Below are 72,089 nucleotides of genomic sequence, written 5' to 3' on the forward strand. Positions count from 1 at the left end.
TCTCTCTTTCTCATTATAATAATAGGGATTTTGATGGGTCTGGCTTATCTTGATATCCCATAAAATGTCACACAGGATCAATATGTTTATGTCCTCATGCTGAATGGATGTTGTGAGTAGCACATATAAAGTATGTTTATTAAGATATATGTATGTCAAGATTGGGAAAAAACTCCATGATAATTCAGGTGTCCGCCATACTGTTTCTAGAGAACTGATGTTCTACATCATGCTATGTGATCTCATAGCAGTTAAAGTCAAACAGCTGCACCTCACACTGCCCATCATTAAAAACAGAGCCTTTTTGATAGGTTTTTGGGTGTGTACTGAGTTAACCCATCTGCTAGGTACTTGTATGGTTGGCAGTTCTGAGTAGCATTCAGGGTAAAGGAAGAGCTCTGTAACAATCTCAGGCTCTATCAGTTGGTTTTTGGACTCTGAAGATCCAAAGGTAAATGAGACAGTTATTTTTTCCTTTCTGTCTCACTGAACTGTTATGGTTCTGGCCACTGCTGTGCCCCTCCAAGACTAACTCTTGTAGCAAAGTCCCTATAAGTAATAGCTAATTTTATGTGTTAACTTGGCTGAGCCATGTCGCCCAGATTTTGGTTAAACATCATTCTGGGTATTTCTGTGAGATGTTTCTAGATGAGATTTACATTTAAATGGGTCGACTTTGAGTAAAGAGGATTACCCTTCATAATGTAGATGAACTTCATCAAATCAGTTCAAAGCCTGAATAGAACAGAAATCTGACTTACCCATGAGCAAGAAGTAATTCTGTCAGCAGACTGACTTCAGACTTGAACCATAACTCTCTTTCAAGTCTCAGGTCTGCTAAACTAACCTGTTAGATTTGGACTCACCAAGCCTCCACAATCATATGGACTAATGCATTAAAATAAATCTACTATGTAATTAATTAAAATGCATTGATTAATTTACTGTTTAATGAATAGTTAATTTGATTATCAATAGATGGCTTAATTGTTGATAAGTATTTAATTGTTACATGAATTATATATTAACTGATTATAAAATGGATATATACTATTGGTTGTTTCCTGGAGATCCCTAACTAATACACTTCTCTGTTAATTCAGTTATCGTAGAGGTTTAGTGACATAAGCTCATTATTCCTTATTCCTTAAACCCAAGGAGCCATAACAGCTTCCTGCTCTGCATAGTTTGGACCTCAGTATCCCTTGTTTGTTCCCTTAAACTTGCCTATAAATATGCAAATAATTCCTACATTAGCATCCTTTTTGAACTACCTAGGGTGAATTCACATACGTATGGAGACCCCGACTGACAAATGCCTTATTTTACTTTTTCTTTTTTTCTTTATTTTTATCCTTTCAAAGTGTTACGTATTGGGTTCCCAACACAATGATGCTTTGGATCTTTCATGAATTTTTGATAAAAGAAGCCATATCTTAAAACAAATCTCTCCATTTGCAGAGATGTGAAAATTCCTTCGTGAACTAATTTAAAATTCCTCTAGGTAACATGTGCCATCCATTATATTCACTATCATAAAACTTATGCATTAAGAACTGAATTAATTTGTTAATTTTCCATTTGCAAATTGGACAATTGATCTGGTAGTTTCAGGTAAATGAGTAATAAATTCAGAACTTAAAATTTATAATAAAATGTTAAAATACTTAAAATATTTAATAAACTAAACACGCTTATGAAATGGAATATATATACATATTTTTTATGGACTTTCTTCTCCTTATTGAATAATATTTTTATTTGGGAGAAAAGAAATAAATGATTTCAAAGAGTGAATGCTACTTGAACCTGTAAGATGACAAGATACATAAAAATACACTGAAGACACATAACTTTTTTATTGCCATATGTTTTAAAATAATTACAAGAACATAAAATACATCTGGGAACTTGCCTCAATTAGAAGTCTTGCTCCTCAGGGAAAAATGGCAATTTAGAAAGCAGGAGTTTCTTATAAACTGAAAAGATTCACATGATTTATTAATGTCCATTACTTCACGAGTAAAGAAAATAGATCTTTAGGATCTCTAATTGAATGAGGACATATAGATTTCCAGGACAAAAACAATAATGTTTTTAAAGAATTATGACTATGATCAGGTCTTAGTGATAAAGTTGGATGATTAACTCACAACCTATAACACCAGCAGGAGTATATTGAAGTCTGGAATGTCATTTCATCTCTGCTAAATTTGTGTGCCTTCCCAGGTCATTCTTCATTATCAAAAGGAAGTAGGTCATTTTTCCCATTTGCCTGCTTGCTTGCTTGCTTTTTATTTATTTAGTTAGTTAGTTAGTTAGGTAGTTAGTTAGTTAGTTGAATAGTTACAGACCTCCTACTGGAACTTGGCTTGGCTTTATAACATCAAATAAAGGTAGGCAATCTGGTGGTTCATCAGTTAGCATAAGACACTAATCCAAGGATGCAATATGTACCTATGACTTTTATTTTTATGTACCAACAATACCTTTCTCTGTAGAAATAAAATAGTCTTATATAAAAAGATTTCTAATGGCAGCACTGACTACTCTTGGCTCAAAAAGAAAAGGAAAGGAAAGGAAAGGGAAGGAAAGGAAAGGGAAGGAAAGGAAAGGAAAGGAAAGGAAAGGAAAGGAAAGGAAAGGAAAGGAAAGAAAAGAAAAGAAAAGAAAAGAAAAAAGAAAAGAAAAAAGAAAAGAAAAGAAAAAACTGTCTTACTGTGAGAACTCACGTGTCTGTCTAGTCCCCACATAGAGAATCACAGCTAAACTTTCAACGTGGAGGATCCCGAAACATGTTCCTGAAGTAAGGATTTTGGGGAGACCCCCCTGACTCATTTCTTCACAAACCCAGGTCTCATCCATTCCATCTCCAACTATCTGTCTTCTCATCTTAGCTCCACTATCTCGGTCTGAGCCCAAACACCGCAATTTATGAGTTGGACCATTTCAATAGTCTTAAAACTGGCATTTTCTGTGCAGTAAAACTTCATATAATCTTTATTTAATTTTTTTAATGTTTATTTATTTTTGAGAGAGACAGAGACAGAGACAGAGAGAGAGCATGAGTGGGGAAGGGGCAGAGAGAGAGGGAGGCACAGAATCTAAAGCAGGCTCCAGGCTCTGAGCTGTCAGCACAGAGCCCTATGTGGGGTTCAAACTTACAAACTGTGAGATCATGACCTGAGCTGAAGTTGGCCGCTTAACCAACTGAGCCACCCAGGCACCCCCTTCATATAATCTATATTCTAGCAGAATATTTTTTTAATGTGATAGCTCACACTTCAACAACTCTTTAATCCAGCCCCCCAACCCATCCCTATGAGTAAGAGCACAATCTTGGCAGGCCCACAGTGCCTTTTCCACTTTAACCTTTCTAGCACCCGTCAACTTCCCCGTGCACCCTCAAGCACGTTGCACTTGCTCCTCACTTCAGCGTCTTTACACAAATTGCTCCCTTAGTCTGGAGAATTCTAACTTATTTTTCAGTCATAGCTTAAATGTCATTTCCTCCAGCAAGTTTCCCTGACCTTCAGTCTAGGATAAAATATCTTGATATATGCTCTCATAGCATCCTGAAATTTCTAAACGTCACTTTATGGGTGCTTGTCTGAGGCGTGCCTTCTTTCCTGAACTTTCCATGAGTACCACAGCCCTGTGTTCTTTCTCTGTCACTGCAGCTTTGCTGTCAGCTCAATGTATGATATATAGTAGGTATTAAATTTCTTTTTTAATCAACAAAGGTTTCATCAGTTCCTCTTCGAGCTGCCTTACAGAACTATGGTACAGTCAGTGCTCAGCTTTCGATGAAAATTAATATAGGAAATAGCCTTTAGAAGAATATATTTTTGTAACTACCAGAGGTTTGTCTGCATAAAGTACCCAGGGAGGTTTTCCATGTCCTTTATTTATATAAGATCCTTCAAACATTGCGTTATTTATTGTATCATTTAGGATATTTTGCCCTCTTTGCAAGTAAGCTTGCATAGGCTTATTGTCCAGAAATAATAGCTTTTTAGTCAAGATTGCCTAGAACTATATTTCCTCCTTTTCCTTCCATCTACTCCTTTAATTATTACTCAATTGTTTAATGGGCCTTTTGAATCTGTGTCTTTTATTGTAGTCAGCCTCAGATCCTTTTTGGAATTAAGCACATTATAAATAATAAATTAAGAACAGTTGAAAATCTATTTCAGTATTAAACAATTTCCCCAGCAATCATCCCTCATATTTTACAATCTTCTTTGGAAGTGATCCCTTAACCAAACAGTTGAAACACAAAGCATGGGAGAATTTCTCAGGTTTTTCAGTGTTATCGCAATTTACAAAAGCATAGTGAATACAGGTATTTATGCTCAGGCAATGTAAGATTTCTGTAAAACAGTGCATACCACCAAATCACACATTAACAATTTCAAGGCTTAAAGAAATAAGGTGAGAGCCCGTGCAATCAGAGAACAAACAGAAATAATAATTCTAACAATATCAGTGATGTTCAAAAGATGTGGTAAAGTTCTGACAAATAAAAGCATGCAGTGATCAATATAAGATTTAACTTCAGGAATAACAGGAAAGTAAGTTGATGGAAGAGGGGATAAGGAAGGATTAAAGAAGCTCATTACGAAGAAAAAAGTGAAATGTACCCAGATCAGGGAGAACTTTCCAGAAAATGTTTCCAAGACAAATCACTGGGCTGCACTGAGACAAAGGGAAAAAAGTCAGAGTGAAATGGCCTCATGTAGCAGAGGTCCCCATGCAGCTTGCTGAGGGTGGCTCTCTTAGGACACGTGGTGCTAATCTGCTGTACATGTGACACAGTAACAGCCATGCGCCATAACTTGCTAAGTGTACAGGCTGTGAAAAGTCGAGCATTACATTCAGCGTGAGTTCCCTGTTAAACAGACATCATTTCCCTATTTACCAAACTCTTGTCTTCATGGGAGTTTTAAGCTCCAATTTTCATTACCAATCCATGTTTTAAAACAGGCAGGACAGACTATATTTGATCTTTGCTCTGGAGGAACTAATGAATAGGAAAGTAGCTTGAAGCAGTGCTTCTCAAACTATAATATTCACACAAATCGCCTGGAGATCTTGTTAAAAAGCAAATTCAGATTCAAATTCTGTTTGTCTGGGAAGGACCTCAGACTATGCATCTAGATGGTGCATATGTTATTAGTCCACGGAACATACTCTGAGTCTAGCAAGGGCCTAGAGCAGCACAGCACTGTCCGATAGAAATGTGAGCCACATGTGTAATTTTGTACTTTTTAGTAGCCACGTTAAAAATAAACCCAAGGGGGTGAAATTTAGTACTACACTTCAGTTCACCTAACATATCCAAAATAGTATTGTTTCAACACGGAATCAACATGAAAATTTTAAAGAGATATTTGGAATTCTTTTTTATACGTCCCTGTTTGAATGTTACCTTCTGATCAAAAACATCTGACACTTTTAGATTTCATAAAATTTACATTCAAAAAAATAGAGTCATGAATCCATTTGCTGCAAACATACTTAAAAGTTTCCCAACTGCCTCAAGTATCAGTTTTTAAGCTTAAGTAAAAATAAAATAATAAGATAAAATAAGATAATAAAACAAAATACAAGAATTGGGTACCTAAATTGCCACATTTCAAATGCTCGGCTGCCATATGTAGTGAGTGCCTACCATATGGGACGGCACAGGCACATGGACTATTGTAACAGCACGGTTTATGGCAGGTTTCAGAAAACAACATCCAATTTCGCTTTCAGTAAATATATTTTTTTGACTTTTAATATGCGCTAGATATTTTGCTAAGTGCTCTAGCTAGATAAATTGAAGAGGGAGGGACTTAAGTTTAAGGATATAAAAATGCCTTATAAAATCCAAGCATGGGAATTCAGCTGGGTCTTAGTGGCTGGAACTTGGACGTATAAAACCGATAGGAAATACATATTCATTTGCTCCATATCCACTTGGAAAAAAAAAATCTTCTCACTCCCTGTGAGACAGCATCTGTGTCCTGTCTTTATCCACATCTTGTGTGGAGGATGTTTATCCCCAAACCCCTCAGGGCACACGCTATACTGGGTATTTACCTGCTGTCCTTCAGTGCTAAGGCCACCTTTTCTCTTCTCTGTGATGCTGGACCTGGGGCTTGCAAATTACATTCACCAGGCTTAGATGGCACTAGGATTTGTCTAGAATCTGGAGTGAAAGTCAGGAAGATGGGATAAGGGAATTTTAAATTTCCATACCTTGTTACTGTCACTTTGGTAACTGAGGACGACTATAGTTTCTATCGCTAGAACACTTTAGCGCCCTTCTCGACAGGTATGCTATCACTAGATATTAGTATCAAGTCAATGACCCCGTACCCTTCTGAGAAGGCGGCCTGTGGCATGCTCCTTGGAGCCATGAGGTTCTTTGAGCTCCGAGATTCGGGATTACCGTCTCTTCACTCTTGCCTGTGGGTGGGTGCTAGCTTCCTGGCTAACTCAGCCTTGCTGATGGCAGCTCCTTCCTGGTGATTAATAGGGGAGCTAGGTCAGCTCTGTAGGCAGTTTCTGTCTGGTGCAGGTGATAACACCCACGTTACCTCAGGGATTGGTTGTTTGCTCTTTCAATCTTCTCATACCTGACTGGCCAATGTGTTCTATTAAAGCTCCTCTTTCAGAAAACATTGCATGGTTTCTGGCTTTCTGACTTACCCTGACAGGTACACCTCATATAGAGAAAAGCTCACTGAAATCCCTCAATTACAATTCCAAATGACAGGAGAGAACCCTACTAGTCTGTCTGACTCTGTGTGTGTGTGTATAATTTTATATATTATTTTATATTACATATTTTATATTATATATTATATAATATATAATATATATTATTTTATATTATAAATATACATATTTATTTTGAGAAACAGATAGAGAGTAAGCTGGGGAGGGGCAGAGAGAGAGAGAGAGAGAGAGAGAGAGAGAGAGAATTCCAAGCAGGCTCTGAGCTGTCAGCACAAAGCCTGATGCGGGGATTGAACTCACAAACCATGAGATCATGACCTGAGCTGATATCAAGAGTCAGATGCTTCACTGACTGAGCCACCCAGGCACCCTTCTGCTGGTCTATATTATGCCTGTTGTCCATTCTTGATCTATTCAACTACGGCAAAGGTAATAGTTTCATGTCTTCGCAAAGAGTGGCTGCTGGAATCCACCTGTGTGATGTTGTGGTTTGACAGAATTTGTTCCACAGAAGATACAGAATGGGATGTGCAGATATCTCACAATATTTCTGCCTAAAGGATAATTAAACATGAAAAGCTCCATATACATAGCTGCCTTGATTTGATAGCCTTGATTCACTTGGTCATTCTTTCAGTTAATTAAACAAACTTCATAACTCTTACCTCCTGAACGACTTTGCTCCAGAAATTATTCCATTTCCCCCTGCATCATCGTCAATTAGAAAATAATCTCCAAGGATGTTTGCTGAGAGCATGAAGTCATGATACTCTTTTTTGTGTGAATAAAATATTATTTAATCCCCTTCCTCCTTCAGCTAATATTCCTTTTCTTTTTGTCTTTCCATGAATATTATTCAGAAGAGTTCCGTGTATGAGTTATTTCTAACTCCTTTCTTGACACTTGCTATAGAACTCACTACTTTTAGGAATTCGCCCTGATATCTATACAGAAATGGCGCATGTCAAAGGTGACAGCCATTGTTGCCCCCTTTATGCATCCTCATTATCTCCCCGACATCTGGGTGCCATAAGTGCCCCAGAATTCAGTCCCTGGGCTGCTTCTCTCCCAGCACTTCCTCTGCCACCCCATCAGTTCTCTTAGCTTTAACAAACTAACAAGTCACAAATCTATACATCTTTGGCTCTAAAACTCTTCCCTGAATTCCAGACTTATATTTTCCCCCAATATTTGAAATCTCTACTTGAATATGTAACAGCAATCTTAAACTTAAGATGTTACCAAAACAAAACCAAAATCAAAAACAAAACAAAACTGGCAAATAAATTCAAATAGACTTATTGTCCAAAGTAAAAACACTGTCTGTCTTAGTACCAAACCCGCCCTGCCTTTCTTCCTCAGCGCCTTCTCTGTTTTAACACATGGCCTTTCTCCAATGACTTGGCCTAACACCTTCATCCAACTTGTGCTCTTTAACTTTCATACTTCAGTCTAAACAAACTATTGTTTTTAATGCTTATTTATTTTTGAGAGGGGGGAGGAGAGTGGGTGGGGCAGGACAGAGACAGACACACAGAATCTGAAGAAGGTTCCAGGCCCTGAGCTGCTAACACAGAGCCCGACATGGGGCTCAAACTCACGGACTGTGACACCATGACCTAAGCCGAAGTTGGACGCTTAACCGACTGAGCCACCCAGGTGACCCTAAACTAAACAAATGCTATGGGCTCTACCATCAAAATACCTGCAGAAACTAACCATTTCTTTTCACCACTTAATAGTTCTGCTGCCCTAAGTCAGGCCAACATGATTTTTTCTAAAATAGATTATTTTAATAGTTTCCTAAAAGGTGTCTTTGCTTTGTCGTTTTACCTACACAGCCCATGTTTTAAAACAGCAAACATAGAGTCTCTTTATCTTTTTAACCCGCCCTGAGTACTCCTTACTATGCAGTTTATAACCACTAAATAATTTAATGCTTATGATACTTTCGTGGAGCTGATACAACTACCACCCCTGGTTTACCCATGAGAAAGATGAGCCATAGTAAGGCAAGTACGAAGACCCCATAGCTGGTAAATACCAGTAGTAACTGGGGTCTCTGGTACCAGAATCCATTCTCTTAACTGCTATGCTCTCCTATAATTTTTATTCCAAAAAAAAATCACATCGTGTCACTCATCAGCTGAAAACATTCAAATGAATTCCCATTTTTGCTCAGATGGAAAGCCAAAGCTTTGAACACCGTTTAAAAGGCCGTGCATAGGCTGGCCTCTGGTCATGTGTGACCTTCCTTCCCATGTGCTTTTCCTTACTCTCAACTCTGGCTACACCACCCTCCTTAAGGACTTTGGAACACATAAAACACACTCATGTTTGGAGCCTTCAAACTTTCTATGCCCTCTGCCTGGAGTTCTCTTTCTCAAAGGTCCACACAGCCTGTTCACTCACTTCTTTTAGATCCGTATTTGAGTACCACCTTCACAGTGAGGCTTTACTTATCAATCTGTCTAAAACCCTCCATCCTCAACTCTGTCCTGCTTCACTTCATTATTTTCTTTTGGGTGCTTTTCCAATACATATATATTTTAGTTATTTGTCTTATAGTTTGTCTTCCTCTGCACCCTGTCGAAATACAAGTTTCATGAAAGAGGGGATTTTGCTTGGTTTTGTTAATTGCTCTATCACTAATGCCTGACAAATAATTGCCCAATGGGTTCAATAAATACATAAACTTTTTAAATTTTTTTTTTTTTTTTCAACGTTTATTTATTTTTTTTGGGACAGAGAGAGACAGAGCATGAACGGGGGAGGGGCAGAGAGAGAGGGAGACACAGAATCGGAAACAGGCTCCAGGCTCTGAGCCATCAGCCCAGAGCCTGACGCGGGGCTCGAACTCACGGACCGTGAGATCGTGACCTGGCCGAAGTCGGACGCTTAACCGACTGCGCCACCCAGGCGCCCCAGTAAATACATAAACTTTTAAAAAATAATTTGGGACTTATTTTATTGACAGCTGTCACTTGAAAATATCAAATCCAGTTTTGCACACAGGTATGATTTCTAGCATTATGTTTTATATGTTGATTTCCAATTAACTTACTGAAGAGAGGGATTGGTAAGCATAAAATACTTGCAACATTTGGGTACAAAATACCATTCAAAACAGTAGGAATACAGGGAGAAAATACGTGGATGGGGAAGGATTATAAAAGGCAGAGGCTCATAAGCACATGGGCTAATCTGGATCTCACACAAAATTGATACAAGTCGTGAAAGCAGTAGCTGGCACATAAATAAGGCAGCTATCATTGCTATTCTATTTTACTATTTTCCTTAAATAAAGAGATTCCTATAGGGATACTGAGAGCCCCCTGAAAATATATCAAAGCAAAAACATCAAACACAGATAATTCAAATCTGATCATGGCACCCTATCATGTACATAGTTTGTGATAAATCAATATAGATAGATAGAGAGATAGAGATAATGTTTATCTATTTTGAGAGGGAGAGAGAAAGGGAGCATGAGTAGGGGAAGGGTAGGGGTGTGGAAAAACAGAATCCCAAGCAGGATCCATGCTGTCAGCACAAGAGCCTGGGTCTTGATCTCACAAACTGTAAGATGATGACTGAGCCTAAGTCAGGAGTCAGACGCTTAACTGACTTAGTCACCCAGGCGCCCCTACGTATAAATTTTCTTTAATCTGAGAAGAAACAAAAAGAAAAGAAGAAAAGGAATAAGAAAATGTGTAGAGAGTGACAGGAAGAGAAGAAAAGAGGATCTTATTTCTATTAGAGTCATGGACTCTAGATAAGAGACATATTGGGGATTCAAGGGAGTTTATGGAGTAAACACAGTAACAAGTAACAAACAGGTAAACGTGAATATGTTTATTATAACGATTCACTCCGGGGTTTTAGGGGTGAAAAATTGCAGCAGAAATTGATAATGTTTACAACTCTCTTTTTTCTTTCTCCAATTCTAGAAAGCACTTATGAGTAATCATTTTACACAGGGAGCTAACTGGGACAAAGAATAACTTGAACCACTGGGCTAAGTTATTCTTGTCCTGGGTTCCCAGACTTGTCCTGGGGTCCCTGGAGCAAGCTCTTTCATGGTTCTGTGGATTCCCTCCCATGCAGGAAAAAAGAATTTTAACTCCTTAAGTGAGTACAACAATCCCGGAATATATATTTTTATTTTGTTTAGGCTAAAAAAATTAAAAATAAACACATTCAGAAAAACGAAATTAAAACCACAATACACAGGAGTAATTATGACAGGAGAACACCAATATATTCCATTAACATATGGTAGCAAGTAATTAGTTAATCAGTGCATTTTCTAAGTTTTGGCTAGTGTCCACATGTGGATGAAAATAAACCAGACATCATAGTTTTTAAAAAGTCACTTTGCTCCTCTGTCATTTCCTATTTAATAAGCCAATACAATTAAACTAGCTTGGATAAGTAAACTTGCTCGATATATTTAGAAGTTTATAGCAACAATTTAAAGGCCAGAATAACAGCACATTTATTGTTTCCCTTACAGCTAACAGATGTGCAATCACGCCAGAGTTGTATATTTTTACTTTAAATAGTAGTAAATTTAATTCTTTCTCTTCCTTAAAGTATAAAACAAAATAAAGTCCCTTACCAAATTTTCTTGCAGTTTCAAGAGTAATGTGCTAGGGCTCCCATCAGTGTGTGTTTGCTGTCACTGTTAAGGAACTCAGAATAAAACAAAGGTGTGTATATAGCCAGACAGATGTACATTTGACACTTCTGAAAGCAAACAGGATTTGTTTGGCACACAGTCTCCATTTTCCCCAGGGACTCGAGAACAGCACAGGAATTTAATTTTGTAGGTCAGTATAAAAGTTTCTAAAATATGTTTTATACAATATATATGAGACAGTCATTGATTCACTGAAATAAGAAAAAGGGATTCACAACCGAATTACCTACGATGCAGTTGTCCACTTCCAGGCAGACTCCTATGGCATCAAAGAATGTAAAAATACAGCAATCTTCTATAAACTAGCCAAGGACATTCTTCATTCTGTTGGATGACATGTTTGACAGTTGTTGGTGCTACAAGATCTATGAACGTATTGTCCATGAGTTCAAAAGCATAAAAAATTGTACAACAAAGAAGCTGTAAGAGCAAAATGCAATTCTTAACACTGTATAAAATTAAAAAAAAAAAACAAACTTTTTTTTCTTCTGAGGAGTGTTTTGTTAATTAACTTTTTAGTGAAAAATATATAGGTCCAAATGTAATACAAACTTAGAGCATATCAGAAGATTCATGATTTGAAAGTGACACGTGAATGTTCAGTTGTTAAAGAGAAGAAATAGTATTTTGGTGGAAATTCTTGGAATACTTCCTAATTACTTACCTACCATCATTATCTTATATTGGTAATAAATTCTATTTTCCCAGACACAGCTCTTTTTCTACAAACCTTAAGCAAAACACACCCCAAATTTTAAGAGTTGGCAGATAAAGATCAAGGATCAGAGAAGACCATCCTCCAACTTGACAACTCAGCTTTTTTTTTTTTTCAACGTTTATTTATTTTTGGGACAGAGAGAGACAGAGCATGAACGGGGGAGGGGCAGAGAGAGAGGGAGACACAGAATCGGAAACAGGCTCCAGGCTCTGAGCCATCAGCCCAGAGCCTGACGCGGGGCTCGAACTCACGGACCGCGAGATCGTGACCTGGCTGAAGTCGGACGCTTAACCAACTGCGCCACCCAGGCACCCCTGACAATTCAGCTTTTAAAACCATACAATAAATACACCTTAAAAGGAGAGTCTCATATCTCTCACAGAGTTGGAAGACACTTGATCTCAGGTTCAAGAATTCTGAAGTCACTTTATAATAATATAGGTTTTGCTTTAATCGTTGGTAGTGCTTGTGTGGCTAAACAGGAGTTTCGTCCAACTTCCCATCCCCATGATGAGAGAAAGGGTGGGAACAGGGAGAGGGAGGAAGAGAAAGATTTTTAGGATAAATAACACTTGGACTTGCTCTGAATGGTGGTCAAAACCGGAGACATGAATTTAGTTTTTTTAAATAGACGAAGAGATGCAAAACTTTAAATGTATTTCTATAGTGCAAAGGAAACACCTGGATCATCCTGCAGGATGGTTTTATTTTTGGTAGTTGATTGTAGGCATAATGAGGGTTTCATTATATTCCAACATAGTAATTACTTTTACATATGTAATGGCGGAGAGCAATACCACTCTGAAATTTTGCAATTGGCAATTAAACACCTTTTTTTTTTTTTTTTGGTATAGTTTGTGATAAGAGCTAAGTGTCTCAGTTACCAAACACCTAAGGATTTTAAGTAAGATATCATTGATGTATATTTCAGATAGGCATTTTGATTCATACATAAGAAAGTAAACTCAAAAAAGTAAAAACAAAATTAAGGAGGCAAACTTTAAAACTTTAGGAAAAGACAATATTGTCCTAATTTGATTTATCTACTGCAGTACATAAGTCATTTCTGTAGGCAAAAGAAAACCTTTTTAAGAATCAAATGCATAACAGAATAATACTTTACATCTTTAAATAGTGCATATTATACATATATATACATATATACATATATATGCATATACACACATATATACATACATATATATATATATATATATATAATTTAAAAACAATAAAACAAGGAAGCACACAAAACACAACACTTCTATTGTTCTGTATCTCTATCATACATGATTCCCAAACATGGATACCATTTGGTTAACAGAATTGTGTGTTATGTGTATGTATAATCTGCTCCACAGAGCAAATACATCTCTGATAATGACAAGAGGCCAAGAGAACTTTACCTCATTTTAAAAATGTAAAACCACTTACTTCACACACACACAAACACACATACACAGAAGTACACATATTCATCTATCTGACTGATTTGGTGTCTATCTCTTCTCAAGAAGGATAGAGAAAACCTATTTCGGTAAGCCAAAAGAGTAAAGCTTTGTAAACCTAAATGATTATACACCTGAAGTTGAGGATAATGTGGGTTCAGCAAGGAGAGTTACTCAATTTACCAAATTGTGAGAGTTGCCTCATTTAATACAAAAGATTTTACTGGTAATTTTGGTCATGGAGTGGAAACAAATTCCTCTAAATGTAAACAAATTTTAGTAAAAAGATTATATTCTTAAAATATGTAATTTTGAAAATGTGCCAGAATTAAAATATTATTTAGAAGACAAACATACTATGATAATGTTATTATATTTAGAAAGTAGTTACCTTTCATTTTTGCTTTGAATTTTAATTTTTTTTAGGGTTTATTTTTGAAAGAGAGAGAGATACAGAGAGAGAGATAGAGTGTGAGCGGGGTTGGGGCAGAGGGAAAGGGAGACACAGAATCTGAAACAGGCGCTGGGTTCTGAACTGTCAGCACAGAGCCCGACGTAGGACTCAAACTCATGAATCACGAGATCATGATCTGAGCCAAAGTCAGATGCTTAACCGACTGAGACACCCAGGTATCTCTCTCTCTCTCTTTTGAGAGAGAGAGAGAGAGAGAGTGCATGAGCAAGGGAGAGGGAGACGGAGAGAGAGAGAATCTTTGTTTTAAGTTTATTGATTTATTTTTGAGAGAGAGCACATATGTGCTTGTGAGAGTGAGGAAGGGACAGATAGGGAGGGAGAATGAGAATCCCAAGGAGGCTCTGCACTCAGCACAGAGACTGATGTAGGGCTTGAACTCACAAACCATGTTATGAGAGAGAGAATCTTAAACAAACTCCAAGCCCAGCACAGAGGCTGACTCAGGGCTTGATCTCATGACTAGAAGATCATGACAGAAGCCGAAATCAAGAATTGGAGACTCAAGCAGCCAAGCCACCCAGGTGCCCCTACCTTTCCTTTTTAATAGTTTAATCCAAACTCAGAGTGTTCACAGAGCTCTACATTATTAAAAGAAGATTTGGGGTATCTGGGTGGCTCAGTTGGTTAAGTATCAGACTCTTCAGCTCAGGTCATGATCTTAGGGTTCATGAGACCTAGCCCCGGGGGAGTGGGGGGGGGGGCTGCACTGACAGATGGGAGCCTGCTTGAGATTCTTTCTTTCCCTCTCTCTTTGCTCCTCCCAGGTTGGTGCACCCACACACATGCCCTCTTTCTCTCAAAATAAACATTAAGAAAAAAAGATTCACTGAACTATTATGGATTTCATTTCAAGGTTACTATTTTATAATTAAGAGTTCAACAAATTTGCTGACCTTTCATCAGATCATTTTATTTTGTCATCAAGTGAAATTATAAATTGTACAACTCGAGAAATTAATTCCAAGGAGAAATCAGGAAAATCCACAAATATGCAGAAATTAAAAAACATGCTCCTCTGCAAACAATGGGTCAAACAAGGCAAAAAAGAAATCACATATCTTGAGACAAATACAAATTTAAATTTAAATATAGTATACCAAAACTTATGGGACGCAGCAAAAGCTGTTCTAAGATGGAAGTTTACAATAATAAATGCCTACATTAAGAAAAAAATCATCTCAAAAAAATAAAGTTTGTACTTCAGGGTGCTAGAAAATAAAGAACAAACTAAGCCCAAAGTTAGTAGAAGAAAGGAGCTAAAAAAGATAAAGTAGATAAATGAAATGGAGACTAAGAAGACAATTGAAAAGATCAATGAACCGAAGAGTTGTCTTTTGAAAAGATAAACAAAATAGACAAATTTTAGCTACATTCAACAAGAAATATGAGAAGGCTCAAATAATAAAATTCCAAATGAAGAAGGAGTCATTACAATAGACATCACAGAAATACATAGAATCATGAGACCACTAAGAATAATTATATAGCAATAAATTGGAAAATCTACTAGAAAGGGATACATTCATGGAAGCATACAATATGCCAAGACTGCATCATGAAGAAATAGAAAATTTGAACAGATAAATCACTAGTAAAGAGATTAAATCAGTAATCAAAAATCTCTCAATCAACAAAAGTCAAGGACCAGATGGCTTTGCTGGTGAATTCTACCAAACATTTAAATAACAACTATACCAATCATTTTCAATTTTTTCTAAAAAATAAGAGGAGAAAATATGTTCCAATTAATTATATGAAGGCCAGTATTACCATGACAACAAACCCAGACAAAGATAATATAAGGAAAAAATTACAGACCAATACCCCTGATGAACATAAATGCAAATATCTTCAACAATATATTAGCAAACAACATTCAACAACACATTAAAAGGATCATACACAATGGTCAAGTAAGATTTATTCCAGGAATGCAAAGATGATTTAGTATGCACAGGTCAACCAATATGGTACACCACATTAATAAAGTGAAGGATAAAAATCATATGGTTATCTCAATTGTATGGAAAAAATAATTGACAAAATTCAACATCCTTTGATGATAAAATCTTTCAACAAGTGGTTATAGAGGAAATGTACCTCAATGTAATAAAGATCATATATGACAAGCCCATAGCTCACATTATACTCAATGGTGAAATGCTGACATCTTTTATTCTAAGATTAGAAACAAGACAGGGATTTCCACTCTCACCAATTTTATTCAACATAGTAGTGGAGGTTTTAGCCTGAGCAATTAGGCAAGAAAAAGAAATAAAAGCATCCAAATTAGAAGAGAAGAAATAAAATTATCTCCATTTGTAGATGACATAGCATTATATATAGGAAAGCCTAAATATTCCACCAAAAAACTCTCAGAATTAATAAACAATCTAGTAAAAATCCAGGATACAAAGTCAATATTCAAAAAATAAGTTATGTTTCTATACACCTATTAGCAATCATAAAGAGAAATTAAGAAAACAATTCCACTTACAATAACATCAAAAATAATAAAATACCTAGGAATAAATTTAACCAAAGAAATGAAAGATCTGTACACTGAAAATTATAAGACACTGATGAAAGAAATTGAAGATACAAAAAAATGAAAAGATATTCCATGTTCATGGAGGGAAATAATTAATGTTAAAATGTCTATTGTTAAAATACTATACAAAGATGTCTGCAGGTTCACTGCAATCCCTACCAAAATTCCAATAGTACTTTTCACAGAAGTAGAACGAACACTACTAAAATTTGTATGGAACCACAAAAAAAAAAACAAAAACAAAAACAAAAACAAAAACAAAAACAAAACCCAAATAGCTAAAGCAATCTTGAGAAGGAAGAACAAAGATGAAGGTATCACACTTCCTGATTTAAAACTATATTACAGGGTGTGTGGGTGGCTCAGTCGGTTATGCATCAGATTTCGGCTCAGGTCATGATCTTGCTGTTCGTGAGTTCGAGCCCCATGTCAGGCTCTGTGCTGAAAGCTCAGAGCCTGGAGCCTGCTTCACATTCTGGGTCTCCCTCTTTCTTTCTCTGGGCCCATCCCCTGTTCACGCTCTGTTTCTCTCTCTCAAAAATAAATACACATTAAAAAAAAAACTATATTACAAAACTATAGTAGAACAGAATATTGCCACAAAACCAGATATTTACTCAATGGAATAGAATTGAGAGCCCCAAAATAAACCCACTCATGTGCAGTCTTTTTATTTATGGCAAAGGAATCAAGAATATACAAAAGCAGGGGCACCTGGGTGGCTCAGTCGGTTAAGTGTCCAACTTTGTCTCAGGTCATGATCTCGCAGTCCGTGAGTTTGAGCCCTGCATAGGGCTCTGTGCTGACAGCTCAGAGCCTGGAGCCTGCTTCAGATTCTGTGTCTCTGTCTCTCTTTGCCCCTCCCCTGTTTGTGGTCTGTTTCTCTCTGTCTCAAAAATAAATAAACATTAAACAAAATTAAAAAAAAAAGAATACACAAGAGGAAAAAGACAATTTCTTCAATAAATGCTGTTGGGAAAACTGGACATCACCATGCAAAAAGAAACAAACAAAAAACAAAACAAAACAAAAACTGGGCTCCTATCCTCCACCACACATAAGAATCAACTCAAAATGGATTAAAGACTTGAATGTAAGACCTGAAATCATAAAACTCCTAAAAGAAAACATAGGTTAGTTCCTTGAAATCAGTCTTCTCAAAGATTTTTGATTTGAAACCAAAATAAAGGCAACAGAATCAAATTAAATAAATGGGGACCACATCAAACTATAATATTTCTACTAAGCAAAGGAGAGAATCAAAAAATGAACAAGCAACCTATAGAATGGGAAAATATTTGCAATCCACGTATCCAAGAAGAGGTTAATATCCAAATATACAAGAAACTCATACAACTTAATAGCTAAAAAAGAAAGAAAGAAAGAAAGAAAGAAAGAAAGAAAGAAAGAAAGAAAAAGGAAAATAAGAAAAGGAAGAAATAAGAAAAAGAAATAATAGGCAAACACCCAAGCAGACATTTTTTCCAAGGAAAATATAAGCTGGTACAGCCACTATGGAAAACTATATGTAGTTTCCCTAAAAAATGAAAAATATAACCACCATATGATCCAGAAATTTCACTTCTGCATGTATACCAAAAGGAAATAAAACCATTATTTTGAATACATATCTGTATTCTCATATTCATAGCAGCATTATTCACAAAAGCCAAGGTATTGAAACACCCAAGTGTCTGTCAATGGATATGTTATTAAAGAAAATATAAGATGATATATATATATAGATATAGATATATATCTTACATATAAATATAAACAAATAACATATAATTATATCTTATATATAAATAAATATATATTATACAATAAATACATAAATGTATGTATGAAATAAATGTATGTATGTATGTATCTATCCATCTATCTATATATGTGTATATATATATTTGGGACAACATGGATTAACCTGGAGGGCATTATGTTAAGTGAAATAAGCCAGACAGGAATAGATTTAAATATAGATAAATATTGTAAATATTGCATGGTATTACTTAGATGAGGAATATTAAAAAAAAAAGAGTTCTATGTTTTCTCATAGAAACCAAAAGTAGAAAAGGTGGGTGGGGAAAACAGGGAGCTATTAGTAAAAGGGTAAAAACTTTCAGTTATAAAATGAATCAGGTCTTAGGAGCTAATTTAAAACACTGTGACTACAGTTCATAACATTATATTGTATAATAAAATTGCTAAAAGAATGGAAGTTAAATGTTCTCACCAAAAAAAAAAAAAAAAGCAAAAAGCTAAATAGGTAAATATGTGAGGTTATGGATGTGTTAACTTGGTGGAGGAATCTTTTCATATACATATAAAATGTATATACATAGCAAATTATCATGTTGTGCACTTTAAATATCTTACACTTTTATGTCATTTATACCTCAAAATATGAACACCATTACTACTTAAGAGAAGTTCATTGGTCTATAATTGCTACTCATTGTTTCACCTGTTAAAAAAAGATCTGTATACCTTTGTCAGTGTCAGTGATTGTATTTGCTACTTATTTTCTACATTCTTTTGATAGAAGCGCAAGACTTTAGATTTTTGTCCAAAAATCATATTTACATGAGATGTCAAATTTCCCTTTGGTTGCAGATAAAATATTCTTGATTTTTTATTAGGACCTTACATATAGATGGACGAATGAAAAGAAACTTCTAGTTCTGCTTAAAAGGCTCTGTACCTATTTTCCTTTTCAGAGAAGGAGCTATAGTTCCTTTCTTGTTTAGAGCAGGTTTCAAATACAGTGCATTTCAAAATGGAAGAGCCCTTGGGGCACCTGGGTGGCTCAGTCAGTTAAAGCATCCAACTTCAGCTCAGGTCTGATCTCGCTGTTCTTAGGTTTGAGCCCCACATCGGGCTCTGTGCTGACAGTTCAGAGCCTGTAGCCTGCTTCAGATTCTGTATCTCCCTCTCTCTGCTCCTCCACTGCTCATATTCTCTCTCTCTCTCAAAAAATAAATAAACTTTAAAAAAACAAAAAAAATTGAAGAGCCCTAAAGAAGAAGTTGATGTCATGGTGAACACCTGAGTGTTTTATCATAGTAGCTGCATCTAACTGTTCTATAATCACTGTTAAAATAAATAAGAATATATTTTTCTATATTTCCTTCATTCTTTCCTTATTTCTTACTATCCCCTTTCTACTCTTCTTATTTTAATTCTTTTTTAGTTTTTTTTCTTCCTTTAATTCCTTCTTCTCTCCCCTGTTCCTTTCTTCAGATGATGCCTATTATTGTTCAAAGACTGCATGACCACTTAACTTCTCTTGCACTCACTGGACCTGGAATTTGGGAACACAACTTATTTTTTCATCCAGACATCTGAGGGAAAACTAAACATGCCCTTGTTTCTCTCAAAGAGGTGGTTTTTCAGAAGGAGGTTAATCAGTGACTGATTTGATTTCATACTTTCATTGTTTGTATTTTATTTGGGGCTGCTGTCCTTATCAGCACTGTTTGGATGTATACCACCAATGCACACTGAGTTTATTTTCTAGCTAATTCAAGATCTCTGGAATATACTCACAGAAGATTTTGAAAAAAAAAAAACAAAAAAAAACAACAACCTGGTTTTGCTTCATGGGATTGTGACTGCCATGTTGGATCCACCTCTCACAGTGGGGGAAATCGTGAACAATTCTAACATTGGGTTGAGATTTTATTATTCTCCTATGTACCAGTTATCTTAATTAATAAAATGAATGGTACAACCCAGAATGATCATGTGAAAGTTGGGTTAAAATTTATGTACCCATAACCATAATCCTTGGAACCAAAGGATGAGATGAACTGAGAACTAGCTTAGGTTGTATATCAGTTTTCCTGTCTATGGAACTGAATTATCTTTTCTGGTATGGAAATATAAGAAACTATTAATAGACTGTGAGTAAGTATATTTGGAAACTAAATGACCCTGATCAGAAGATAAATATAGACAGTGACCAAATTAGTAACTAACTGAATCAGTCAGTGTTTGGTTAGTAAAACAGCAGCCATTCAAGGACTTCAAACGGGAAGAAATTTAACATGAGGGCTTGGATACCTATAGAATCTTTGGAAGGAAAGGGAGAGTGGAGGTCAGAGAAAACTTCCACTGTTACTCAAGAGATCAAGAAACTGCATAATTCACTGGACCTACCGCCTATGATCTTAACTGCCTGAAGAACTGAAGTGTGTGGACACACACAAGCTGATGCAAGTTTATGCCTGCCATTTATCCATGTCATTGACTGCCATTGCTAAAAAAGAAAAAATGGTGTCATCTTCTCTTCTGTTCTCTAAATGTGAATACCTTACAATTTTTTTGGTCAATTATACCTCAATAAAGCTGAAAAAAGATGTTTTGAAGCCATCTTTGTGGTGATTAAAAAATATTTTTGGTACATGGATGATAGTAAAATTATTATCTAAGAAGAATCAGCAGAAATTGCTTCATTTAAAAACAGAATAGAGAAATCCACTCTTGCACCTTAGGGTTGCTGCATACAGGATTTTGGCTGCTAAGAAGTATCTTTGCTGTTTTTATTAAAATATGGTATAAAGAGCAGACAAGTGTATCTCATTCCCTCAAGCCATTATTTTATACAAAAATGTGCTGTCTACTTAGAGTTCACTCCTAAATCTGTGGGAGTTAACATGTAAATAATGCAAAATACGTAAATTGCCTTATTGAATATTTTTGCTCAAGAAAACTGTTGTCTACCTGAAATAGCTATTTTGTTTAAATCACAAGGTGAAATTGTGGCTTATCCACTCATGAGGTTTTGTCAATGAATTATGTTATCTTATAAAAATATATACTGATAAATTAAAATGAACTTTCAAATATTATAATAAATATAATCTCAGACTATACACCCCTCAAAAAATTAAATTATATAATGGTATATATGATTATATACTTGTATATCTTTATGATTTTTTTGCCTATATGACATATTATATATATATATATATATATTAAATATCAAGATGCAATTGAAAGTTTAATACATTGTCTATTTAATCCATGCATTCAGATTACTGTCAAATTGAATTTTATAGGAAGTTCTTCTGTTTTCCATAATGCCTAATCTCTTACAGACACAGGCTTACAGTTATTTGATTGTGTATAGAAATCACAGAATTCTCATTACATTGGCTCTTCAGCCAGGGGGAAATTGAAGAGTGATGTAGGGACTCTTGGAAGTTCTCTTATAATTCTCGCATATTTATTTTTTTAAGATTCCTTTCAGTTCCTGTGACAGGCATGTGAGCATGTGGTTAGAAAATGCATCCCTGTAACTGTGTCACCACCACACAGAAAGATGACTGACAATTTTTTGCCATGAAATCTTAGAAAATTGAGAGGTAATTTAAGATCAGATATACCTTAAAAAGTCGTAGTTTATAGTAATTAAGGAAGGAATGAAGGAAATTGTAGCTCACCACAGAGGGAATGGTTTAGGGATAAGCCTTATTTGGGAGTCAGACCATTTGAGTTGAAGTAGTAGCCATTAATATCATGAGTTTTCTAGGCTGCAAAAAATGTGTGTAAACCTTCTTAACCCATGTAGCTAAAGTGATGGTTTACTGAGTAAGAATTTTGGAAAACTTTTAGTATTATTCCATTCATATGCTTAGATTTAGATTTGTATTTCTTTATCTTACTCCTTCTTTTCTATCCATGTAAACTGAAAAGTAGAAGGACAACATACATGGATAAGTAAAGGAAAAATTTAAATATGACAGAAAGCCTTGATTCTGTCGTTGACGCTATCCTGACCTAAGAACATGAATTAATCCATCATCAAGAGAAAAGAGACTCTTAAAAAAAAAAGATATCAGATACTCAATGCATCAAAAAGAAATTAATGCCCAATCTCTTTTCCCCAAATTTCTTAAAGATAGGGATTCAATAAGGCTCTAGAAACCAGTTATTAAATGTCAATTTTATGTTGTCTTTAAAGATATCTCAAAAAACATGGGAAAATAGAAACCTTAGTGTTCACTTCTTCTACTCCACAGTTACCAAGAAGTATATGTAATCTAGCTTCAGCATGACTCACTCTCCCTGTAAGACAAAAAGACATATGTGCCATTACAAAGTTATAGACAATGAACTCTGACTTCTCAAAGAAATGCTACTTTATTCTTCTATGTTTATTTATTTATTTTGAGAGAGGGAGGGAGAGAGAGAAAGGGAGAGAGGGAGAGAGGGAGAGAGGGAGAGAGAGAGAGAGAGAGAGAGAGAGAGAGAGAGAGAATGAATGAATCCCAAGCAGGCTCTGCACTGTCAGTGCAGAGCCTGACGTGGGGCTCAAACTCAGGAGCCATGAGATCATAACCTGAACAGAAATCCAGAGTCAGGAGCTTAACCAACTGAGCCACCCAGGTGCCCCAAGAAAGTCTGCCTTTTAACTTGAGTAACCACAGACAGCTCTATTCCAGATACGGCATTTGGACAGAAGCTTAATTTAGGATGCACATCATATGCATGTGGAAATGGGTTTTGAAGCACAGAAATTTGGAAGCAAAAAACAAGAGCAGGTGAGGGTAGATGCTAAATCTGAAACAGTAAGTGGCACTAAATGACGGGGGTAAAATACATCGTGATCAGCACTGGGAAGTCATGGTGGAGGGAGTCGTTGGGTTAAAGTATATGACTTGTACTGCTAATGAAGACATTGTAGAAAGTACTGAAGATTTGAAATTTTGAACAAATGGTTAGTGTTCATGTTTAAAATATCAATATACCAGCATCGTGTGGGATAGTTTAAAGAAGAGAGAAGATTGGTCCCAGAAATCCAGTTACTTAGACTGTCAAAACTAGGAAAATGGCTACAGCAAGTCTCAGGAAGAACAATTTAGAAGAAATATTGCTTTTGAAGAATACTCATTAACATTAGTAGTCTAGATGTTGGAGGATATGGCATGAAGAGAAACAAAGAGCTCTCTGAGATTTTTAGCCTCTGTGGGCGAAGCCCCATTAGCAGAAAGAGAGATTCCCAAGAAGAGAAACCTGTGTGGGTGCAAGATGAGGTTAAGTTCTGACTATATTCATTTGGAGGAACCACTGTCCGAACGTTTCCCTTCTGATGCCTTTGTGGCTGCTGAAAAGATATGGTAAATCATCTCTCCCTTTCTTACGATAAAGGGAGAGATTAAGATGAAAAGCCAGGAAGATTTAGGGCAGCAGAAAAGTAGCTACAGTATAGAAGCTTAAAAAAAAATTGTATTCAGGGAACCAGAAGAGAACAGGACTCCAGTGAAAAGCACCCGCTCAGGAAGGGTAAATGACTAAAAGGATAGCAAGAATGAGTAGTATTGAGGAGAAAAAGTCGGGGAGGAGAGTTTTGGGACAGAGGGTGGTGGGTGTTCAAGACCTCAAGGAGGACAAGTTGAAAGGCATAGAAAAGCTACTGACTTTACTGAGTAGGAGGAACATGGCTCCAGGAGAGTAGTTCCAATATATTTGGAAGGACGGAGGCAAACCTGGAAAAGGATAAAGCGTTAGCATTTGAGAAAGACGCTGACAGCACTGAGTGTTCGAAGATTTCGTCCCTGTTTTTTTTTTTTTTTTTTCCCCTTGCAGGGACAAGTCTCCATTTACTGAATTTTGCTTTATTGTAACAATTAATACTCACTGACTATTTTGCCAAGATGGATACTTCACCAAACAGAACAAGCAAAAGATGATCTTAACAGAATCCCTTCTGTCTTGGCCGGCTGCAACTTTGTCATTGTTCTTCTGAAAGCCTTTTTAGGGAATCAAATCATCCTTGATCAGCTCCCTGATACCACAGGAGTAAGTGCAGGTGGCTTTCTTTTGATTAGAATACATTTAGGGAAAGCTCTTCCCATCTGATACTTTGAACTGTGAATTCTGGCTTGTCATTTCTGGCGGCAGGTTTTTACAGGCCACCCTTGAACAAACACATCGGCGGGAATTCCAAGAACTCTTTTTTTTGCTTCTTAGGAGAGGTGGAAGCATCTTAAATATGAAATAAAATTTAGGATATTGGAGGTTGAGAAAAATGCCATCAGCAAAGCATCAAGTGTTTAGGCTAGTGCAGGGTGTTGTAAATAGAGGTGTTGCCTGTGCCTGGATTCTCTATAGGGCACTATATCAGGGGCAAAGGATGTTTGTCCACACGTGCTTGTCAGAGCAGCGCTTACATCTAACTGCTTATTTCTAGAGATTTATATTTATTTGCTGTGTTATTTCTCTCATATCTCTGTGGTTGAACCACGCAACTTCTCCTAATCTGACACTTTCTTATCTCCTGCACCTTTCATCTCTTGCAATTTCCACTCTATCAAATTGCATGTTCCATTTGTTTGGAAAAGCTCCTTCTGGCCTGGTCCGACATACTTCTATTAATCCTTTGAAACTCAGACCCAGTATAGCTGTTATCATGAAGTCTGTCTTCTGATCTCCCTCAGAGCTGATCAATCACTTCTCTATGCAGACTTTCTCTCTTTATTGTTTATTATTTCGTGCATATGTTTATTGTTGAGTGATATGTTTTACATAGCTGTCCTCTCAAATAGACTGTGAGCAGCTTCAGAAAAAAAGTCCACGGCTTGTCAATTTTCATTGTCTAGCTTGGTGCCTGAAACAGAAGAAGCTCAATTATTTTATTTCTCATTGATTTGAATTGAGTCCGAGATTTGGCTCTAAAATAATCCAAAAGGAAGTGCAAAATACTATCATCTTCTCTGTGTATGAAAATATTGAATTTCCTCCTAATTCCTACTGTTAAAAAATTGGGCCTATATCCCAGGCTGGAAGACATGCTAATTTAAGTATTAGTGTATCAGAAGAGTATTTAATTTATTGAAGTAATTTGAATGCCTCTCTCTTTTTTTGTTTTTTTTTTTAAAGCTTATTTTATTGATGTTAGAGAAAGAGAGAACACAGGAGGGGCAGAGAAAGAGGGTGGGAGAGAGGATACCAACAAGGCTCTGCACTACCAGCATGGAGCCCAATGTGGGGCTCAAACCCACAAACTGTGAGATCATGACCTGAGCTGAAATCAAGAGTCAGATGCTTAAATGATCTACCCAGGCGCCCCTGGCACTCCCATTTTTAAAGACATCATGGAAAGAAGATAATCTGCCTCATTGGATCACCTCTTTATGAATCTAATAAAGGAAGTTCTTTTTTATGCTTGAAAAAAAAATACCCCTTTCTTGTCATTTGTGTAAGGTGATGGCAAGCATTTTTAAAGCAGTCAATAACATATAGTGGACACCCACTTTACACAAAGATTTATTCAACTGAACTGAACTAAAAAACTTGCATGGCTAGCAATTTACTTAAAATGAAAATAAATTTAAAAAGTGAGAACTATAATTTATGGACATATTTTTGAATCCCATTAACATAAAAATATACATCCTTAATAACAAAGCAGATATTCATGAAAGCACATTGTGTTCTGTGGCACCTGGGTGTCTCAGTCGGTTGAGCATCCAACTCTTGATCTTGGCTCAGGTCATGATCTCATGTTTTTTGGGAACGAGCCCTGAGTAGGGCTCTGTGCTGACAGTGTAGAGCCTGCTTGGGATTCTCTCTCTCCCTCTCTCTATTGGCTCCTTCCCCACTCACGTGCTCATGCGCTCTCCCCCCCCCCCCGTCTCTCTCTAAAAGTAAATAAATAAACTTTAAGAAAAAGAAAGAAAGAAAGAAAATGCATTGTGTTAAATCATGTGGAGGTGAAAGGAAGGTGTTTCAGGACTGGTGGGAAAGAATTAGGACTTGGAACCATTAAATGACCAGTAAGAGCTACTGAAGGAGATAAGAGCGGGAGTGAGGTCATGGGGGGCATAGGCTCACAGCAAGTTTCTGTTTAAAGAGGTGAATTAAAATAGAATAAATCATAAACCCATAAATTCTAGATGTTGGGGGAAACTGTGTATGCTTTCGTAGATAAGAACATGCAACAAATACCATGCTGTTTCTTCTTTTCTACCTATATAGCTATTGTTGATAGAAATTCCCATTTATTGAATACATAGCTTGTGTCAAAAGATACACTATCACTTTACATACATAATCATATTTAATGTTCACAAAGCACGCCTGTAATTCCCATATTTGAGATAGGCATTTTGAGTCCTAGGTAAATAATTTATCTAAGAACACAGAGGTAGTAAGTGATGGAGGCAAGATTCATACTCAGCTGGATTCCTGAAACCACAGACTTACGGAAAGCTTTATAATTGCTGTTATTCACTAATTGCTTTATTTATTCAGGAAGCTTTCACTAAATGTCTATATGTAGAAAGTGTTAGAAAAAAAAGGTAAAACAGCTGCTTTGTGAATAGCTCAGGGCTATTAGTCAGTTAAATAAGACATGATACCTACAAATGCCACTTGCTAAAGCAAGACTGAACATCAAAACCGTCAGGGAATTTGGGGGAGGGAGACTGCACGACAGCAAGATAACATGAAGTTCTGGGACTACCAAGGGATGTGTGCAAAACTCAATATGCAAATACAATATTTAGATAGCATATTTTGTCAACATAAGCCTTGATTTTTATATGTTTTAATCTTGCTCCAAACAAAACTTTCTATTTAAATAGTGCTTAACAGCTTTTCAAGTTATTTCAGATGTACTAACTCGCTGAATCCTCTCTTCTACCTATGAAGCTTCTAGGTATGCACCCACCCCCACCCCCCCGCCATTTTGCAGAAGGAGAAATTGAAGTTTTAAGAGTTTAGGTGACATAGCTAGTAAATATCAAAGCTAGAATTTGTTCTCAGTTCTTCCAGCACTAAGTTTATTATTCTTTCAACTAAATCACTGCTTCTCCAACTTTTCCTCTGAAGTGCTCCTTAAAGCTGCGGACAGTGTAAGTGCATATCCCTGGAAAGTCTGGGCAGAGAGCCTGAAGCAGCCCTGAAAACACAAAGTTCCTTTGAAATCTTCTGTTTTATATAAAACATGAAAATGAATGATTCTGCTGTTTTTATATGCACATGCAAGTGAAAAACCTTTTAAAAGTGCAACATTCAAAACTTTTTCACCTTTCGTTCAATTTGATTCTCAAGGAAACAGCACTGAATTTCTCCTCTGACATTTAATAGTCTTCTGACTGGCCGTCAGAAAATGTTATACAAGATTGAAAAATTGCTGAATTATACTATGGTAGAGACTTTTAATTTACCGTTTAGGTAAATGATGCAGTTTGCCACAATGATAACTATTTCTCTTTGTTTTATATAGAAGTGGCTTGGAGATGCCGTTATTTTGCATCTCATTTACTTGAAAGATTTGGAGTTAGTAGTGGGGCTGGGCTTGGTATTAGGTCTCACAGGGAGCATATTTTCTTAAAAATATACAGAAGAGCAAGTTATTAGTTACTCCCAAATCCAAAACACGAATGGATCTCACTGAGTGAAGACTGAGGACATTTCCAATGACAGGCACCATGATGTTAATGACTTTCCTGTAATAAATGTCTCACACTCACTACAATGTTATTTCCAGAGGAGGTGGGATGTACCAAGCCTAAAATCAAACAATGCTCAGATAATCAGAGGAATGAAAAGCAAATAGGAACATGTAATAGATACAAGGGTGGAAAAACAGATCCACAATAAGGAATTCAGAAATAATTAATGGAAAAAATACAGGCGTGGTAAATAATGTACAGTACCGGAAAGGACTGGAAAACAACAGGGATCCTTACTTAAGGATACTTAGCTATGGTGTCATGGACAGTGACCCTCTGAACATCAAAAAATAAGATGGAAAAGAGAGGGGAGATGAGTCATTTTGGAAGCAAGCCTGGCAGACACGTGTTCAGGAAGCCCATGAAACTAACAATTCTCCGGGCTTCCCCGGCTAGGTGCTTGCTGGCTGCTTTTATAATGTGACTAGGTGGTCAGTGTTTCATTGCAACGTGTGATAGCTATTTTCCAGTCTTGCTTTAGAGGAGGAAAAATAAGTTGCAAAGTGATGTTCTGATGTCTTTCTTTGGTTCTGGGGAAAGAAAATTATCTGAACCTGATGGCATATGATTAGAATAAGAAATGGATCACAATCACAGAGCAAAGAGAAACAAAAATTTATTTAACACATAAAACTGAGGCATTGAAAGACTTAATAGTTTATCCAATAAAAGAGAGAATCATAATTATAGAACCAGGATAAGAACTCAGTCTTTCTGGGCTTTTTTGGACAAAGTTCCAAATGTAGAAAGCATGAAAACTGCTATACTATTTTAATATCAGATTGCATTGCATGTTCTATTTTTTAGGCTTTATCATTTTTGAAAAACTATTCCTTATTATTGTTCAATGTAATTTGTGGTCTATGAGCACATGGAATATTGGATAGATTATAGCAAGGAAGATTGGCAATGTTTTGTGAATTACAGATTGAAGCTGGTAAGGAACCAAAATTGGTCATAGAAAATAAATACACAGGATTATTTATTAAAACATAAATGATATTTTTCTGTAATTCAATAAATTAATTTGATACTTTCTGCAAACTTTCCATTTCTATTACAATCGCACTTATCTATTCTGAAATCAAACATTTAACTATATATCCACTAATGTCCTTGATTTTTGGATGCCAATGACTAGAATAAACTCTAAACCATTAATCTGGGAAAATATATTTCTCAACATAAAACATCATTCTGCACATTTTAAATAATCAATTTGTCAGAGTTCCTCCTTTTTGCCAAGCCACTTTTCTCACTTTACAAACAACCTTTTTCAAAAGACATGTCTTAACAACTGAAGATAATTTACAAGTCTCAGAAATCTAGAAAGAAGAAAGTATATATAATAGTACCATCAAATGATAGGTAAAGTTTAACATAATTACATAATTTATGTTTAATATATAACAATCACATTAATATTATGTACTTTTTTTACGTTTCATCATGGATATCTTTTCATTACCAATTATTAATGAGCATATATATATGCATATATATACATATATATATACTCTCAATTGCAGTTTTATTAGTGAATGTTATTTGATTGTATGTACCCTTTACATATTTTATCAATTTCTAAGAACTTTTAAAATCTCATGGTATAAATTCTTTTCTCCTATATTTTAGTTTAATGTTTGTTTGCTTTCAAAATAAATTTAGAAATTTTCTTTCTCTTGTTTTTGAAGAGAGGAATACTTAATTTTAAAACTATATTCATTTACTTTTTAGTTTATGGGCCTCAGGTGCATAGAATTGCACTAATCATACACCTAATTACAGCACACCATTAACATTGGTTCATTTAAGGTATTTCCTGTAAGTGAATGGTAGAAGGATTGATTTCCTTTTATCTGTATTCTCCTATCTTATTCCTCTCCATACTCATTATGAAACTACTCTATTGTATTGCAGATAAAAGATCAATAGATCGATAGATCGATAGATCGATCTATCTCTTCTTGCATTTCTTGGTATATTCATTTTCATTTGCATGCATTACTAAGGTTGTATGTTTTAATCTGTTCCTTATATTTTTCACTCAGCAGTTTTAAGATTTAGACATGTTGCTGTGATTACATACAACCACTACACTGTCTAGAATGCTTTAGTATAAACTCATCCATTCTCTCAGTAATTAACACCAACATCACCGGTATGTCTTCTATACAATTGCAATATACATCCTATTGACAGCTTTTTTCTGGATCTGTATGAGACGGTGGTGGTGTTGTGTGTGTGCTCAAGAGAGGAATTTCTACATCATATGGCACTTACATTTAATTGAACAAATTACTGTCAAATTGTTCTTCAGAATGGCTGGAGTCTATACTCTCATCAGTCAAGCACGATAATTTGTATGTCACCTACTCTTTTTCATACATCTAGCTTTATAAACTTTAATGACCTATTCAGTCAAGTGATATTCCATTGTTGTTTTAATGTTTATTTATTATCCTGATAACTATCAAATTTGAGTATCTTCCACTGGATTTTTAGTAGTTCTTCTTAAATTGTTTGTTAATATCTTCTACCCAGTTTTATTAGATTTTCTAATTTTCCTGATTTGCAGCAATTCCTAAATATTTATTCCTTCATTAATTTACTTAAATACCCAGTGATTACTTCCTTTGTGCCAGACACTGTTCTAGACTCCAGAGATGTAGTAGTGGCCAAAAAAATAATAATAATAATAATTAAAATAAATAAATAAATAAATAAATAAATAAAATCATATTCTCTTAAGTTTCCATCTTAAATAGAAAGATAGACACTTCTTCCTAATCCTATCTTAAGTTAATAAAGAAGATACATAATTTAAATTTTTTTTTTCAACGTTTATTTATTTTTGGGACAGAGAGACAGAGCATGAACGGGGGAGGGGCAGAGAGAGAGGGAGACACAGAATCGGAAACAGGCTCCAGGCTCTGAGCCATCAGCCCAGAGCCTGACGCGGGGCTCGAACTCACGGACCGCGAGATTGTGACCTGGCTGAAGTCGGACGCTTAACCGACTGCGCCACCCAGGCGCCCCAAGAAGATACATAATTAAAAAAAAAAACATAATGTTGTGAAAAATCATTATGTTGAAGAGTAATATGTATTAACCAGAAAAAAGAGAAATGCAGAAGACAAAGATAAAATTTCACCTAACGGAAGCAGCAGTGGCACTGAAATTTTACATAAAAGGATAAATGATTCACATAAATGATTTCTGTGGAGAAAGATAGTTTTTTAATGAAAACATGAAAAAATGTATTCTATTATGACGTGGTTTGGGTACTGTTAATATATCTTTCCAGTACATCAACCCATTGCATGGTACATGCTATGTTGTGTTGCACAAAATTTTTAATTTGGATGTTGCAATTAGTCAATTTTTTGGCTTTTGGTTTGTGGTTGAGGGGTTTGGTTTAGAAAATGCTTCCCTGGTGCAAGTCACAGATGTTCTCCATTTGTGTTGCTTACAAATGTAAAATGAATTCCAAATGGGCTTCCTGTCAACCTACCACTTCCTCATCCTTGAATCAATACTTCAAAATAGAATGAAAGGAGGGGTTCTGACAACAGAGAGCCTCTTTAGTTCCCATAACATTATACCTTGTTAAAAATGGGGTTGTAGAAAACCATTTTGTTCTCAATGTGTTATATATGGTAGAAACTCCTAAATGATTGCAATACACAGACATTTTGGTATTATTAGAAAATAATTAAGGGAGATAATGGGACCAACTCATGTATCCTAGACAACTTTATGTGCCAAATCAGAGATATGTGCTGCCAGTGACTCTATTTAATTTAAGCCTTCAGGCACCTATTTGATACAGATATCATTAAAATTTTCCAGTTGACACTGACAGAAAGTTTGAATGGCCAGTGTCACATAATCACTTTTGATACAGACTGATTCAAACTCAAATTTCTGACTCTCTCTCCATTATCATAATGTTAAAGATAATACCTAATATTTATTAAGTGGTAAGTTGACTAAATATATGTGTATATTTTCCCACTTAATGTTCAAAGCAATATATAGAATTGAGGAATTTGAGGTACTAAGGGGTTAAGTAAGATTCCCAAAGTTAAACGTCTATATTCAGTTGCGGATTTCAAATTTAGGCAATCTCTTTCCAGGACCAATTGTCATCCTCTTTATAATTCCTCTCTCTCTCTCTCTAATTTCCCCCATCCTTTTTATTCTTTTCAAAGTAAGTTTTCTTGCTTTATTTAGTAACTTCCTTTACTATTTAAATTTTTCAAAATTGTGTGTGTAAGAAGTTTACCAAAGATTGTCAGTTCATCCCATTGGGATATAAATAGGACATTATTTGTTCTTTCAAATAACCACCCCAAATCCACTTTGTAAAAACTCCCTTTTCCATTAGGTAGCCTCTCCAAAAATGGTATCTTAATTGACAAATCTCAGCTATATTATAAATATTTTTTCTACAGTGTCATTTTACTGTTTAAGACTTGGCTCTTTGCTATTAAACCCCTATAACTTAGTCAGGTGTAGACTCCTCCACCTGTAAACCCTTGTTGGGGCTCTGGCTCCTGAAGTGAGAAGATGGTCTTGCTCTGCCTTTCTGAGACTTCCCCTGTGTCTACTAGAAAAGCAAATAACAAGAGGAGAAAAGGACAGATATTTCCTAAAGTAACTGGATATCATTACAGTCCTCTCCCTACTTAGCTGTATATTATATTGTTCATTTGATATTCAATATCAAGCATTTTCTGAGGCCAATTCTCAAGCCTCCACCTCCTTTGCCTCTTAGGAAAAGGAGAATTGTGGAGGAAAGAGGGAAGGAATACATATCTTTCTCTCCCTGCTTTCGAACCTCGCTTTCTCTGACTTTAAAAAAAAAAAGAATCCTCTTTCTCATTAATAAAAAGATGAGTATAATCTATATAAATTTCAACAGAAGGTAGCAAATGCCGATTGTTGCTTTCTGTAGCCTTCCCTTTAAGTAAGGAAAGCATGTCTCTTGGTAACCCTACAGGTGATCCCACTTTTTAACACTGAATTTCACAAAGGCTGACTTGTATTTATCCTTCTAATCTTCTCATGTTTCCTGGGTGATGAAAATAATTGTAGATGGTAAACAGATTCACCTCTAAGATGTGAAGGTCTAGGACAAGAAGGCAAATGGTGGCCAACTTCCTATAGATCTACATATTTAAGAGTTATCAAGCATAGAACAGACAGTTAAATATTGTTTCCTACCTTGCAAAATATGCATTCGTAACGACTTGAAAAGATAGGTTTAATTGTAGAGCTCTCAGTCTTTCTCAGTATTCCTAATTGGAACTTGGTTATCTGGGGAGCCATCTCCATCCCTGCACCCTGATCCCCCAGAGCTCATTTGCCCCATTGTCTCCCCACCCCTTGCAATCACATGTAGTCAGTCCAGCCTGCATATTTAAGCTTGGTTCACGCTCTTCTCTTTGGCCACCCTTCAGGCATGCATACTGCTGTGGAGTCAAATCTAAGGAGATCAGACAGGAAAAGAGAAACATAAAGGCCTGGGAAACAGGTTTAGGACCATTTGGTGAAGGCATTCTGGAGTCCTGTGAAACAAGAGAATGGTCTAGAAAGGAGGAGAGGGTTAGCTCAAATCTGAAGTGGGTCTATTTCCAATGCTCTTTGTTCCACTGGGAAGCAGGGAGAAGGGCCAGTCCACACAGCTCTCAAATGCAGGTCAGCGGGCCTGTAGGGATGGTTCTTTAACCTGAACTTACCAAGCCTTTTCCTTTCTCAAAAGAGGGAGCAGCAAATAGCTGGCCCCAGTTGTGTCTACTTCTCAAAACTTAGTGTGACACTTGGCCTCCTTTGTGTCAGATGGAAGCTTAAATTCTATTTTCAGGAAAGCCAAGACAGTCTTAAATTAAATCCTGAATCATATTTTCTTTTCTTCTTTAAAATGTCAAAAACTGAAAGTAATGGCCCATTATGCCCTTCATATTTTTTTTTTCCTCTGTAACTTTCTGTATTAAGTAACTATCTGGTAAAATTATACCAAATCAAATACAGGTTAAGGGCTAAGATGCTTGATTATTGGTGCCTAAATTTTAGTTGTTCATGGTCTCTCTCCTTCAGGAAATGGTGATTCAGTTCATTTGAAGGGAGCCCCCAGTCACACAGTTATTTTGAAACTAGCGGCCCACTGACCACAAATAGGAGTAAAGCCTATATACACACACGACTTGCATTACATTTAAATAGATAGCTCTCTGATTGTAATTCAGCAATATTGGCCTCAAGAACTGGGACATAACAAGAAATAAATATTTGATCTTTGTCCCAGGATTCTGGCTCTCTCCATCCTGAAAACCCTTGGAATCTCCAGAGTGACGAGTGCCTCTTGTATGTTAAAAAGGTGACTGGTGACTATGGTCCCTTACATAATTTCAGGATGGGGGCTAGTCACCAGAAAAACTAAGGATGGCTAGAAGGTTGGAACTTTCAGCCCCACACTTGACCTGTGTGGAGGTGAAGAGTGTCTGAAGATTGAGGTAATCACCAAAGGCCAATAATTTGATCAATCATGCCTATTTAATGAAATCTCCATAAAACCCCTGAACTATGGGGCTTTGGAAACTTCAAGTTGGTGAATACATTGAGGTGCTGTGGAGGTGTTGAGCCTGGAGAGGGCATGGGAGCTCTATACCCCTTCCCCACACTTTGCCCTGCATATGTCTTGCATTTAGTCCATTTCTGAGTTATACCTTTACAGTAATATTGTAACAGTAAATTAAGCACTTTCCTGAGGTCCGTGAATCATTCTAGTAAACCTGAGGAGGGGGCTGTGGGAATTCTATGAGTTTATAGCTGGTAGATCAGAAGTATAGGTGACAAGTTGGGACTGATGACTGGCATCTGAAGTGGACATCTTAAGTCTTACAGGACTATTCTCTTAACTTGTGGATCTAATTTAACTCCAGGTAGATAGTGTCAGAGTTATATTGAATTGTGAGACACGAAGCTGGTTTTGGAGAGCTGGAGAAGTCGTAATGGAAAAGACCACTCATCAAAAGTATTGCGAGTAAAACCACTTCATTCTTTTTTTTAAGTTTATTTATTTATTTTGAGAGGAAGAGAGAGAGAGCTTGAGCAGGGGAGAGGCAGAGAGAGAGGAAGAATCCCAAGCAGGCTCCATGCTCAGTGTGAACCCCAATGTGGGGCTTGATCCCATGACCATGAGATCATCACCTGAGCCGCGATCAAGAGTCAGCCATTTAACCGACTAAGCCATCCAGGCACCACTTCATTTTTATTGTTTCAGTTATGACAATTAAAAAAAAAAAGATACATTCAAATACTTGACATTGATGGTAACATCATCCTTATACATGTTGAATACCTGTTCCATAGCTGAATTATGAGTCTTGCCACTGATTGTGACTTGAAAATTTAAACTTAAAATTCTAATTAAAGTTTGAAAATTTGAACACCACATCTCTGCCAAAGGACATTGTTATTTTTACAAAAGTGCTGGCATAAGTTTTTGTCTCCTACATTTCCTGTTACTAGTAAATTAGCTAGTTATTTTATTCTGCATTTCTGACTTCACTATGGCAGCCAGTACATATTTCATTCTATGATTTATTTTTGTGTGCTGGTCTGTCTTGTCTGAATTGCAATAGATATAGTACCACAAGAAAAAAAAATCTGAAAACCTTGTGTTCCAAGATCTGAAAAATATTGAATTTGTGATCTGGTGGTTTCCATGAGAAAGTAATGGAATTTCAAGGTTTGCATTTCTCTTCTGCCTCATTCATTAGCTTTTTGCAGACAACCAGCTAAGAGTTTTCATGCTGAGAAATGGAATGCTGAGAAAGATTGATTCTCATTTTGGTCTTCCACATAAAAACAACTTTGATTTACTGAACTTTGAAAAAAGAAATGTCAAAACTGACATATTTCAGACAGAAAATTTTCTTCATTAAAGTGGCACTTTAATTCTTAACCAAATGCAACAAACAACAACAAAAAAGGTAAATGTGTTGCTTAAGGAATAATGTGTCATCTTTTAGAATGGTAAGTGTGTGAAATGTTTTCCCTGTAAAGTACTTCTATTGATTTATCAAATACACAGAAGGATCCTAAATCCATTAAAAAGAACTGGGATGTCAGTGCTAAGTAATAGTAAGGAAAGTATGAATAATAAAAATAAATGCTGTTTAAAGGCAAACTATACCCTTGTGGTTTGGTTGTCACTAGTACCCCTAAGTGATACCGTGGCCATATTACAATGCAGTTGTGTGAACAGGCAAAGAAAAGCTTCTAAGCTTATGTGTTCTTCCTTATCTACCTCGCCATCCACAATGGACTTATTTTATTTTTAAAAAAAAATTTTTTTCAATGTTTTTTTTATTTATTTTTGGGACAGAGAGAGACAGAGCATGAACGGGGGAGGGGCAGAGAGAGAGGGAGACACAGAATCGGAAACAGGCTCCAGGCTCTGAGCCATCAGCCCAGAGCCCGACGCAGGGCTCGAACCCACGGACCGCGAGATCGTGACCTGGCTGAAGTCGGACGCTTAACCGACTGCGCCACCCAGGCGCCCCCACAATGGACTTATTTTAATAACAAGTCTGAAAACAGTATTCCTTTTATTTCCTGGCATAACAGGCTTTTAAATTTTTTATTTTCATTTTTTAAGTTTATTTATTTTTTTTTGAGAGAGAGAAAGAGAGAGAGAGAGAGAGAGGGGGGCAGAGAGAAAAAGAGAATATCTCAAGCAGGCTTTTGGGCTATTCTGTGCTGAAAGCATAGAGCCTCACAGGACTTGGCCTCACCAACCATGAAATCGTGACCTCAGCCGAAATCAAGAGTCAGATACTTAACAGACTGAGCCACCCAGGTGCCCTATAACTGACTTTTTTAGAAGGCAACTAAAATGAGGTCATTCCTTGAGGCAGGGAAGTCTTGTTTATTGGTGTTTTCTGATACCCAAATAATCATATTATTTCATAAATATAACAGAATATCAACTATCATCATCATAGAAAAGAGGATATGAAAAGCCTATTTCAAATGATTATATGACTTAAACTTTAGTTCTGTTTTTTATATCTCCTCATTAATGATGAACCTGTTAGAACAGGTGGTATGCTTTTTTATAATTTTTTTTTTGAAAGTGACACAGAGCATGCACAGGGGAGATACAGAGAGAAGGGGAGACACAGAAACTGAAGCAGTCTCCAGACTCCAAGTTGTCAGCACTGAGCCTGACGCAGGGCTCGAACTCATGAACTCAGAGATGATCCCTGAGGCACCCATGCACCCCCAGGTGATATCCTTTTTGCAGTGATTTCAGTGTTGGTGCATGAACATTTTATTTGAGGTAGTAGCTGAAATAGGACTTTGTATTTAAAATATAACATAAATTTGATAATCTTGCTCATTGTTCATCGCTATTTTAATAAAAATAAAACAATGTACTAAAAACATTTATGTTTGCCAAATGAAATATGACTTGACTCTAAAGATTCAAGATGTTTTGCAGGACTGGTTTACAAAGTGCTGGTTGGTTACTTATCTGTGCATTATGTTTTCCCACCTTCATCTGCCTCCACTCTGATTTTTCCCCTCACTCTCAGGCTATGCTGATTCTGCTCCTGGATCATGGCCATGTGACCCAGGCGTGTCCAATCTGTGCCTCACTTGCTGGAAACTACAGTGATTGGTGGAAGAAACACTACATGATCCAATCAGATATTTTTCTGATAAAAATCCAGCATTTTTCTTAAAACATACAGATGAGAGCATAGGTTGGGAACTTCTACAGGCTAAGAGGGGAGAGCCTTCTTGTAAACAAAACAAATGGAGATGAGAGTAGAATTAAAAGATCAAGAGTGGGTAATTGGATTCTGACATTGCTTGAGGTTCGAGATCCAACCATGCCTGAAATTAATGACACCCTCTGGACTTTCCAGTACTTAAGACAATATATCCTCTCTCTTTTTTAAAGCCTTCTTTTCCTCTAGTTTACGACAAAAAGAATCATAACTAATACCATTTACTCACATAATAGCCATGGATAAATTTGAGAAATCTAATTCATTAACCTCTAAGTGATTTTCCCTGTTGGACACACGTGCTAATGCTGGGCAACTATGCAACAGAGATCATTACTACAGAGATCATTGCCTTCAAGGAGTCTGTATTTAAAAAAGAAAAAACCAAATAGTTAAAGCACCATATAAGTTTAAATGTATCTGTAATCTTTTGCATCATAATAAAGTTATGTGATATTGAGATCTGGATATTTGCTGTGATTAGAACATTAGTTTACCTCTGAGAAAGTCACTTTTCTTTTGCATTCTGACATTCAAACTATACTGGCCATTGAAAATGATAGGAATGATTGCATTTAGAAAACAATTGAAGGTCATTTCCTTGCATTTTATATGCCAGCACTTAATGCAAATTGATGTCCCCTAAGGTAGTGGCAACCTACCTAAGACTGTGTATGTGTGTGACTCTCACTTGATGTTTCTTTAACTGTACTTGCTGGAAATTGATTGTATTTGCTTCCGCTCCATGAAAGCTCTTCCCCAAATCTACTTAATCCAAGAAGATGAATTGCAACATCCTACATGGGTTTTTTAAGGGGAAATCATACAATTTCTTGTTTGAAATAGTAAACATCTAGCCAAATATATCCCTTGGCCATTTAAGTGGAGTTGACTGGTCCAAGCAACAAAGGCTAGAATCTTATAAAAGCCCAGTAATGGGACATAGTTGTGCAGTGTTTACCCTCACTCAAAACCTGATTGTTTGTTGCAATCTGCAATTTTGTATTTTTTTCTTTTCTGTTTTTCTCTTTCATGCCTATAATTTACTTTCCTTTTCTTTCTTTTTTTGACTATCATTCCTTCCTGACCTCTAACTCTCGGACACCAAGATTACTGATATGTGCTCAGGAGAAATTTTTCTTGATAGTCAAAGGAACCTATGAGTTAGTATCCAGCTCTATAAATTTGTTACCGTTTCTATTTGGCCTTCTGGGAACTTTGCAATAATACTCCTTGTTTGAGCTCTGGTCTCATGGGACCCACACAGTTTGGGCCAATAATACACTGTTGGCTCCTATTATGGAATTAGAAGTCCTTCATCCCCTTTTTCGGCAACTACAGTTAAAGCCGGGATTGTGTAGTGAAAATGATTCCATAGCTATCATTTGTGTCCAAGCAGACTCTAAATTGTTTCAAGGTAAGGCAAGGTAAAAAAGAGTCCTCTTCTCCTAGAGATATATTTACTTGGCTGGCAATGAGATTGAGGCTTTTTCTCAATTTTTTTTCTTCTTTTGCTGAGAGCTCAGAGTTTAAACTATTACACAGCTGCCAAGGAATGAGTGTTTACTAGATTTCTACATGTGAATGTGAAAAGAGAAGTCTATCATTTAAGGAACACGTGTGTGAGGGCATTGTAAGATGTAAGGAAGTATGGAACGAAAGAATATTGTTGTTTATTTTTGGAAAAGTAGCTCACTCTAGACATTAGTGCACACACAGTAGATAAAGCTCATTTTTTTTTCTTATCAAAACCATGGCCCAAGGCTCAATGCACTCTCTACAGTGACAATCTTTAAACATTATATGAAGACAAATCCTTCTTATTTCTGATTTAGCTAAATCCTGGCACTCTTAGAATCTGGGCTTCAAATAAAATATTTCATTTATACTAGTGGTTCTACTGAAATAGTCTTCTTAAAAATAATTATTTATAAACTTACACATTTTGATTTACATTTTCACCTTCCTTTGGGTTCTCAGTAGTTGAATGATTTATTGATAAATAGTTTAAATCTCTCTGTACTAAATAGATAATTTCCCCATAAATATTCACTTGTTCAAATAACCCTGTTTCCTGTCAAAGTGATTCTGATATTTTATAGAAGCACAGGATTATTTTTTCTCCAATTTTCTATATGTGTAATTTACAATGCAACATTTTTTTTGAAAAATTGGCCCATGCAAACTCTTTGATCTAATTGATCAGGTCAGATCCAAATGAAAAATATACTTGCCTAACTCTTTCATCATTAAGATTCATATGTTATCTTCACAAGCATTTGCAAAGAACTGCTCATATACAATAACTCAGATTCACTTTTGACTAGACCTCCTGACTAAAGTACATTTATTATCTAATATTCATCTTTGGAGTTAGTTATTTTCATGCAGTATCTCTGTTCTCAGTTCAATTAGGCTTTGCTTCTCCCAGTTTGGAGTACAAATAGCAGGGGTGGCTGGGTGGCTCAATTGGTTAAGTGTTGGACTATTATTTTTGGCTTAGGTCATGATCTCATGGTTTGGGAGTTTGAGCCCAGCATTCGGCTCTATGCTGACAGTGTGGCGCCTGCTTGGGATTCTCTCTCTCTGCCCCTCTTCACACGTGTTCTCTTTCTTAAAATAAATTTTTTTAAAAGTATAAACAGCAATATAGCTAGAGATTTATAACCCCAAGTTATTTTTTTCAACATTTTAACAGGTTATGTAGGTATATAAAACTAACGATGTGAATACTGAAATGTTGAAATTCTTAAGTTTTGAAATTATTAATTTGAAATTAAGTTTTATTAATTTCCCTTATCCGTAAGTATTTGGGAGACCTTAATATAATTTTAATATCAGGGTCATAAAAAATGCTTGCCAATGAAACTATTCAACTCAATCTGCCTGCGTTTGAATTCTGGCTCCCTTCCTTCTTCCTTGCCTGACCCGGAGCTATTTATGTGTCCTGTTAATGAATCCTATCACTGAAACAATGATAAAATGTGGAAAGTCATTCCTATATCATAAGTTTGTTTTTATGAATAAATAAAAGAGTAAAAAATGCTTAGGATATTATCAGGCATGATGTAAGTATTGAATAAGCTCCAACTAATATTTTCAACAGTTATAATAGGTACTGTTGTCGTGTGCCCCAAGTGCTGTGTCAGCACAGACGATGACCGTGGTGGCACATAAGTTGACTGCAGGCACAAAGAAGTGTCTTACATGACATAGAGCTCAACTGAACTTTGAAGGGTTGGAGCTTCTTGCAGAAAAACAAATTGTACATTTGTAGATATTTCCTTAGAACACATTTGTAATATTGTAGATTCAAAAGATATATAGTAAATTACAAAACTCAAGCTTTTTTTTTAATAGCTAAATGAATGTTATCATTTATTGGTGGACATGGAACTAGTACAGTTTGGGAGAAATTATTCATTGCATCAAAATCCTTAAATATTCTTCTACTTTTTATGTGGGTTATTCTGCTTATGGGACTTTGTGTTAAATCAGAAAAATCAAAGTAGACAGGATAAATGCAGGATGAAGCTTCTTAAATAATAACAGATAGCATCAAACAAATGGCGGGGATGCTTTAGATAGGAGCAAAGTCACTTTTTCCATTATATTGTGAAGTAAAGCAGGGTATCTGGGTACAGATACAGATAGGATGGTTGCTTTGGTGATAGGACGGTCTCTGCAAACTTAACCTAATTTTAACATAAAGGCTTGAGGAGAGATTATCAGGAGAGAATAGGGATACTGTCTTCAGAAGGGAAGAGAAGTGTGCCATCTCTGTCAGAGAATGTATCAGACATGTGTAGAAGGGTATTCTGACAGTGCGTCGTCCCCATTTAATATTTGTGGCCATGTATATATTTAATGGACATCAATCAAACCACCTGCACCACTTGCTTTCGCAAAACTGAGCTGAGGGCAGGAATAAAATGGGTGAATATTTAGGTTTACTGGAAAGTTTTGCCTAGCCAAATGCAGTGACAGAAACTGCATCAGGAGAGCCCAGGAATGTTGGAAGACGATGATTATAATATACAAATGTTCATTCGAGCTTAATAAGGGAAAATGTAAGGACGCGAGGGCAGTGACAGAAGGTGAAAAGCAAGTCATACCACTGGATGTAAAGTCACTATGTTGAATGGGGAAACCATGTGGGAGTCAAAGAGCTGAGAAAAACAGGAAGTGAAGTGGAGAGAGAATCATAAAGATCAAGATTTCTGAATGTATGCCATTATTAGTGAGAGTAAGGTATGTAGATTTCAAGTACTTATTTTATTGTTATTTGGCAGGCACTATTCTAGTCACTAGCTACATCAGTGAATAAAAAAGCTTACACCATAGAGAAGGAAAATGTAGTTACCATAATAAATCCAGTACTAATATGTTAGTAGTTTTTATGTTATGTTAGAAAGCTATACATACTGAGAAAAATAATCAAGGAGACTTCCACTTACAACCAAGATGGAGTAATGGGGACCAGATTTATCCTCCAAACTTAAACAACCAATATAAACAGACAGAATAAAAGAAAACAAGAGTTTGCAGGATACTAAGCCTCAAAGAAATGAAGAAGGAAATCTCCAAGATAGGAGAAACAAAGAGGTGAGTCTTTCGAATGCCCTAATTTACTGTCTTGAGATAGTTTCCAGGGCACAGTGCAAGGGGGAACATGAATGGGACCCAGCAGCCTCCCCGAGTTGAGGATGCAGAGATGAGAGTTTGGGGAGAACATAAAAAGGCAGCTAGAGTATACAGGACGGATAAAAAGCTGCACAGATACAACTCCCAAGATCAGCAAAACATCCCCTGAAGTTTTCAGCTCAGCAGTGATCAGCACAGGTATGTAAGGAAACAAGAAAATGAAGAAAGAAAGTCCAAAAAGATTAGAGTTAGCAATGTCTGGTGCTCTCAGAGGACCGGAAATAGTGCCTATGCCCAGAAGACAGATTGGAAAACCTCAAACTTCAGGGAGCATTGGGTAGAACAGAGAGAAAGGTTTGGCTCAGCAGGGGAGAATAATTACCTCCAAATTGAATACTGCTCAGTTCCTACCTAACAGATTTTGAAAGCGATACCCCAAAGGATAAAACCATTTCTGAGTAACTTAACTGTGACCCAGAAAAAAAAAAAAATCTCAAGAGTACTTATAAAAATGCAAAAATATTTAATATGTAGATTCCTTAGGATTTTTCAAACATACAATTATTAACTTACAATTCTTTCTTTTTTTCTTATCTTTAGTCTTTTAATTCTTTTTATTGTTTCACTATACTCAGCAGGGCCTTTAAATTAGGGGTTGGCAAACTATCACGCACACGTCAAACGTGGCCCACCATCTGTTTTTGTACCCAGAATTTTGCTACAATATAGAAATGCCCGCCCATTTATGTGTTGTCTCTGTTTTGTCCTATAAAGGCTAAATTGAGTAGTTGTGACAAAGACACCTTAGGATCTGCGAAGACTAAATGTTTACTATTTGGCCTTTAAAAGAAACAATTTACCAACCTCTGTTTTAGTAGATTGTGGAATATAATTTGCATCATTGGGTAACTATATCTAGATAACAAAGGTAAAGCTTTTTAAAGTGTCTTCCCGTATGACTTTCCCTCAGTTTTATGTACACACACTGAATCTTTAGACTTACCTTCTATCTCTTGTTTCCTAGGAGACAATATCAAAGAATGTGCGTTGAATTTGTTTCAAATGCATTTTAAGGATCTATTGAGAATATCATATGATATTTCCCCTTGTATTTGTTAATGTAATGTCACAGGATAGATCCCATAGGATACATATTTTGAGATAAGAATTTGCATGCAGAGTATTCATAAGGAAATGTTCTTAGAATCCAAACCTGAAAAGAAATTTAAAAAAGCAGTGGGAGAATTTGAGCTGCATTAGTATGAAAATAAAGGTTTCAGACATCTCCTGGGAAATTGTGGCGTTCTGATGGCCCTACAGAGTTTTCCTTAATCAGAAGTAAAAGTGGCATAGGATTCAGGATGCTTCCAAAAGCATATGGATAAGGTGGCTTATCCAAAAAGCATTTGGATAAGGTGGCTTTCTTCACACAAATGCAATTTCCATAGAGGAAGGCAGTTAAGATCTATCAGCCACCAACACTTCATTCAGCAGCTGGCCAACTAAGTGTTTCAGTTTAGTGGATGAATGTATTCAGGTGTCTTCTCACAATATACACTCCATTACAACAAGTCATTGCATTGATTGGTTTAGAGCTATTTAACCAATTTTACATTATGGTATTAAAACTCCACATGATCATGAGATAGTATCCCTTAAACACATTGCCGGAATTAATTTCCTAATATTTGGGGTAGGATTGTTGCCTGTATATTTATGAAAGTAAATATAATTTCCCTCTTTTGTTGCTGAAGTTTTCATATTTAACATATATTCTCTCATAAAAAGAGCTGAATGATGTGCTATTTTTGTTCTCCAAAAGGGTTTATATGGGATTGGTTTATTTCTTTCCTTAAAGGTTGAGAAGAATATATTCACGAACCTATCTGGGCCTAAGGAACATTTTTAAGTCAAATAAAAACAAACTAGATTAAGTAACAAATTTAATTAATTTACATCTGTGTGCGTTTAGGCATGCTCATTTCTGGAGACCAAAAACATCGCTGTCCACCAGTCAAACGTTGATCAGTTGATCAAAGAGTTTAACTCAGGTCAGTCTCACGTTGGGCCCAGCTGGTCCTCAAACTCATTTTTTTATTTCTCCAGTTCCAGAATGCATATAATTGGAGTAGCCATATAAACAACTGGCAGAATCCCCACACTGTTCCCATGACCTGTGGTTTAATGATTTACTACGGTAGGAAAGTCCAATGGAAAATTAATACAGCTTCCTTTACCCACAAAAAATAGTAAATCAAGAGCAATGCCACATTCCTGGAGGACTGAAGCAAAATTAGTGCCACCATGAAGAAAGTGAAGGGTATAGGAGAGATGATTCTCAGTGTATTCATATTTAACATATCCAGTCGGCCTGTGCAGTAAACAGACAGATGTTCGAGAATGACACTGGATTACTGTAAACTAAGTCAGGTAGTGTCTTCCCATGTAGCTTCCCCTCTGGATGTGGTTTTGTTGCCTCAGAAAATTAACACATCCTCTGGTACCTGACATGCTGCTATAGATTTAGCAAATTCTTTTTTTCTCTCTAGATCACCAGGAACAATTTGTTTTCAGCTAGCAAGGCTGATAATACACTTTCATCAACCTAACTTAGGGGTATATCAACTCTCCAGCTCTTTGTCATCATTTAGTCTACAGGGACCCTGATGGATTTTCCTATCTATAAGATGCAGTGGTGGTCTATTATATTGATGATCTCTCTCTCTCTCTCTCTTTTTTATTGAACCTAGTCAGCAAGAAGTAGCCACTACTATAGAGATGTCAGAAATGGGAAATAAAACTTAGAAATTCAGAGACCCTCCACATCAGTGAAATTTCTAGGGAACCAGTGGTGCAGGACATATTTAAATATACCTTCTAAGGAGATGGTATTTTATTGCATCTGCTCTCTCCTACCACCAAAAAAGAGGCACAGCACTTTGGATTTGAAGGCGGCATATTCCTCATGTTTGTGTGCTACTTGGGTCCCTTTCCACAGAAACCCCAAAAGCTGCTAACTCTGAGTTAACAACAGAAGGTTCTGCAACAAGTCAAGGCTGATGAGCAAGATCCTTTGTCTCCTGAGCCAGAGGATCCAGCAGACTCAACGGTGCCTGAAGAATCAATGGTAGATGCACTACTGACATCCTTTGCAGGTCCCTACAGATGAATTACAGTACAGACGCTTAGGATTTTGAATCAAAGCTCTGCCTTCCTCTGTAGATGACTACTCTCCTTTTGATAAGACAGTGGCCTGCTACTTAGTCTTAGATGAGACTAACTGCTGAACCATAGGCCACCAAATTATTCTGGGATGTGAGATTTCCATCATGACGTGGCTGGGGTCGGATACACCGAGGTATAAAGTTAAGCATGCACCATAGTCCTCCATCATCAAATGGAACACAAGATTAGGTTTGAGCAGGTCCTAAAGGCATAGGTAAGTTACATGACAAAGTGGCCCAAATGCACTTGGTCCTACTCTTGCAACCTTCTTCATCCCAGCCAGCGTCTGTGGCCTCTTGGGGAATTCTCTATTACCAGTTGACTGAGAAAGTGAAAACTCAGGCTTGTTTTACAGGTGGTTCCACACGAAAGGCATGCACCATCTCAGAGTGGATAGCTGCCGCACTATACCTTTGTGAGACATTAATGGAGAGTGGTGAAGAGAAGTCCTTCAAGTGGGTAGAACTTCAATCAGTGCATCTAGTGGTTCATTTTTCTTGGAAGGATAAATGATCAAAGAGAATCTATACTGATTCGTTGCCAAAGCCTATGGTTTTAACTGGATGGTCAGGCAGTTGGAATGAACATGACTGGAAATTGCGACAAGAAAGTCTGGGGAGGAGATGTGTGCAAAGACCTCTCTGAAAGGTCAGATGATGTAAAAATATTTGGGTCTCATGTGGATTCTCATTGAGGGGTGACCTTCTCACATGGAAATTTTAAGAGTCATTCTGTAGATACCAGTTAGAAAGTCAGTCTCTTTCCTCAGTCATTCCTGTTATTGTGTAGTGGACTAATGAACAAAGTGACCATGGTGGCAAGGGCTCAGCATGTCACTGGCTCAGCGACATGAACTTCCACTCACCAAGGCTGATGTGGCAATAGCTACTGTGAGTGTTCAGTCTGCCAGCAGCAGCAGAGACCAACACTGATTCTTCCATAGGACACAATTCCCTGTAGTGATCAATAAGCTATCTGGTGTCATGTCGATTATATCCATGCTCTGTTTTGATCAGGGAAAGGGTAGTGCTTCAGTTTTTACTAAAATAGGTACTTACTCTGGATATGGATTTACTTTCCCTGCATACAATGCTTTTGCCAAAACTACCATCCATGGACTTACAAAATACCTTATTAATCAGCATGCTCTTCTGCACAACATTAGTTCTGATCAAGGAATTCATTTTTACAGCAATTAAATTGTGGCAATGGGCTTCATGGAATACATTGTTCCATGGGATACCATGTTATCCACAAATCTGACGCAGCTGGCTTGATAGAATAATGGAATAGTCTTTTGAAAACTCATTTATAGCACTAGCTAGTTAGTCATAACCTTGCAGAACTGGGGCGATGTTCTCCAGCATGCCATATGTGCTCTTAATCAGCATCCTATAAATGGTGCTATTTCCCTATAGCCAAGATGCGCAGGTCTAGGAAATAAAGATTAGAAGTTGTTCTACTCATCAGTACCCCTAGTCATCAACTAACAAAATGTTTCCTTCCCATCCTCACAACCTTAGACTCTGTTGGTCTAGAGGTCTTAGTTCCACAGGGACGGATACTTTCACTAGGAGACGTAATAGTGATTCCATCAAGTTGGAAGTTGAAATGGCGACATGGATGATTTGAACTCCTCATGCCTATGTATTAACATAAAACATGCAGTGTTACTGTGCTGGCTGTAGTCATTGATCCTCATGGTCAACAGGGAATCTGAATTCCTCCTATACTGTAGGGATGAGAAATAATATGTCTGGAATATAGAGGCCGACTTAAGCCATATCTTGGCACTATAATAATCTATGATTAAAATCCACAGAAAGCTCCCAAAATGCTAGGAAGACCATCAGTGGACTTGCCCCTTCAGGAATGAACATCTGGGTCACCTCATTAAGCAAAGAACCATGATAACTGAGATGTTTATTGAGGACAAAAGGGCTATTATAAATGTCAGCTAAGACTACATGAAGACCATAGTAAGTATGATTATTTCTTCCCTGTATTGTTATGATTATGTTTGTGCATATATAAAACAAATAGTTTTGCTTTATCCCTTCTCCTCTGCTCTTATATAACATAAGATATATTGATAATAGTTAACTTTATATCATAGTGTTTGCACTACAGGATAGATACAAAATGTGAAGAGAGAACATCATCACCTAAAGAAATTGCTTCCTCTTCTCAAGGAAAGATTAGAATACTTCTGGTTGTAAGCAGGAGAGTCATATAAGGCAAAATATAACTTTGTTATTGTCCTTTTTTGGAGATTAAGAGTGGTATAAAGAGATATGTGTGCATGTGAACTTAACAAGGGGTAGCCTACAATGGCTTTTGATGTATCATCTTGATCAGGCTATAATTCAGTTAGTCAATCAAGCAAATCATGGTGTTGTGAAAATATTTTGTGATTGAAGTTCACAGTCGTTGACTGTAAGTAAGAGAGATTTTCCTAGATATTCTGAACGTACCTGTTTGAATCAGTTGACTGTACTAACAAAGCAGAGCTGGGACTTCCCTGAAGAAGAAGAAAGTTTATCTGTGGACAGCAGCTGGAGCCTAGGACCCAGAATTCCAAACTACCCATCCTAACTGCCTTTTATGGACTTTTGACTTGCCTAGCCAGCTCCCACCATTATGCGAGCCAATTTCTTGCCATGCATTTCTTAACTTGTGTCTCCTGCTGGTTCTTCTTCTCTGGCTGAACTTTGATGGATGCAGTATATAATCCTGTAAATTCAGTGAGACATGTATTTCCGGGAAGGTGAGAATCATGCACTGAGTATTCAATTTTGTTCAAGTGACTTTGAAAAATAGAATCTTGAGAAGTTTAGGAAGTAAAACTCAAATAGACTGAAGGGCTTTAAGAAAGAACGGAAAGAAAAAACTTGGATACCCAAATATAAACAACTCTTTGAAAAAGGAGTAAAAGCAATGATGGCCACAACTGGAAGTGAGATAAAGAAAGAGCTTGCATTTTAAATGAAAATATCATACCCTTAAAGCAATGAATAGGAGCTTGGGAAAAGTCATGCTGGGGCTTGGAGATTCCTGGGTTATGATTCTGAAAGAGTGAAAGATAATGGCATACATTGCATAAGCTATTATATTGGCTTCAGATGCAAGTACAGCTCATCCACATTATAAGGATAAAATGAATAGTGTATGAATTCAAAGCTGGTCAGTGGGTAGATCTGTTGATGGGATTTGTGGTTATCTTCCTCTGAAGTCTCTGGGTTCTCTTAATTTTCTCAGTGTAGTAGATGTAAATTCATTTATTAACAGTGAGGATGAGGGAGAATGGGTGGAAAGTTTGATGAGAGAAGAAAGTGCATGAAATAGAAAACTAGGAAATTAGGAAATTATACAGAATGGATAAATATTATGACATTGTCACATTATTAATTATGGCATAATAAAGTGTAATTATACTAATTGCTCATGAGAGGTCTTTTGCCATTCATTTAAATGTAAAATAATTGGCACAGTTGTGGCATGTTTTCAAAATACAGTGGTATAAACAGGTTGTAGTTGAGAAGTAGAAATTAACTAGAGCATGCTTTTGCGTAGTATACACGATGACAAGAGAGGGAGAGATATTAATAAAGAAAGAGGGACAGATAGGTGCACAGAGAGATGAGGAGAGAGAGAAAGAGACAATATGAGAAGCAAAGTCATGATTAAGATAGTGGGTGGCAGAAATGTGGTTGAGAAATGCATTTCTGTTAGGAATAAAATTATCAGTGAAATGAGAGTCTGGGTATATTGCACTCACTAATGGTTATGAAAATATCAGCGGTGGACAGAGTGAGTCACCTGTCAAGCCATGAGAGAATGAAGGGTAATAACCAGGACATCTGTTGATACCCTCAATAATAAGTTGCGGTCGGTAAAGGCTGACGGTCCACATTTCAGTGCAGTTTGGGTTTTTGAAGGAGGAAGATAAAGAAAAGTTTTGGATCTTTAAAGATCAAGACAAAGGCAGATATCAACAACTCTCAGGCCTTTGAGAGAATTACAGAATGATGACAAAGGTTTTAATAATTACCCTATGATTTAGAAGCTTTAGGAAGACATTTCGTGATGTTAGCATGTGTACTGTGAATGAATGAATTCCCTTTCTTCAGTATTAATTGTCTTTATGTGAACTTACATTTGATATCAAGGATATCCATTTGGTTTTTCAATTTCTGTTCATGTGTGAAGTTCACATACTTTACATTTTTCTATATTGCTTGATAAAGACTTAAGTTCTTTATTTTCTTGCATAAAATACTGCAAATCTCATTGCATGATAAAATGAATCTCTACAGTGAAAAATGGGAAAGTTATTTAGGTTCCCAGTGCCTCTAGTTTAAGTATTGTTTTTACTAACCTATAATTTTCATATTATAGTTTTATTTTCTGATTTTATAACTCTTTCCATATTTATCCCAAATTATTGTGTAATATGTTTTAAATTGCCATGAAAATTGCCACCATATTTATATTTTAAGTAGCTGAAATTCATGTCAAAATTATATTGTCAATCATTATTACTACTGAAGTTTTTCAGAGCAGATCACGTTACAAGTGCTGTAAAAAAAGCTCATTTTTCTGAACCTAAGTTAAAGAAAATGCAGAAAATAAAATAGGAAACAAAAAGATCCAGGTGGAGATATTTTCTCTATTTTTTTCAAAAAAAATTTTTAAAGTTTATTTTTTGAGAGAGAGAGAGAGAGAGCAAGTGTGCATGAGCAGGGGAGGGGCAGAGAGAAGGAGACAGAGAGAGAACCCCAGCAGACTCAGTGCTGTCAGTGTGGAGCCCGACATGGGGCTTTAAATCACAAACTGCGAGATCATGATCTGAGCTGAAACCAAGAGTTCGATGCCTAACTGTGCCACCCAGGCGCCCCTTGTCTAGTTTAAAAGTTAGGAAAACATTATTATTTATTTATTCATGTCTACTCATTCATTTAATATTTATTGAATACTTAACTCGGGCTCAGGCCTAACATAGGCATAGAGTTCACACATGTTTACCATTTCCTGCTGCATATGTTGGAGCTAGTTCAAGTTCTTAGTTGCAAGCAACAGAAACTCCTGTGATTGGCTTAAACAGAAAGGTATTTATTAAAATTATATTGAATAAATGATTTTATTAAGGCTTGGGTGCTATAGAAATAGAAACAACACCAAATCGTGCCAAGGATCTGTAACCATGAGGTCATCAGGAAAACTGAAGTTTGACCACCCACACCTCTGGCCCTGTGCACTGTATCCCGTGGGCTACTTCAGCAACCCTCACTGCTGCCAGAAATGACTCCCCACTGCCCTTTTATTTTTTTGTGTCTCATTCCCTGTTTTGCACATCATAAGCATATCTGATTGGTGAAGCCTGAATCAGAACTCTAAGGGAGTCTGAAAATGTGAGTGTAGACCACTAGCTTATTTAGTGGGAGAAGTCTCTTCATCCAGATAAACTCATATGTTTAATGAGAAAGCTATTCAAACATCCGTGGGCCAAAACAAATGCCTGCTATGTGTTACAGAGTCTATGTTTTCTTTTGATTCTTTTTTCTTCCCTTTATGTTTGATGAGCTTAGCTTATTTTTTCCAACATTACCTCATTTTAAAAATAAATTATATTAATGGAGGGTTTTTGTGGCTTTTAACAGTAGAGAATATGCCATCAATCATTTTCGCTACATCCCACCAGTTATATGTTGTTTAGTTAATATTTTATTTTAAAGTAATATACATTTCAGTGCTAAATTAAAATAGTTAAAAAAGAATGTGAATTGCTACCATAAAGAGAAAAATAATATACCATGCTACAAATTAAAGCTATCTCTAAACACAAAATATTATCACATTTATTTCAATTAACATTGCCCACGGAATGCATTTAGCCTGTGACCACCTCTCTCCTTTTTCATATTCCTCAATGGAGTGTTTATTATTTCTTCCCTTGTTCATTTTTGTCCCCTCCCAAAATATCGCAGATGGTTTTGTTTTTATTCAAGGTGTACCTTCAGCACTTCTATTAATGCCCAACGATTAGCAGATCCTCTGTAAAAATATCCATTAAGGTAATTCATAGAGCAGAAGATAATATAAAAGAAAAGTTTTCTCATTCTGTAACTGTCCTTTATTGCTGAGGTTTTAAAGCTATATTCTATTCTATTTTACATATATTTCAGAAAACCGTATACAAAGACTGATCCAAAGTATTTGGCACAATATGTATGTAGCACCTTATGCTGCGTGAAATACAGATTTCTGGGGAAATCTTGATATTTAGATTAAGCTTACTTTTCATGAACATGATGGGAATTCAAAATCTTTTCAGCTATTCCTTAATTACATAATTAATTATAAAATACCTGGTTAATTCTGGACTATATATGCATGACAACATTCTGCATCTGTACATATATTAAAAATTTTTTTTTAATTTTTTTAACATTTGTTCATTTTTGAGACAGAGAGAGACAGAGCATGAACGGGGGAAGGTCAGAGAGACAGGGAGACACAGAATCTGAAACAGGCTCCAGGGTCTGAGCTGTCAGCACAGAGCTCGACGAAGGGCTCGAACTCACAGACTGCGAGATCATGACCTGAACCGAAGTCAGGCGCCCAACTGACTGAGCCACCCAGGCGCCCCCGTACATATATTTTAAAGCTTCAACTTATCAATTACTTTTTCTACTAATAAGAGTAAAAAGTCAGGGGGGGTTAAATCCATAAACCAATAAATATAAATGCAAGGAAATATTTGGATATGTGCTAAAATATGTAGCTTTGACTATAGTAAGCACTAAATAAATATCTGTTATGTATATACACATACATACATATGTGTATGTATGTATGTGTATATAGCAGTTATATAATATACACACATTAGCTGATATATAAAATTTCTAAATGAAACTACTTTGAAAGGCATTACTCACTGAATGTTTAGGTTGATATGTTATTAAATTGCTAATTTTGGCATCCCTAGGGCATCATTTTAAATGTTTTTTCAAATGTATTATGCCAGTTTAAAACGTTGCCTCTAAATACTACTCATACTTATGAAGTTAAAATACATTAAAACAACTAAGGTTGTCAGGATACCAGGAACGATTACAACACTGAGTGTAAATTGTGTCAATAAAGTCACTATGTTTGTTTAGATTTAGAATATCTCCAAGGAGGATTAACTGAGCTGAAACATTTAAATTTAGGGAACACTGAGGACAACACTTGCTTTAGGAATTTAGAGCAAGTAGCTATGTGTTTAGAATTTCATGACTGTTTTTCAGGTTATTTTAAGACAAGAAAATAAAAAAACAACACTCTTTGACTTTTTTTTTTTTTTAATCTGAATTGTTCTGCCAATCTCTTTAAATCCTGGCGTATCTGAGACAATATAGTAACTCCCACACAAAGAATTGTTTGTATAACTTGCTTGTGATGTGACAGGTCCAAATTAAATAACAGAAGGAAAACCTTAACAGTAGATGTCAAGAGACCCATCGTTTCTCCATTATAAATGTCATAATTCCATAGAAGACATTCCAATGGAGGCAAATCACCTTTGCATACTAGTGTGTTACTTTCCTTTAGCAAGACTGGTACCTGATTAAGTGACCTTGTCTACCTTTACCAAATCTTTCAAGTAAATTGTCTTTTCATCCTCAAATGTATTTTCCCACTCCCTTGCTCCCTTCCACACGAAACTAACATTTCTTAAAGGAGACGCAAAAGTGCATCAGAAGTAGTAGTGACTTGAAGTTTGAGCTCAGCCCCCTACTTAGGGAATTATTTAGGCTTCCCTGGATTGGCATCTTAATCTGACACTTACAGGTAAATTCTGAACGTGTGAAATTATTTCATTTATCATAGTTTCAGTTTCGTCATGTAAAAAATAGAGATAACAGAAATTATTGATAGGTTTGTTCTGAGAATTAAATGAGACACAACTTAAAAAGCAACTAGTATTGCCTGGCACATCAAAATTGACAAGTAAATATGGGCTACCTGCTCTTTGTTCCTTAAAGCATAAGGAAAGGTGGAAAGCCTGTTCTAGACTAACCAGCCGGCCACATATCCAATCAGGATAGCCATAACTGGTACAGCCATAACTGATATAGTTATTTATAATCCTAAATGGACATCAAAATTACTGAAAGATACTTCAAAAAATTCAGATGTTTAGGTGTTACCCCAACTACCCAAAAATGTTTTTTTGAGAAAACAGTAGTGATCGAGCAAATAAAAACAAAAAACCTTACCTTCAATTTAATGTAGAGTTTATAACAATTATTATTTTTTGTTATTTACTATGTGCTAAGTACTTAATTTGAAATATTTCAATTTATTTCCTTCCAAACCTTAAGAGGAATGTACTGCACATGTCCCTGTGTTTCACATAAGGAAACAGCACCTCAGAGAGGTTAAATATCCTCTCTCTTCGCACCCACACAGCTGATCCACAGTTGAAGCGAGCTGGGCTCCAGGGCCTGTGAGCATGAGTACGCTATACTCTCAGTCACATCGAGGACAGTAATATGAAGAATTTGTTAAGAAAATATGCACAAAGGAACAAAACGGGCTAACTGGACATTAGGTTAATGTTTTTCCTCAGTGGAAACTGTTAACTGGTACCACTGTTTTCATCCATTCACTCCCAAAGATACACACGACGAGCTATAAAAGCTGCTGCAGGCTTGACATATCAGAGCATGAAATGGCTCTTTCTCTCCCTTCCACCTTACTTTGAGTCATTTGACTCATACTGTACCCCAGGCCTCTGCGTCCTATCTGCACATCTGATGCTTTGTCTCTTTGCTTGTATTAGCACCTTCAGACCATCGATGACGTTGACTGAATTCCTGATTTGTTGTAGCTCACGTTTCTGTCCTAAATCCTCCCATTGCCTCCGTTCTGTGTGACTCAAGGATACCGTATCACTAATTCGGTGATGCTTTACAAAAGTCATGAACTCAAATTTCTAAATCCAATGGATTATTTTGTCTCATTTTACTTGATTTTTTGTGGCACCACTCGATCTCAATTTCTTTAATCGTTACCCTACATTTCTTACTTACCCGTCCCTGCCTCATGAATTAGTATCTGTGGTTTTCCGATATCTGCTGCCTCTTGCCCACTGAGCGACTCATCCTAGATGGCCTCAGAAGTTACTCTCTGTCTAGTTTCACTGTTATTCATCTGTACTCTTCATACTGTGCAACCTCTGGCCACCCACGCAGATGCTCAACTTACAAACCTTCACATCCTACTTATCTCTTACATTCTAAAATGACTTTGATTTTTTTAATGTTTATTTATTTTTAAGAGAGAGAGAGAGAGGGAGGGAGAGAGACAGACAGAGAGAGAGAGAGTCGGTTAGGGGCAGAGAGAGAGAGAGAGAGTGAGAGAGAGTGAGTCACAGAATCTGAAACAGGCTCCAGGCTCTGAGCTGTCAGCACAGAGCCTGATGTGGGGCTCAAACCCACGAATCATGAGATCATGACCTGAGCTGAAGTTGGACGCGTAACCAACTGAGCTACCCAGTAGCCCCTAAAATGACTTTGTACCTAAAGTTTAGTTTGTAACATTTTTAACACCCCTTTTTTAGAATCCATTATTTTCAACTTCACTGACAGTGAATAGGTCTTGACATAAGACTGTTACTTAGTATATAAGTCTTTGAAAAATAAATAAGTAAATGAATAAATAATATATTATTGAGAGAAAATCATTATTGTGAATTTGGATAAAATAAAAGCGTCATTGTTGTCAAGAAAGAAACGACAAGTGGGGCGCCTGGGTGGCGCAGTCGGTTAAGCGTCCGACTTCAGCCAGGTCACGATCTCGCGCTCCGTGAGTTCGAGCCCCGCGTCGGGCTCTGGGCTGATGGCTCGGAGCCTGGAGCCTGTTTCCGATTCTGTGTCTCCCTCTCTCTCTGCCCCTCCCCTGTTCATGCTCTGTCTCTTTCTGTCCCAAAAATAAATAAACGTTGAAAAAAAAAAAAAAAGAAAGAAATGACAAGTAAGGGCACTAGAATTACCCATTAAATTCCCAATATTGGAAGTATACTATATTGGAGCAGAAGGGTGGACAAAATCCATTATCTGTATTATTGCAGAAAGACATAATTTTGAGGGACATGATACTGAGTTTGTTAGTAAACATGGTTTCCAAGGCAGTTGCAAAGAAAGAAAACAGATTCCACATGAAAACATTTCCAAAGAAAACAGATAACAGCAAAACAATTTATGGTTCTTCTTAAAGGACTTGGGAGAAATCCCTGAACTGCACTATTCTAACCTGCATATAGAAAAGGAAAAAAACAAAGGTTTAACATTGCGTTATCATTTTTTGCCCTCAATTAATAGAGAATAGCATAGAGATTGATTGACATCATTCACTAGACATTTCTGCCAGAATATTTTCCTTTCTCTGCCTATTCATCTGCTCAGCTTCCTGTGTGTCTGGGCAGTTTATTTATTAATGATGCTTCCAACTTTCCCTTAACACTTATTGAGTCACATAGTTCTCAGTGCCTTAGTCCCCCTGGTAATACAATTGGTCATTAAGGTCAATTTTTTCCTTATTCAAGGTATAATTGAGTTCAATTTTAAACAAATATAAACAAACAAATAGAAGTAATGACCTTTTCCTTGTTTCTTTTCCTCTTCTTTCTCTCCTAACATTACATAAATCATTTGAGAGTAGAGAGTTTATTAAAATACTTGATTCTTGCTTAGAAATCCCTATCACAAATCCATTAATATTTTATACTCATTCTTCTAACACATACTTTTGACTTCTTGATCATATAGAGAAGTTTAGGAGTCTTTGAATACTACCTTTCTTCTTTCATCAAATGATAAAATCAGTATTTTAGACTCTTTTAAGCCCTCAGGGCAATTTTTCATTTGAGAGACTTGAGATATAGATATCTCTGAACAACTGGGGTAAAAGAAGATCTGATATATTTCTTTACATTATTGGAAAACCTTGTAAAAAATTTCCAGTCTAACTTGTTATTAAACTTCTTGTCTGAATATAAGAAAATACACAAATAACTTTGGAAGGCTATTTCACACTTTCATTTTTAGGCATGATTTAGCCATTTAATCTTATTTGTAAACTATTTGCTCTGAGAAAGTCACTGCGTTTATTGCTGGCTCACCATATGAGCAATAAATGATGTAATTCCTTCCCACATGGAGCTAATTATCTAATGGCGAAAGACAGTCATTGATTAAAGAATCGTATAAATAACTATGAAATTTGAATTAAGATGAATGCAATAAAGAAGAAGTTGCATAGTTTCACAAGAACTGCATTATTAATGCAGCGTACATTTATTGTGTGAATTCTGTGTGTTAGGCACAGCTATACCCCCTGGGCTGTAGCACTGAATTCAAAATTACTCTCTCTTCCAGTGAGGACAATGGTTGAGTCAGATAGATCAGAAAAGATCCTCATTGGGAAGGCATAAATGAGCCAAGGTCTGAAGGAAGTGTTAGATAGAACCAGATGAAAGGAGGGGGTTTGGAGAGAAAGTGTTATAACGCTATGTGGAAAGGCTCAGTTGTAAGAAGGAAACGAAGTGGCTGAGGTGTGAAAAAGTGGTCAAAGCTGAAGGTGCAGAGACAGGTAAAGGGTAGATTATGCAGAAGCTTAAATAGCACATTAAGCACATCATCCTAAAAGCAGCAAGTAGCCATGCTATTTTAAAGATTAAATTGTTTTTTTCTTTTTTAACTTATTATTTCCTTAAGATAAAGCACATAGATCAGAAGAACATAAAAGTGGCAGCAGGGAACCCCTCCAGAACAATGCTGTACTCGGCCAAGCGAGAGGATAGTGGTTTGGACCAGGCTGTTGGTACTGGAGTGGAGAGAACTAAGATTTGTCATATATTTAGAAGACAATGACAGGATGTGGAATACCGAGGATGCAGAGATGACAGAGGTGGCGTCAGACTGATTCTTAGGCTTTAGACTTGCATTCCTGGACAAATGAGATTGAAATTCACTAAGAGATCTTGTATAGAAAGGGACTTAATTTGATGGGTGAGGGCAAAGAAGTTAAAATTTTATCTTTGAACAAGTTTGAGATGTCTGTTACCTATTTAATTTGAGTTGCTATATAGGTGGTTATCCAGGCTTATAATCTGGAGCAGCTGTGTAGGCTAATGATACAGTGAGCGATCCCTGCACGAGTGGCATTCGAAGCCACGGGAGTAAATTAATGGGAGTGACTATCTAAAAAGAGCAAAAGACAGCTTATGAAGCCTAAATGCAAAGAATTCCCATATGTAATGGCTGGAGAGAAGACAACACTATGGCAAAGCAGACAGAGAAGGGGCAGCCTAAGATATGGGAGCAAGTCCAAAGTAGTGTGAGCCATGTAAAACAAAAACATATGAGCCATGACAGCCATGGGAAGGGTGTTTGAAGGGCATGGGGCTAGTTAACAATGGTGAACACTATTGAATAATAATTTTTTTTAAAGGCTGAAAAATGCTAATGGATTTGACAACATAAAAGTCTATGGTTGAGCTGTGTCCTGAGCAATGAATAGGGATTTTCAAGAGAGGAAAAGAGAAGGAGTGTGTTGCAGACAGAAGAAATACTATGTTATCAAACCTGGGCATAAAAAACTTCATGAAGTGTTGATGAGTTAGATATATTTAAGTGAGTGGAGCTCAAAATTATGGTAGTCAGTTGTAGAAAATGAAGGAGGTGAGACAAACAAGTGGCAGATGGAAAAAACACAGAAAGACATGGAAATGTTTATGTATCATATGGCATGCATATATACATGTGTATACACTTACTCATCTATATATTCATTATAAACTACCTTTTCCAAAAATAAATGAAGACATTCTACAGCGATGGATCATGTTGACAGAAACTATTAAAATAACATTAAAAGTTTGAGAATACCAAGACAGAAAAAAAATAAAGGCATGAAGATACAAAGGAATAGAGATATTTGGACAACAGAAGCAGAAATGCATTCTAGAATGGTACGCTTACTTGCCAGATGGTAACTAAAGTGTTTGTTCAAGTGTTCTGGCAATCAATGCAAAAATGGATACACATCTATTTACATGATTGAATAGCATTTATAAACTATAAACAAACTTAGGCTTTTATGTTAGTTGTGGCTTTATAATCGACCCTAGGTAGGTGGTGGTATTACTCTGTTATCATCTTTGATTTTTTCCATCTCTTTCACTCTTCTTTTCCTATCCATCTGATAGGATCTGTCATATCTACCTCTAAAATTACACATCATAAAAACTGTCAACTTCTCTCCTTAACCTCTACGGCTATTTTAGTTCCCAGTACAAACTCTATACCATGTGTGGTAGACAGAATTCTAACATGGTTCCCCAAGAGTCCCACCAGTTGGTACATAAGCTCCAGATGATGAGCTTATGATGATGATCCTTCTCTTGAGTGTGGACATAACATATATATGATGTGTTAGCCTCACCATGATTAGGTTACAGGGAAGGCTCAGAAGGAAATGAGGAATGTCTGCTCTTGGAAACCAAAAAGCAGGATCCTTGTTATGTAGTGGCAGTAAACTTAAGGGAACTGTGCCTTGCAGTTATGTAGAAAGCAACATTTGTATGTGATAAAGTGGGATATGTAGCTAAGGAGATTATCAAGTAAAATGTTAAAAGTGCTTATAGTAAAATTGGAATGGAAAGATAAATTGAAAGGAGAACTGTTAAAAAGAAAGGAACCAGACTGGATAATTAAAGAAACTGTCTGCCTTTCCAGATGACAAAGATGTTAAACATATTTGCAAAAAGTTGTAGGATAAAGAAAAACAAATTGTGTGAATACAACCTTTTGTTAAAACCTCAGACTGAGCAAATGATCAGTCACAGAAATGATCTTTTCAAGACATTAAGGATGTGCCTTATATACCTTCTTACCCAAACCAGAAGGCCTCCAGAAGCTTGACGGTATTGTCCTTTAGACATATGAGTAGAAGCCTGAGAGACAGGATTATCTCAGAAAGATCTGTGAATGTGGCTTGAGTCCGATGCGGTGAAACTCAGTGAAATCAACACAAGACCCACAAAGATTCTGAGAAATTTATTTCAGCAGAAACACTGACAGTTTAGACTAAAACAGATGGAGAGAGTACAAAATGAAAGAAAGGCTTTGGACCCACAAGAAGTCTACTGGTAGGAAGCAGGCTGGTAAAACTACTCACCTACAAACATGTTATACTTTTCATGAAAAAGTAAAAAAGACACAACAGGTCAAAGAACCCAGTCAAGAGCCAGGAGGATTACACCTAGGCAGTGAAACCTAATCCAGGGGAATCCAACACTATCCACTGGATTTCAGAACTGTTATGGATCAGTGACTCTATAGTAATCTTTATTTACTCCCTCTATGAAGTGGAATATGTACCACTGCTATCCTAGTTCTCTCCCACACCCTTGTTATTGGGAATGTTGTGGAGAATTCAATGGACTCTTCAGTTTCATAGGTCCACAAGTAGAGAGCAGTCTTGCCCCAGGATCTGTGCACATAGATTACACCTGAGAGCCTCAACCACATCTAATTTAGATGATGAGATTTTGGACTTTGAGTTGAGATTTAGACAAGATTTTGGACATTAAGTTGATACTAGAAGGTATGCAATTTGGGGGTAACTTGTGAGGGGTGAACCTACTATGCACACGGGAGAGAAGTGAATTATTGGGGGCCAATAGGGACTGCAGGCGTGAGCTCCCTGGTATACATACCTACAACCCCTTCGTCTTCAGTGTGGGTAGAACCTAGGAACATGACAGGAAATCATCCTCATGATTAGGTTATGTCAGGTGGAAAAGGTGAAAGGATTTTGCATATGCAATAAAAGTCCCTGTCAGTTGATTTTTAGTTAATCAAAAGGTGAACCTAATCAGTGGATCCTTAAAAGGGGGTCTAGAGCTCAGAGAGTCTCTCACTTGCTGGTTTTTGAAAAAAACAAGACCAAGACTACTGTAACTTCTACAGCTTCTCACAAATCAATTCTCCTAACAAATAGGTGAATTGGATGAAAACTGCAAGCCTCAGCCCCAGCCCTCACCTTTATTTCTGCTTTGTGACCTTCTTTGCAGAAGATCCAGCTAAGGCATGTCAGGACTCCTGAGTCACGAAAATTGAGAAATAATAGCTTAATCTTTGAAGATGGTGACCATTTTTTACATGGAAATAAATATTAATAAATGGTGGATTACTATAAAAACATATTTATCTGTTTTTGTTTCATCTATTCCTCATAATGCAACATATTCATATCATGAAAATAAAAATATTATGGTACCCCTTGCCTAAAAGTCTTCAATGGCTTGTGGCGCCTGGGTGGCTCAGTCGGTTAAGTGTCCAACTCTTGATTTCTGTTCAGGTCATGATCTCATGGTTGATGAGATCGAGGCCCATGTCAGACTCTGTGCTGACAGCGGGAGACTGCTTGGGATTCTCTGTCACACTCCCTCTCTCTCACTCTCTCTCTCTCTGTGCCCTTCCTCTAGTCTCTCAAAATAAATGAATGATCATTACAAAAAAAAATAAATAAATAAAAACCAAAAAACAAAAAACTTCAATGGCTTTGCATTGAATTACAAATAAATCCTATCCATGAGAAAAAAACCCACAAAATCATTGCATGTGAGCTTCTGATGCATTATCCAAATTTAGATATAAGCACTTTTACTCACTTCCTTCAATGATTCAAACACAAGTTACTTCCATTCAATTATCTGGTGACAGCTCACTCTTTTCCAAAGAAGGTTTTCACTCAAGTTATTCCCTCTGTCAGGAATGCACTTCATAATTCTATGAGGTGTTTTTGTTAACCCTCTAATCCACTTTTCTTTGCTAATTGTTGCCTTTTGGAAAGCCTTCCCTATTTCCTTGTGTAAATTGATATGCCCTAACAATAAAACATAAGAAAGGTCTCCTCCACCCTGTTTAACTCCTTTGCAACACATCTAACAATGTTTTGTTATTATTTGTACCATTTACTTGTTTATTTTTTATTTTTATTTTTGAGAGAGACAGAGAGAGAGGGAGAGACAGACAGACACAGTGTGAGCAGGGGAGGGGCAGAGACAGAGGGAGACACAGAATCTGAAGCAGGCTCCAGGCTCTGAGCTGTCAGCACAGAGCCTGAATATGGGGCTGGAACTCAGGGACCGTGAGATCATGACCTGAGACGAAGTGGGACGCTTAACCGACTGAGCCTTCCAGGTGCCCCTCCATTTACTTGTTTATTATATGTATCTCTACTACATTGCAACCAGATATCCTGTCTTTTTTTTTAATTTACAATTACATAGTAAAAAAAAACTTTAATTGAATGAAATCAAAATGTTAAAACAAACATCACTATTCCTAGAAGTGAAACCAGAGAGAAATGTTGCCTGTGGGCTTTAACAGAAAAGATGCATTGCAGTGGAGATATCCTCAAAAATATCCTTAGAGTTAACTATAGTCAAATGTTTCTTCTAAGGTCATTTAACATAAGCTTAAGGTATCATGGCTGAACTCAGTTCCATGGTAGTGACTTCTTGTATGGAGGTGAAATTAATATGACTCTATAACAGTGTCAAACTTATTTATATAATCAAAGAGTGATTCCTAGTGAAACTCATTGAACTGACAGAGTATATAGGCTTTGTTAAACCTTTCATATTATTTTTCTCATTTAATATTTTGGTAAGCATTGAGTGCCAGAGAAAAAAGTAAGCTCTTTGGATATTGTTAGTTAAAGTCAGAATATCTTGATTTGTAAATTAGTGATATTGTTGACATTTTAAAAATTAAAATTCAAAAGAACTCGGGCTTCACTCAATCTTTATAAGAAAATGAATCAAAAGATATTTATAATTAAAGTCAAATTTGTCATCAAAAAGTAAAGGTTAGTTTACATATGATTTCAGTCGTATGTGGAATTTAAGAACCAATATAGATGAATGCAAGGAAAAGAAAAAAGTGAGAGAGAGAGAGAGGCAAACCAAATGAGACTCTTAACTATAGATAACAAACTGAGGGTTGCTGGAGGGGAGGTGGGCGAGGGGATGGGATAAATAGGTGATGGGTATTAGAAAGGGTGCTTGTTGGGAGCCTGGGTGGCTCAGTCAGTTGAGCGTCCAGCTTCGGCTCAGGTCATGATCTCATGGTTTGTGAGTTCAAGCCCCTCATCAGGCTCTGTGCTGACAGCTCAGAGCCTGGAGCCTGTTTCGGATTCTGTGTTTCCCTCTCTTCTCTGCCCCTCCCCCACTCGTGCTCTCTCTCTCTCTCTCTCTCTCTCTCTCTCTCTCTCTCTCTCTCTCAAAAATAAATAAACATTAAAAAAAATTTAGAAAGGGTACTTGTGATGAGCACTGGGGGTTATCTGTAAGTAATGAATCACTGAGTTCTACTCCTGAAACTAACATTACATTACATGCTAACTAAAACAATTTAAATAAAAACTTGAAACAGTAAAAAAAGTTAAAAAATAATTGGGATTCTCCGTCTCCGTCTCTCTCTGTCCCTCCCCTGCTCAAGCACACCCATGTGTACACATGTGCTCTCTCTTTTCCTCTGAAAAAAATACACTTTTAAATCTTTTTTAATAATAATAAAAAAATGAAACGTATTAAATTGCCAGTGAATAGCAGATACCTCATTGAACAGATAAAAAAATGTCAGATAAGCTCTGTATAGAAACAGAATTTGAAAAAAAGAATGGAGAAAGGTGAAAATCTTTGCACAAAACAGCATGCAGTCTGGAATAGTTAATACTATTCGCCCTGTCCCTCTCCCCATTTTTTTTAAAAATTTTAATGTTTTTTAAATTTATTTTTAAGACAGAGAGACAGACCATGAGTGGGGAGGGGCAGAGAGAGAGGGAGACCTAGAATCTGAAGCAGGCTCCAGGCTCTGAGCTGTCAGCACAGAGCCTGACGCGGGGCTCAAACTCACAGACCACGAGATCATGACCTGAGCCGAACTTGGACTCTAAACCAACTGAGCCACCCAGGTGCCCCTCCTTCTCTCCATTTTTAAGGGAACCTTGTAGGAGGAAGACAAATAGTACATTTACATGAAAAAGCCGTCCTTACATATTTATAGCAAGAAGTTGACTCATATTTCTTTTTTTAAAAGTTTTTAAATGTGTATTTATTTTTTAGAGAGAGAGAGAAACAGACCACGAGTGGGTCAGCAATAGAGAGAGTGGGAGACACAGAATCATAAGCGTACAACTAATTCAAAACTTGGTGGAATTGAGTTGTTTTCAACAGTTTTAACTCCAGTTTAGTTCTACCTTTTCTCACTTTTCCTTAGAAGAGGAATCTAGGGCAGCAGGCAAGGAACAATGGACACCCCAGTTACTCCCTTCAGGAAAATGCGGAAAATTTAAGTCTGTTTTTATGGATAAGCTCCACTGAGTTGGGAGGCAGGTGTGTGGAGTGTTTGGGGGAAGTATTGGGAAGATAAGCTTGTCAGATGGAAGAACGGCTAAAACAGGAGCATCTATCCCTGCAGTGCTAAAGGCAGTAGAAGTGTACACGTTATGTTAAAGGAGCTGGTTTTGTTCTCAATCTCAGCTGGCTCTTCCAAACTGAACCTTCTCCAGCTCTCTAAAGAGTTGTCAGCGTTTTGGAAAGTGGAAGAGAACAAAGGGAATATAAGTAGGCTATCACCCCATGCATCATCATAGAATGATCATGGCTGCTTGAAGAGGGAGATGGGCAACAAGTTAGACCTATAGTGGTCATTGGTCCTGGTCAATCAGAAAACTTCTTCACTGGCCAGACTTTGTGATATCATGACAGGACTGAGCAAGCTTAACGTACTCAGACTGTCTTTGTTCCTCCTGTGAAACAAGTGCATGTTTCCACCACTTCATTTTACCACATGGGTATCTTCAATGAACTTCTTTATACTGAATACAGAAACCACCAAGTCATTACTCTCTTTGGGACCATTTTTTACATAAGACCTTCTTGACAACATGAGAATCTTAACTGTTTGCTGGGTGACATTTTAGTCACTGCCATCCGTTAGGATATGCAGCTATCCTTGACTGTTATAGGCAGAATGTTAGACCCACTCACTCTCTCATCCATACTACACCAAATTTCCTGAAAAGGAAGGATCTCCCTCTCTGAATATCTGCTTTGGCCCTCGTAATGTCACTTTGAAGAGGTCCTCTTGTACTTGAAATTCATGAATAAACAGATGATACAAAAATACTTAATAACTAATTCAGGGCTGGCTTCTGTATTCATATCTCTCTAGTGAGAGTGCTGGCGTTTAAGCAACTTAATCAAATCTTAACATCCCTATTAAAATACCACTTGATCAGAATTTGGTATCAGTACTAAGATCAGTACTTGATCAGTACTCAGCATCACTCAGATGATTGAGGTATTGTTCTCAGCTCTGGTTACTACTGACAAGTTGTATAAGCTACTAGAATTAGGCTTTAATTTCCCATTGCCCCACCCACTGCTGTTATTGCTCTGTTTCAAGTCAAACTTCACCAAAGTCTATAACAACAATACTAAATTATCCTTTCTTTTCCTTTTCTACATATACCTTCCTTCTTTTCATCTTATTCTTTTTGAATGAAAAATTGTGATAAAAATGTCCAGTGCAATCAAACTAAATTTTAAACTGCAGAATTACAAAGATAGCAAGTGATAGACAGTGAAATGTTTCTCCTTAAGGTTTGATAAGCCAGATGTCCAAGGGATTAAAAAATGTTAAGGAAAAACTCATTTCTTTATCCAAAAAACTTTTGTATAAACCAGATAAATATTTTATATTGAGAAATACTGAAGTATTAAAAAGAAACATTTTCATGGGTTAGGAAGCTGGGGTCAAGAGCCATAGATTTTTATTCTAAAATAAAAAGCTAAAAATGTTACTGTATTATAGTAGTATGCAAGATGATATTTTGAAAGATCAGGCTATTGACAGTTGTAGAAGCATCAGCTACAGAGATTATCGATATAACTTCAAACCTGACATTTGATAAACTGTTAGCCACTGACTGCTATGTTGGGGGAAGTGCTGTCAGATGCCATGCATTAAACATAAATAAACTAATTTTCATGGTGCCATAGTGAAATATGTCAGGCATAAAGGTGGAAAAGTCAATGTGCACTGAAGTAGCTTAAGTCTTGCCCAAGCAAGACATTACGGGCTACTGATGAGATCTTATCAGGTCATAGATAATGCGAGCTGAACCTCATAGGAAATCAGTTTGTTAGAAGTGGGTTAAACCATTTTCAGCCATGTGATGGGCAACACTGTGGCAGTGACTTATAACCCATTAGTAGACAGTGTAAATTATATTCTTTAGTCAAGGATAAAAATGAGTCTTCTTCAGATGATCTGTATTCCTTGTCTCAAAGAATTACAATGACAATGATTCTCTGTTGTGTTAGAATATTTCATTTCTCTGAAAGAGAATACTTTGAACATGTATCTAATGACATGTGAAAGTACAGTACATTCATATCTAAACACATGTTCTAGATGACAAGAAAGAACAGGAATTTAATGAGAGTTTCATCAACACAAACAAACATTTTACATAATGATCTGCATATTTTGAAGATCTCAATTGACAAAGAGTTATCAACTCCTGACATAACAAAATACTTTATATTGTGCATTTAGGGAATATTATTTTTGTAGCTAATGGATAATGGTTTTTAGAAAATCAAATGCAAATGTATAAATTTATGATTTCCCAGAAGTTCCTTGATTATCCTTAAATCTCTATATTCAAAGATATTGTCTTTAAAGATAAGAGTATTACTGATCCTGGGATGCATTTTTAAAGTCTTGCAGTAAGTTATCATTGTAATTTGAGGAGGAAAAAAAAATCTAAATCATTGCCTTATTGAAGTTAAAAATAAATAAGGGGATGATAAATTTTAATTTTATCATTATAGGCATTTTTGAGTTACATCTTAAATTATGGAAAATCATCTTATCTAATTTCAAGTACATACATAAAATGATACAGTTTCCTGACAATTATTTACTGTCACGAGGCTTTCCGTGTATATGAACTTGAATTCAATTGCTCACAAATCACTAGTCAAACAAATAATCTAGTCTCTAAATCAAAGCCACCTACAAATTTAAGAAATGTTGATGATATAATGACTCATATTTTGAAACAGTATTTTGACAAACAAGGATCAAAACTACTAATATTTCAAATGAGAGTGAACAGGCAATAGTGAAAGTTCAGCTCTTAGCAGCATGAGAAGAGCAGTAAATCCTGGAGAGTAATACAAGGCTTTCATAAAGAACCATCAGTAGAAGTCAACCTTTAGAAGCAAAAGATTTAAAAAAAAAAAAAAAGCAAAATGACTGAATATGACGCAGATTACCCAAAAAGTTTCTTTAGAAGCACATGCATACACACATATTTTTTTAATGTGCAAAATCTGACAATGGTGTGCATGTGTCAGTCTTTGCAACTGCCACATCAGATAACTTATTTTCTTTACTATTTCTCCCCTTTTAAAAAGGATATGAGCTCAATCATGACATATGATAAAACACATCATAATAAAATTGGATATGAATTAAAAAGTAACTTGGAAGGAAAGAAAGAAGTCAATTTGCTTACCATAAGGCAAAAAATGCTGCTGTAATTGAGGATTAAATATGGCCCTGAGCTGCCTGACAGCCATATCAAAATTAGTAATGGCATGCATTCCACCATTCTCATCAAGAAAGAGGGCAAATAGCAATCTCTCAGGGATGACGACATTTTCTTGCAGCACTACATTTTATTTATTTATTTATTTATTTATTTATTTATTTCCTTTCTAATATGATTTTTATTTTTTTATATTTTTTATTTTTTTCCAATATATGAAGTTTATTGTCAAATTGGTTTCCATACAACACCCAGTGCTCATCCCAAAAGGTGCCCTCCTCAATACCCATCACCCACCCTCCCCTCCCTCCCACCCCCCATCAACCCTCAGTTTGTTCTCAGTTTTTAAGAGTCTCTTATGCTTTGGCTCTCTCCCACTCTAACCTCTTTTTTTTTTTTTCCTTCCCCTCCCCCATGGGTTTCTGTTAAGTTTCTCAGGATCCACATAAGAGTGAAAACATATGGTGTCTGTCTTTCTCTGTATGGCTTATTTCACTCAGCATAACACTCTCCGGTTCCATCCATGTTGCTACAAAGGGCCATATTTCATTCTTTCTCATTGCCACCCAGCACTACATTTTAAAATTTATTTCTTATGCATTACCATTTAAAGAGGAAATCTATTAATAGAAGGAAGAATATTCTTTCCTGCAAATATTTATTTGGCAATAAAAATTATTATAGTAGGAAAATTTTCACAGCCCAAGTTAAAAACTGAAAAAGAATTTGCTATAAACTATTAAGGAAATGAATTAATAACTTAAATACTTCCCAATAAATGTTTCTCAAGCCCAAGTCTTTTCACTGGAGAATTTGACCAAATGTTTAGAAAATAATTGTCTACTCAATCTCATAGAAAAAAGGAATAGGAGAGAACACTTCCTACTTAATTTTATGAAGTTAGTATTACACTAATATAAAACTAGATAATGTCTGCAATAAAATACCACAACAATATCCCTCACAAAAATCGACTTAAAAACCCTTAAGAAAATATTAGCAAAAAGAATTCATAAACAGTGATGAAACACTAAATTCTACTTCTGAAAATAAAATTTGTAAAATACCGAGTATAAAAAAGGAAAGTAAAACAATTAATAAACATAAAACTATACAGCTTTTAGAAAACAAATACAGGAGAAAAATATTTTGGGATCTAAGGCTAGGCAAAGACATCTTAAATGACATTAAAATCACAAACTATAAAAGATAAAAAAGTATTAAATTAGACTTCATCAATGTTAAAACTTTGTTCAGGGAAAGACCCAATTACAAGGGTGAAACTACAAGTTACAGAGTAGAGAAAAATATGTTTAAACCATATACCTCTTAGAGTACTAGTATCTAGAATATACATAGAACTATCAAAACTCAACAGTAAGTACAAGTAATTTTATTAGAAAAAGATCAAAAGATATGAACAGACATTTCTTTTTTTTCAATATATGAAGTTTATTGTCAAATTGGTTTCCATACAACACCCAGTGCTCATCCCAAAAGGTGCCCTCCTCAATACCCATCACCCACCCTCCCCTCCCTCCCACCCCCCATCAACCCTCAGTTTGTTCTCAGTTTTTAAGAGTCTCTTATGCTTTGGCTCTCTTCCACTCTAACCTCTTTTTTGAACAGACATTTCAAGAACACGATATACATACGGCAAATAATCACATGGAAAAATGTTCAATACCATTAGCCATTATGGGAATGCAAATTAAAACCAGTTATGTTTCACTAAAACCTGAATAGATGGGCTAAAATAAACACAGTGACTAAATGCCACTAAATGCCTCCAAAATACAGAGAAACTGGATCATTCATTTAGTGCTGGCGGGAATGTAAAATGGTACAGTCACTCTAGAAATAGTTTGTTGCTTTCTTAAAAAATAAGCATGTATCTGTAAACTAGCAATTGCAATCTTAAGCTTTTATCTCAGAAAATTTATACCTCTATTCACAAAATGTTTCTAACAACATTATGTATAATTGCCAGAAGTTGGCAACAACCTCAATATCTTCACCTGAACAACCCAAATAACCACTGAATGGTGAAATGAACCATGGTGCATCCATACCAAGGTGTACTATTCAACACTACAAAGAAACAAATTGCATGACAACCTCTATAAATCTACAGTGAACACTGCTCATTGAAAATCCAATCTGAGGGGCATCCAGGAGCTTAGTCGGTTAAGGGTCCAACTCTTGATTTCTGGTTCAGGTCATGCTCTCAGGGTTGTGGGATCGAGTCCCTCCTCTAGCTCTGTGCTATGGAGTCTGCTTAAGAGTCTGTCTGCCTTTCTCTCTGCCCCTCCTCTACTCTCTCTCGCTAAAAAAGAAAAAAAAAAAGAAAGAAAAAAGAAGATCCAATTTTAAATGGTATATGCTATGTGATTCTATGTCTGTAATATCTTTAAAATACAAAATTATAGAGATGAAGAACAGAGGAGTGGCTGCGAGCCATGAGGAGGATGAGGGCCAGTGTGGTGTGAGAGTGAGTATAGAAAGGAAACAGGAGGGGGGCGCCTGGGTGGCTCAGTCGACTTCAGCTCAGGTCATGATCTCGCGGTCTGTGAGTTCGAGCCCCGTGTCAGGCTCTGGGCTGATGGCTCAGAGCCTGGAGCCTGCTTCCGATTCTGTGTCTCCCTCTCTCTGCCCCTCCCCCGTTCATGGTCTGTCTCTCTCTGTCTCAAAAACAAATAAACGTTAAAAAAATTTTTTTTTAAAAAGGAAACAGGAGGGATTCTTTTTTTTTCTTTTTAAGAATTATTTATTTATTCATTTATTCACTTATTTAATTCTTTGATTTATTTAGACAGAGGGAGAGAGTGTGCACAAGAAAGAGCAGGGGAGGGGCGGAGAGTGAGGGAGAGAGAATCCCAAGCAGGTTCTACACTGCCAGTAGAAAGCCCCACACATGGCTCAATCCAATGAACCATGAAATCATGACTTGAGCCAGAAATCAAGAGTCAGAGACTTAACTGACTGAGCCACCCAGGTGCCCTGGAGGGATTCTTGCGATGGTGAAAATGTTCTGCATCTTGGCTGTATCAATTCCAGTAGCCTGGATATGATATTGTACCATAGTTTTGCAACATGTAACCACTGGGAAAAGTTGGATAAAGAGCATTATGTCTTTCAAATACATGTAAATTTACAATTATCTGAAAATAAATGAGTTTAATTTAAAAAAAGTCCTCAGTATACCCAGTATATTCTGCTGGTATGAAACCCAAAATAGTGTATTAAAATTTCTTATAATTTTTCACATATGAATATCTATAGGTCTCTATCTGTATCTATCTATGTAACTATCTATAGATACAGAGAGAAAGTTATTTATTTTATAAAATTATTGAACCGTCTCAGATTCAGGTCTGAAATATTACCAAAGTTTGTATGTCTTGGTTTATTTTCCGAGATGACAGTAAAACTCGGCTTCATCTATTGTTTGTTTTTGTTTAATTGCTTTATTTCAATATAATTATATAATAGCCTCTTGTTATAATGTTTGCACTCTGCCTAGGATATTTGGGAAATGGCAAACTATATCTAACTTTTTTTTTTTTTTTTTTTTTGGGACAGAGAGAGACAGAGCATGAACGGGGGAGGGGCAGAGAGAGAGGGAGACACAGAATCGGAAACAGGCTCCAGGCTCCGAGCCATCAGCCCAGAGCCCGACGCAGGGCTCGAACTCACGGACCGCGAGATCGTGACCTGGCTGAAGTCGGACGCTTAACCGACTGCGCCACCCAGGCGCCCCTATATCTAACTTTTTAATAAAATTGATGTTTATTTATTTTTGAGAGAGAGCGAGACAGAATGTGAGCGGGCAAGGGGTAAAGAGAGAGGGAGACACAGAATCCCAAGCAGGCTGCAGGCTCTGAGCTGTCAGCACAGAGCCTGACTCGGGGCTCAAACCCAGGAACTGTAAGACCATGACCTGAGCCGAAGTCTGATGCTTAGCTGACTGAGCCACCCAGGCGCCCCTAACTTTTTAAAAAAAAAATTTTTTTTTTTTTAATTTAAAATTTTTTTTCCCAACGTTTATTTATTTTTGGGACAGAGAGAGACAGAGCATGAACGGGGGAGGGGCAGAGAGAGAGGGAGACACAGAATCGGAAACAGGCTCCAGGCTCTGAGCCATCAACCCAGAGCCTGACGCGGGGCTCGAACTCCCGGACCGCGAGATCGTGACCTGGCTGAAGTCGGGCGCTTAACCGACTGCGCCACCCAGGCCCCCCCGCCCCTAACTTTTTAATGAAAGGTATTCATCCATTCAGATCAAGATATCTGTGAGATTTTTTGAGCCTCTAAAGAAAACATAATTTACAATAAAAACCTGCATATAGGAAGTCTTCTTTGAAATGTATATATTAATAAAATGCCTGGGTCTTGGTGAACCAGAAGGCCAAGATGAAGCTCTACAAATAGCAGCTATTTTATTTATAGGAAAAGGTAAGTTCAGATGCGTTCTTTATTTTGCCAATTCTGTCACAATACTAAATAAGATATCAGTATCAGAAATAGTTACAATTATGGAGCTAAGGAACATTTATTAAAAAATTCTCTACACAGGCATTTCTGGGCTTTGATTGCTATTATTTTCATTTCATATAATGCAAACACAGTGTGA

The sequence above is a fragment of the Lynx rufus genome, unplaced genomic scaffold, assembly GCF_022079265.1.
Source record: "Lynx rufus isolate CCGP_SWC_20201006 ecotype Redwood Valley unplaced genomic scaffold, mLynRuf1.p SCAF_3, whole genome shotgun sequence".
Classification (NCBI taxonomy): domain Eukaryota; kingdom Metazoa; phylum Chordata; class Mammalia; order Carnivora; family Felidae; genus Lynx; species Lynx rufus.